The following is a 72,089-nucleotide window of genomic DNA, read 5'->3' as shown; positions in this document are numbered from 1 at the left end:
CAGGGAGAGTTTTCTTCCTTCAAACAACAGGAATTCTGCAGATGCTGGAAATTCAAGCAACACACATCAGAGTTGCTGGTGAACGCAGCAGGCCAAGCAGCATCTATAGGAAGAGGCGCAGTCGACATTTCAGGCCGAGACCCTTCGTCAGGACTAACTGAAGGAAGAGTTAGTAAGGGATTTGAAAGCTGGAGGGGGAGGGGGAGATGCAAAATGATAGGAGAAGACAGGAGGGGGAGGGATAGAGCCGAGAGCTGGACAGGTGATAGTCCTTCTCCTGCCTGTGTGAGATATGGGAATTCCAAGAAACTTTGAACTCTTTTACTGTGACATGGCCTGTTCTTCATCAAGTTATGGTATTGTTGCACTGTTGTAACTGTATGTTATAATTATGTGGTTTTGTTAGTTTTTTCAGTCTTGGTCTGTCCTGTGTTTTGTGTTATCACACCGGAGGAATATTGCATCATTTCTTAATGCATGCGTTACTAAATGACAATAAAAGAGGACTGCATGTCCTCATAATCTTAAAAAAGATGTATAAATTATACAACCTTGAGATCTATCTGCTTACAGGCAACCACAAAGCAAGAAACCAAAAGAACTCAATTAAAAAAAATAAAGACCAACACCCAATGCACAGAGAAAGAGAAAAAAGCACAAACCATGCAAGATCCAGAAAGAATATTTAGTTTACAAGTTCTTTGACGAGGAATCTTGAACACTGAATGTCCTCATGAGCTTATCAAGTCTTTTTTCAAAAGAACTTAGTGATTCTTCCACTGCCTGATATACAAGAAAACAGCTGCTGATGCATTGCTACAGGATCAGAAATGATGTCCTTCAAATGAAATGCTAATTAAATTTATTACCTTGCCTCTTGATGTGATGGGGTGGAGATACGTCTCTACCAATGGAGGTGAAAAGTGCTCCGTCCCTCTGTCCCTCCGTTAGCCGGCAGGTCACCCTTGGGCAAGGTGTAGAACCTGCTTACCCTCTTGATTAGGGTCACGCAAAGCCATGAGAGCAGGTGGCAGATGGTCGCATGAGTAGCTGGTGCATACCACAAGTCTTGGTTATGTGAAGGATACTGATAATGGCTGGGGTCACATTGCCCAGAAGAAGGCAATGGTAAACCACTTCTGCAGACAAATTTGCCAAGAACAGTCATGGTCATGGAAAGACCCTGATCGCCCGCATCATACTATATGGCACATAATGAACAAATGATCTTACAGAGTCTCAACCCAAAACATGTTTAGCCCCCCCTGGCCACCCTCAGGGTCGCTCGGCTCGCTGTCGTCTAGGGAAACAGCCTCGGCCGCGCCAAACTGGATAATTCGTTTGTGTGGATGCTGTGTGAGGTACCCCACCCCTCCCAAATAACAGACAATACACCAGATGCAATTAAATAATTTACAGTTTTTAGATATTACTGGAACTATATAATTAAAAGAGAATAAAATATAAAAGGAAAATAAAAGGCGCCACACTTATCAAAGTTCAATCTCTTTGTGCACAAAAACCGTTGGAGCTCAAGGACCTTCTTCTTCACCCTGCGACCCCCTCGGACCACCTCGACCGGCCGCCTGGGACCAACAACGGTGGTCGACCAGACGCTCCACACGAGTCTGTCTCTGTCTCCTCGCCGAACGTCCCGCTCGGGGTCCGACCCTGTTAGCGGACTCACAGCACCTCATCCATCCTCTGTCTCGCTCTCCCGCCTTCTGCCCCAAAACCCCGCGCGTACAGTATCTTCAAATACACCAAAACCATAACAACTATCCCAATTGGTTAATAGCACTCTCTTATCAGACTTTAAAGCAAAAACAAACTGTTAGTGCAAACTTTCTCAGTGTTTAACACAACAAAGCCGCATTCCCCAGATTAACATAACAAAGACGCCATTTTAATTAGCCTCCGCAGTAACATAAAAATCGAAACCCCCTTACACTCTCCCCCCACCAAATAAAGTCATGTCCTCATGACTTATAAATAACTCGCCACCCAGTCCTACAGACACACAACACACACATACACAGATACACACAGTGACAGTGCTCCCCAAACAGTGGACCTTACTCCCGTCCCACGGGCGCTACATAGGCCTACCTATCTGGGAGCTTCTTAACCCTCTGAGACCTCTGTACCCCCTCACCTAAACCCAAAAGGCTCAGACACTACTAGGGATACCTCGGGCCTGCTTGCCAACTCCTCTCCCACTCAGGCCACCACTACAGTTCGGAGCCCCCAGTCCAGTGTCCAGGGCCCCACCACTCCTCCTTCCTGATCCTGCTGTAACTCAGACTGCCCACAGCTAGCCCTCCCCACTACACCTGACTCAGTGGGAGAAGGGCCAAAAGTCTCTTCCTCAATCACGGGGAAGTTAGCGAAAGACAGCATGTACCACATGTGCAGCACATCACCCTTCGAACCTGTATCCTTCCTCATTCCCTCGATCGGTAGCTGCTGTTTGAGTTTCTCCAAACTGAAACATTTAGCTGGGGCTACCCCTTCAGCCTCCTGCAGTCGAGACGTCAGCTTCTTCAGGGACTCCTTCAACTCTCGCCACAGCCTCCGCAGTTCTGACTCAGGGTTCCTGGCCATCTCAATCTGGGACGCAGTTACCCCACCAGCTTCTTCCACCCTGACCTGAAAAGCAGCAGTTAAAGAATGTTCAGCCTCCGGTTGTTTCTTCCTGAGGGCGTATTCCAGGTCAACTTTCAGTTTTTCCACTTCATTTAAACTCGCGATAGTCACCTTCAGGTTCCTTTCAAGCGTCCGCCTCCCTTTTCCGAGATCTGTCCTCCATTTCTTCACCTCCTCGGGAGTGTAGTCAAACTCCCCTCCCTGGGCTCTCGGTTTTCTATTGACCTTAGTCAGAACACTTCCTTGATCTTCCCCAACTTGTAAATCTTCCAATCTGTTCTGAATGGACGTCTTGAGTTTCTGCTGATCCCTTCGAAGGTGGGTCATTGTTTCTTCTCGCTGGATTAATTCATCAGTACATGACCGCAGTGCAGTGCAAATCCCCTCTCTTCCCTGTGTCTCATTCAGATTGACGACCTGGGTTTCCATCCCCCGGTTCACCACCATCTGTCCCAACACCAGGAAGTTCAACTGGTATGTCGGGTCATTTTTCTCACATTGCACCAAACTCCTCTGGCCAAAAACTCCTCCACATTTGACACTTCGCTTCAGTCGCCCGGGCTCAGCCATTCGCCTCGCCTCATAGTCCCCCCAGGCGAATCCAAGCTCTAGGCGGTCATCCACATATGTCAAAACTCCACGCACCTTCACTTCCCCCATGGTCTTCCTCATGCCCCGCGGGAAGGATGCAGGGGCTCCGGATATGCCCTTGGGTATCTTTCTCGGATCGGAAGAATCCTAGGGAACTAGTAAAGGCCATCTTCAGCTCAACAGCCGCACTCCTCGGGATCTGGCAACATCCACCCCCCAGATGCAGCACATTAAACCACATCGCATAATTCACAAACACGCTTCCTTCATCTTCCACACCGCCAGGGTCCAGTTGCCGCGACCTCTCTCTCACTAAGGTGTCTTCAGCGGTGAACTCCCCTCCCTCGTGGTAGTTCGAAGCGTCTACTAAGAGGGTCTCACCCTCAGCTACTTTCCCCAGGCCGTACCACCGCTGGGTCTCGCTTAAATTCGGTACCGCCTCAAGGCTGCTACACACGTCCTCAGAAGCAACTCGACACGCTGAGTGCCCAGACAATGCCTCCATGAACTCCAGGGTCATTAACCAATCATCGTCTTCTGGATAACTACTGCCACTAGTACCCAAAGTCTCCGGTGCCCTTGCGGTTGTCAAGGATAAATGCTTCAGACACCGGTTGTAAAATGAACTGTCCAACAACTTGATCTGTGCCCCAGGGTCGAGGGTAGCTTTAGCATCACTTCCCTCTATCCATAGCGACACCCTGGGGCGTGGCCCCTCTAAGCTTTCAGGAATAGGGTCTTTTCCTTTCGGAAGTTCATTGGTACATTGCTGGGAACGTGCTTCCCCAGAGACCCCAAGCCGTTCCCCCACTGGCCCTCCACTAAGTTTCCTGACACCTCTCTGATCAGCTGAAATGATCCCCCTGGCACTGCAAGCAATTTAGCCGCCCTCCTCGCCAGAGAAGACACACTGAAAACTTTCCCCCCCTCTTTCAAATAATTGACAGCTGTCACTATGGTGTTAGTGAACCTGACAGCTCTAACACTGTCACCAGCCCGCCTACTCAAACTTTCAACCAATCCCTGTCGCTCTCCCTCAACCGAGCACTGCCACTCATCTAACAACTGAGAGATCCGCTCCGCCCACGTCTCGCACGCCTCCACCCCTCCTGGGGTGGACACTATCCCAAGTGCCAGGCGGAGCCTCCTAGAGCTAGAACATTTATTCACAGACCCTACCTACAAATCAGACCACTCTTCCGTCTCTCTCCCAACCGCTTGGGCAGCTCCGAGTGCCACCTCCAACTCGTCAATGCCAGCCCGAACTCGAACAAAGACCTCACCCACCACGCATGCAGCAATCACCAGCAAATAACCCACAGAGACACACATTACAGATTTAAACAGGGTACCCACACAGCATACCAGCAGACTCAATCCCGGACGAGCCCCCACAATGTAGCCCCCCCCGGCCACCCTCAGGGTCGCTCGGCTCGCTGTCGTCTAGGGAAACAGCCTCGGCCGTGCCAAACTGGATAACTCGTTTGTGTGGATGCTGTGTGAGGTACCCCACCCTGCCCAAATAACAGACAATACACCAGATGCAATTAAATGATTTACAGTTTTTAGATATTACTGGAACTATATAATTAAAAGAGAATAAAATATAAAAGGAAAATAAAGGTGCCACACTTATCAAAGTTCAATCTCTTCGTGCACAAAAACCGTTGGAGCTCAAGGACCTTCTTCTTCACCCTGCGACCCCTCAGACCACCTCGACTGGCCGCCTGGGACCAACAACGGTGGTCGACCAGATGCACCACACGAGTCCGTCTCCGTCTCCTCGCCGAATGTCCAGATTGGGGTCCGACCCTGTTAGCGGACTCACAGCACCTCGTCCATCCTCTGTCTCGCTCTCCCACCTTCTGCCCCAAAACCCCGCGCATACAGTATCTTCAAATACACCAAAACCATGACAACTATCCCAATTGGTTAATAGCACTCTCTTATCAGACTCTAAAGCAAAAACAAACTGTTAGCGCAAACTTTCTCAGTGTTTAACACAACAAAGCCGCGTTCCCCAGATTTACATAACAAAGACGCCATTTTAATTAGCCTCCGCAGTAACATAAAAATCGAAACCCCCTTACACATGGACCATTTCTTTTCCTCCACAGATGCTGCTTGACCCAGCAGTTCCTCCAGCAAGTGATTTTTTTTTTGCTCCATATTACAGCATCTCCAGTCTCTAGCATCCCCTGAGAACAAATGATCATTGCGTGGCTCTTCAAATTTCAAAGACCAAAGACCAAAATTTATTATCAAAGTACATACATGCCACCATATACTGCATTCCTGAGATTTGTTTTCTTATGGGCATACTCAAAAAATCCAAGAAGCGTAATGGAATCAATGAAAGACCGCACCCAGCGGGATGGACAAACAACCAATGTGCAAGAGTGTGAAGTCGCTAGTTCATTAAGATGGTTCAGAAGTATATTGCTTGAGGGGAAATTACAGGCTGCAGATTGCAGTGAGAGTAATTCAAAAGGGGTATATTTAGAAGTTTTGTAAGCATGACATGCTACAAAAAAAACAGATTAATTAGCTTGCCCATCCTTTTCTAAGTACATTTCACCAGCTGTATAATCCTCTCAGATACTAGCACACCACAAATTCTTCACTGTTGTTCATTCCCAAATGTAATCACTGCAACATGGGAGCCAAACTTTCAGTTGTGAAACCCCCAAATTCAGTAAATTCCTCCCTAACCCCTTCTGCTTATTCACTTTTATTAAGAGACTACTTAAAACATATTCCTTCAACCAATCCTTCAAGCATCTGTCTAAAATACTCATAGGAGGCCTGGTAAAAAGAAAAAAACTGTGTTTTAACAATATCAGTAAGATGGCGGTATTTTGTTACGTTAAATACTTTATACTTTATTGTCGTCAAACAATTGATACTAGAACGTACAATCATCACAGCAATATTTGATTCTGCACTTCCTACTCCCTGGATTACAAATATTAAATATTAAAAATAGTAAAAATTAGTAAATATTAAAAAATTAAATTATAAATCATAAATAGAAAATAGAAAAATGGAAAGTAAGGTAGTGCAAAAAAACCGAGAGGCAGGTCCGGATATTTGGAGGGTACGGCCCAGACCTGTGTCAGGATCCGTTCAGCAGTCTTATCACAGTTGGAAGAAGCTGTTCCCAAATCTGGCTGTACGAGTCTTCAAGCTCCTGAGCCTTCTCCCAGAGGGAAGAGGGACGAAAAGTGTGTTGGCTGGGTGGGTCGTGTCCTTGATTATCCTGGCAGCACTGCTCCGACAGCGTGCGGTGTAAAGTGAGTCCACGGACAGAAGATTGGTTTGTGTGATGTGCTGTGCCGTGTTCACGATCTTCTGCAGCTTCTTTCGGTCTTGGACAGGACAACTTCCATACCAGCTTGTGATGCACCCTAGAAGAATGCTTTCTACGGTGCATCTATAAAAATTAGTGAGGGTTTTAGGGGACAGGCCAAATTTCTTTAGTTTTCTCAGGAAGTAAAGGCGCTGGTGGGCCTTCTTGGCAGTGAACTCTGCTTGGTTGGACTAAGTCAGGTCATTTGTGATACTGACTCCGAGGAACTCAAAGCTTTTGACCTGTTCCAGTTGTGCACCACTGATGTAAATGGGGTTGTGCGGTCCGCTACTCCTTCTGAAGTCAACAACCAATTCCTTCATCTTGCTGACGTTGAGGGATAGGTTATTGGACATTTCTGTTGTTTTTGAGGGCCATTATACTTGTGTAATCTTGAAGTAGACACAAAAACTGATGTTGTTACACTTTTACCGTGTAAGGTTTGCATGGTAGCATAGTGGTTAGTGCAACACTACACCGATGGTTGAAGATTGGGGTTCAATTCTTGCCAGTATCCGTAAGGATTTTGTATGTTCGCCCTGTGATCATGTTGTTTTCCTCCAGATGCTCTGGTCTCTTCCCACATTCCAAAGACATATGGTCAGGGCCAGTGGATTGTGGACACGGTCTGTTGGCGCGGGAAGCGTGGCGATGATTGCGGACTACCCAACACAATCATCACTGAATTAATTTGATACAAAATGACACATTTCACTGAATGTTTCAAAGTTCATCTGATAAATAAAGCTGATCTTTTTGTCTCTACAATGATATACTTTAAGATGCAAGGATTGCCTGAAAGTCAAAAATTCAGTTTTGCAATCATTTGAAAGTGACTGAAGGTGCAGTTTTTCGCTAATACTTTTTCTGATCCCAGATGTAAAAAGGTTTATTTTTACCATTTCCTTTATTGATGTCTTCTTTGTCTGTCCTTGTTAGCTTCTCAATTCCATTTGTCAATACTTTCGTGTGTTTCCCCTAAGTATTGGACTGCTGCTAATATAAATCACTGGAATTGTCGCACTTGCAAAACAGAAATTAAAGTTGATTTTCCTGTTCTAATGCATTTGGGAAATGCTCAGGGCCACAGGCATAAAAAGGAGGCATGAGTTTGTGATGCTGCATTGCTTTTGTTTTATACTCACCCAGGATTTCGACATGCTGACAGAGAACTGGAGCAACATTAGGCACAAGGAGAGGTAAAATCTTAAGTTCGAAGTTCAAGGTAAATTTATTATCAAAGGCTGTGTATGTCATCGTATACTACCTTGAGATTCCCTTTCTTGCAGGTATTCACAGTAGAACAAAGTACAGAGAAAATTTACAAGGATGTGGCCAGATCTGGAGGATCTAAGTTATATGGAAAGATTGAATAGGTTAGGAATTTTTCCCCTTGGAATATAGAAGATTGAGAGGAGATTTGATAGAGGTATACAAAACTATGAGGTGTATAGATAAGCTAAATACAAGCAGGCTTTTTCCACTGAGGGTAGGTGGGACTACAACAAGAAGTCATGGGTTAGGGGTGAAAAGTGAAACGTTTATTTGGGAACATGAGGGGAAACATCTTCACTCAGAGGGCTGTGAGAGTGTGGAACAAACTGTCAGCTCAAGTGGTGCATGCAAGCTTGATTTCAACGTTTAAGAGAACTTCAGATAGTTACATGGATGGTAGGGATATGAAGGGGTATTGGCCTGGTGCAGGTCGATGGGGAAGGCAGTTTAAATGGCTTGGCATGGACTAGATAGGCCGAAGGGTCTGTTTCTGTGCTGTACCTTTTGATGACTCTAACAGAGAAATACATTAAAATCAATGAAAAATTACGCACAAAGAAAGACTGACAAACAAGCAATGTGTAAAAGATCGGTTCACACATTGCATTCTGGGCAAGCCTAGTAATAAGGTTGAAGGAAGGCTTTACTGCCTATCTAGCACAGAGTGGCAGAAAAAGCACCCTTTCTGAAGATCATTAACAGAAAATAACAGCAGGAATTTCAAATCTGGATGAATTAAAAGGATTGAAGGAAAGACAGGGAAATGAATTAAGTGTGAAATAAAAGTAATTTTCCCCTTGCTGCACAGGGAGCTCAAGGATGTGCTCCAGCCGGTAACCAGATGCCTCAGGTCATGAAGCCAGCAGTTTCCACTTGCTTCATAGGGAGGTCGAGTAATGATCTGACCTTTGGGCTTCAATTCATTTCACTCATGAGTGTATTTTTGCGCAGAAAGGTTTGCATATATATTTACTCAGAACATTGAACATAGGTTTCGGCCCACAATGTTGTGCTGACCCTTTAAGCTACTCCATGTTCAATTTAACATTTCCCTTCCACATAGCCTTCCGTTTTCCTTTCTGAACTGATCATTCAAAACCAATGTAATATAAAACCTGAGTCCGTTGCAAATAATCAGTATGTTGGAAATGGGATAAAACTCCCTCATAGATAGCACATGAACCCTCTGTGTATTTCAATATGATGTGCACACTCAATTTCTATTTTTTATTCTGACATGTTTAGAAAAGTAATTTCTGACATTGGTTTTAGTCTAAAGAAAATGCTAATAATAAATCAGTAACATCCTCAACATGCGTCCTGTTTCAGGAAAAGCATCATTAAGTAGGAAAGAGTGCAAAGAAAATTAACAAGAATGTTGCCAGGATGCATGGCGTTTAAGATTAGCTTTATTTGTCATGTGTACATCAAAACAAACAGAGAAATATGGCATTTGTGCCAAATTAAATCGGTAAGGATTGTCCTGGGCAGACCGCAACTTTTGTCAAGCTTCTGACACCAATGTAGCATGTCCATAACTCACTAACCCTAACCCATACGTCTTTGGAATATGGGAGGAAACTGGAGCACCAGGAGGAAACCCACGTGATTACAGGGAGGACGCACAAACTCCTTACAGGCAGTGGTGGGAATTGAACCCCAGGCAGTGATCACTGGCACTAACCTCTATGCTCTTAGTTTGAGCAGGCTTGTACTTTATTCCCTGGTGCAGAGTAGTGACGGAGCTTACAGAGATGTATAAGATTCAAGATTCAAGATTCAAGATTCAAGATTCAAGATTCAAGATTTATTGTCATTCTAACCGTACATCAGCTCTGCAGGGCAGAATGAGACAGCGTTTCTCAGGGGCAGTGCAATCATAACATAACAAACGCAACACTAAATAGTAAACATAACAATAAATAGTAAAACACAACAGCCACATGTCAGTTAAAATCAAGTTATAAGTGTCCAGTGCAAGTTAAAAGTGTCCAAAGCAGAGTCAGGTAGAGCAGCTATTTAGCAGTCTGACTGCCTGTGGGAGGAAGCTGTTTAGTAGCCTTGTGGTTTTAGTTTTGATGCTCCTGTAACGTTTGCCTGATGGCAGAAGAACAAACAGTTCATGGAGAGCGTGTGAGGGGTCTTTAATGATGTACCGTGTCTTCTGGAGGCATCGACTCTGAAAGAGGTCTTGGACAGAAGGTAGGGAGACCCCAATAACCTTCCCTGCTCCCCTAACCACCCTCTGCAAGGCTTTTTTGTCGACAGCACTGCAGCTGGAGTACCAGGTTGTGATGCAAAAGGTCAGCACACTCTCAACCACGCCTCTGTAGAATGTAGTTAAGATGTTAGTGGGGAGTGATGCTTGTTTAAGCTTCCTCAGAAAGTGAAATCTCTTCTGGGCCCATTTCACAATCCCAGTGGTGTTCCTGGACCAGGTGAGATTATCCGAGATCTGCACCGGTATAAGGCTAAGGCACCGGTGACACCTGTTTCAATCCAGGGGGTCAGTGTGGATATGGTGGAGGATTACAAATACCTGGGGATACAAATTGACAATAAACTGGACTGGTCAAAGAACACTGAGGCTGTCTACAAGAAAGGTCAGAGCCATCTCTATTTCCTGAGGAGACTGAGGTCCTTTAACATCTATCGGACGATGCTGAGGATGTTCTTCGAGTCTGTGGTAGTCAGTACTATCATGTTTGCTGTCGTGTGCTGGGGCAGCAGGCTGAGGGTAGCAGACACCAACAGCATCAACAAACTCATTCGTAAGGCCGGTGATGTTGTGGGGATGGAACTGGACTCTCTGATGGTGGTGTCTGAAAAGAGGGTGCTGTCCAAGTTGCATGCCATCTTGAACAATGTCTCCCATCCACTACATAATGTTCTAGGTGGGCACAGGAGTACATTCAGCCAGAGACTCATTCCATCGAGATGCAACACAGAGCGTCATAGGAAGTCATTCCTGCCTGTGGCCATCAAACTTTACAACCTCTCCCTTGGAGGGTCAGACACTCTGAGCCAATAGGCTGGTCCTGGACTTATTTCCATCTGGCATAATTTACATATTATTATTTAATTATTTAAGGTTTTATATTGCTATATTTATACTCTATTCTCGGTTGGTGCAACTGTAACGAAACCCAATTTCCCTCGGGATCAATGAAGTATGTCTATCTATCTATCTAAAATCATGAGGTGCATAGCTAGGGTGAATGTACACAGTATTTTCCCCAGGGAAATTGAGTCAAAAAGTAGAGGGCGTAGGTTTAAAGAGGAAGTGGACAGATCTAAAAGAGACCTGATGGGCAACTTCTTCATGCAGAGGGTGGTGCATAGATGGAATGAGCTGCTAAAGTACAGTAGTTGAGGTAGGTATAATAAACAGCTTTCAAAAAACATTTTGACAGATGCATGGATATGAAATGTTTAGAGCGATATTGGCTAAAATTGGGCAAATGGGACACCTGGGGCATCTTTGAGGCAGCATGGTGGCATAGTGGTTTACACAATCGCTTTACAGCGCCAGTAATCACTGAACGAGGTTTGATTCTTTCTACTGTCTGTAAGGAGTTTGTATATTCTCCCAGTTACTGTGTGGGTTTCCTCTGAGTGATCCAGTTTCTTCCTAGATTATAAGGATGTACGGTTATCATTAGGGAGTTCTAGGCAGGCTATGTTGGTATCAGAATCATGGCCACACTTGCGGGCTGCCCCAGCACAGTCCTGGACCGTACTGGTCAGTGATGCAAAAAGATAATTTTCATGATAACATGCACGAAATGCTGGAGGAACTCAGCTGGTCAGGCAGCATCTATGGAGGGGAATAAGCAGTTGATGCGTCAGGCTGAGGCCCTTCGTCAGGACTCCTCACAGCATTTCACTGAATGTTTTGAAGTACATGTGACAAACAAAGTTAATCTTATCTTATCTCATCTCATTTTAGTTGTATCGTGAAATCTGTCAACTTAGCAGCAGGAGTACAATGCAATACATAATATGGAAGAAGAGAAAAATGATATAGTAATTCATTCCACCGGGATGCAACACAGAGCGTCATAGGAAGTCATTCCTGCCTGTGGCCATCAAACTTTACAACTCCTCCCTTGCAGAGTCAGACACCCTGAGCCAATAGACTGGTCCTGGACTTATTTCCTGGCATAATTTACATATTACTATTTAACTATTTATGGTTTTAATACTATTTAATTATTTATGGTGCAACCGTAACGAAATCCAATTTCCCCCGGGATCAATAAAATATGACTATGACTATGACAATGACTAATAATAATTAAATAAGTAAATCAATTACAGTATACATATATTGAATAGATTAAAATTTGTGCACAAAGACAGAAATAATATATGCTAAAAAGTGAAGTAGTGCTCACGAGGTCAATGTCCATTTAGGAATTGGATGGCAGAAGGCCTTTTCTCCTTGGAGCGACGGAGGATGAGAGGTGACCTGATGGAGGAGTATAAGATGATGAAAGGCATTGATCATGTGGATAGTCAGAGGCATCTTCCCAGGACTGAAATGGTTGCCACAAGAGGACACAGGTTTAAGGTGCTGGGAAGTTGGTACAGAGGAGATGTCAGGGGTAAGTTTTTTACTCAGAGAGTGGTGAGTGTGTGGAATGGGCTGCCGGCAACAGTGTCCAACATAGAACCAAGTGTGTCCAACATAGAGCCAAATGTGTCCAACATAGAACCAAGTGCATCCAACATAGAACCAAGTGTGTCCAACATAGAACCAAGTGTGTCCAACATAGAACCAAATGTGTCCAACATAGAACCAAGTGCATCGAACATAGAACCATCTGTGTCCAACATAGAACCAAGTGTGTCCAACATAGAACCAAGTGTGTCCAACATAGAACCAAATGTGTCCAACATAGAACCAAGTGTGTCCAACATAGAACCAAATGTGTCCAACACAGAACCAAGTGTGTCCAACATAGAACCAAATGTGTCCAACATAGAACCAAGTGCATCCAACATAGAACCAACTGTGTCCAACATAGAACCAAGTGTGTCCAACATAGAACCAAATGTGTCCAACGTAGAACCAAGTGCATCCAACATAGAACCAAGTGTGTCCAACATAGAACCAAGTGTATCCAACATAGAACCAAGTGCATCGAACATAGAACCAACTGTGTCCAACATAGAACCAAGTGTGTCCAACATAGAACCAAGTGCATCTAACATAGAACCAAGTGTGTCCAACATAGAACCCAATGTGTCCAACATAGAACCAAGTGCATCCAACATAGAACCAACTGTGTCCAACATAGAACCGTGTCCAACATAGAACCAAATGTGTCCAACATAGAACCAAGTGCATCCAACATAGAACCAACTGTGTCCAACATAGAACCAAGTGTGTCCAACATAGAACTAAATGTGTCCAACATAGAACCAAGTGCATCCAACATAGAACCAACTGTGTCCAACATAGAACCAAATGTGTCCAACATAGAACCAAGTGCATCCAACATAGAACCAACTGTGTCCAACATAGAACCGTGTCCAACATAGAACCAAATGTGTCCAACATAGAACCAAGTGCATCCAACATAGAACCAACTGTGTCCAACATAGAACCAAGTGTGTCCAACATAGAACTAAATGTGTCCAACATAGAACCAAGTGCATCCAACATAGAACCAACTGTGTCCAACATAGAACCAAATGTGTCCAACATAGAACCAAGTGCATCCAACATAGAACCAACTGTGTCCAACATAGAACCGTGTCCAACATAGAACCAAATGTGTCCAACATAGAACCAAGTGCATCCAACATAGAACCAACTGTGTCCAACATAGAACCAAGTGTGTCCAACATAGAACTAAATGTGTCCAACATAGAACCAAGTGCATCCAACATAGAACCAACTGTGTCCAACATAGAACCAAATGTGTCCAACATAGAACCAAGTGCATCCAACATAGAACCAACTGTGTCCAACATAGAACCGTGTCCAACATAGAACCAAATGCGTCCAACATAGAACCAAGTGCATCCAACATAGAACCAACTGTGTCCAACATAGAACCAAATGCGTCCAACATAGAACCAAGTGCATCCAACATAGAACCAACTGTGTCCAACATAGAACCAAGTGTGTCCAACATAGAACCAAATGTGTCCAACATAGAACCAAGTGCATCCAACATAGAACCAACTGTGTCCAACATAGAACCAAGTGTGTCCAACATAGAACCAAATGTGTCCAACATAGAACCAAGTGCATCCAACATAGAACCAACTGTGTCCAACATAGAACCAAGTGTGTCCAACATAGAACCAAGTGCATCCAACATAGAACCAACTGTGTCCAACATAGAACCAAGTGTGTCCAACATAGAACCAAGTGTGTCCAACATAGAACCAAATGTGTCCAACATAGAACCAAGTGTGTCCAACATAGAACCAAATATGTCCAACATAGAACCAAGTGCATCGAACATAGAACCAACTGTGTCCAACATAGAACCAAATGTGTCCAACATAGAACCAACTGTGTCCAATATAGAACCAAATGTGTCCAACATAGAACCAAGTGCATCGAACATAGAACAAACTGTGTCCAACATAGAACCAAGTGTGTCCAACATAGAACCAAATGTGTCCAACATAGAACCAAGTGCATCCAACGTAGAACCAACTGTGTCCAACATAGAACCAAGTGTGTCCAACATAGAACCAAGTGCGTCCAACATAGAACCAAGTGCATCCAACATAGAACCAAGTGTGTCCAACATAGAACCAAGTGTGTCCAACATAGAACCAAATGCGTCCAACATAGAACCAAGTGTGTCCAACATAGAACCAAATGTGTCCAACATAGAACCAAGTGCATCCAACATAGAACCAACTGTGTCCAACATAGAACCAAATGTGTCCAACATAGAACCAAGTGTGTCCAACATAGAACCAAATGTGTCCAACGTAGAACCAAGTGCAACCAACATGGAACTCAGTGCATCCATAGTAGGCGTAACATCCTCTCGTTAGGTTAACCAATTATTCCTCATTTTTGCCCTTTCTGAATGCTACACAAAGTGAGAGTGTGAGGAATGTTAGATTAGAAATTGGATGTGTAGAACGCTCATTGTCAAATAGCCTTCTGACAGCTGCCTCACAGTGTTCACAGATAATGTACGGCCACTTGAGAAAAATATGGAACAAAGTATTTTATTTCCAGTACTGTGTCAGCGAACCAGTTGGAATAGTCTATTGAACAGCAAACTAAGTCTAACAACTCAGAAAATAGATAATTCGCAAAGACAAGTAAACCAGAAGTATTGCAATCTCTCCTAATGAAATCATAGTTACTTCAGAAAGAAAAAAAGAATAGTACATAAATTATATGGACACAATCAACTCAAAATCCCTCAGAATAGCAGTTAATACAATGCCTGTGATCACTGATCAGGATTTGCTTCCCGCTGCTGTCTGTAAGAAATTTGTACCTGTGACTGAGTGAGTTTCTTTCGGGATTTCAGTGTCCTCCAACACTCCAAAGATGTATAGTTACAGCGAGGGTTAGTGAGTTGTCGGCATACTATATTGGCACTGGAAGCGTGGTGACACTTGCAGGCTGCCCCCAACACAATCCTCACTGATTTGACTTCAAAGATTCAGAGTACATTTATTAAGCAGTTTACAACCCTGAGGTTCATCTTCCCACAGACAGGCATGAACCAAAGAAAACCGTGGAACCTGTTCAATGAAAACTTCAAACATCCAACGGGCAAAAAAAGAACAAATCGTGCAAACGGCAAAAAATAAGCGAAAAACATGCAGAGTATTAAACATCAGCCCACAGAGTCCTTGAAACAGTTTATGAATGTTCAGTTCAACTTAGCACTGCGTTGCATGTTGACTGCAGGCTGCAGAGCCAGTCTGCCCTGATCAAAATCACACAAAAAAGGAGTAACCGGAAACCAGAAACACGTATAACATGAACTGCAGAGTTCAATCCACAAACCATATCAATGAAACCTTGCCCAAGGCCCAAGACTCCAGCACGACCCTCTGGTAGCAGTGGGTAAGAGGGGGAGAGACCGGTCAAATGCAGGCACCTTCAATGTGCATGTGACAAATAAAGCTAACCTTTATCTTTTCTGAGCTGTAATCACAAATTTTGATTGGCAAGCATTGTTAATCTGGCTGAATGTAAGAAAACATTCCAAAGTAGCATGTCGGAACTGACGGTAGAGTGGAGGGCTGGAAGGGGGGGGGGTGTAGTTATTACAAATTGGAATGAGGGGGCAGGGGTCCTGGGATGAAGATTTGATGCATCGATCTTCAATATCTAGTACAATCATTGTTAAGGTCTTGGAATCACACACCCAGACCACCATGATCATGTCAATCATTGAGTGGCCATCTATAGTGATCTCAGTTACCAGCACTTCATCAACAGACTTGGCAAGTCAGGTGCTTATTTCAATACCTACCTGTTGTGAGAATACCTGCCTCCACTACCCATTAAGGCACAGCATTCCAAAGTTCAAAGATCAAGATAAATTTCTTATCAAAATACATATTAGCAGAGTAAGTAGTTTGATCACTTGAGTTGAATATGATGTTCTCCCAAGGGTTTATTGTAAAAGAGAGGCGAGAGTGGATATTGGACAGCTGGAAAATGATGCTGGAGAGCTAGTAATGGGGGACAAGGAAATGGGGGAATGAACTGAATAAGTATCTTGCATCAGTCTTCACCGTGAAAGACTCTAGCAGTATGGTGAAGGTTCCAGGAATCAGGGGTCATGAAGCATGTGAAGTTACCATTACTAGGGAGAAGGTTCTTGGGAAACTGAAAAGTCTGAAGGCGGATAAGTCACTTGAACCAGATGGTGTACACCCCAGGGTTCTGAAGGAGGTGGACGAAGAGATTGAGGAGGCATTAGCAATGATCTTTCAAAAATCGTCAGATTCAGGAATGGATCTGACAGAATGGAAAATTGCATATATCACTCCATTCTGCAAGAAGGGAGGAGGCAGAAAAAAGGAAATCATAGATCAATCAGTCTATGATGGGAAAGATGTTAGAGTTGATTATCAAGGATGAGGTCTCAGGGTACTTGGAGGCATATGATAAAATAGGGCATAGTCAGCATGGTTTTCTCAAGGGAAAATCTTTCTTGACAAATCTGTTGGAATTTTTTGAAGGAATAACAAGCAGATTAGACAAAGGAGAATCAGTTGATGTTATGTATTTAGATTTTCAGAAGGTCTTTGACAAGGTACCTTGTTAAGCAAGGTAGCTTGCTTAATGAGCCACAAGCCCATGGTATTACAGGGAAGAATCCAGCATGGATAAAGCAGTGGCTGACGGGCAGGAACCAAAGAGCGGGAATAAAAGGAGCCTCTTCTTGTTGTCTGCTGGTGAGCTGAGGAGATCCACAAGGGTCTCTGTTGGGGCAGATTTTTTTTTACGCTCTACGTCAGTGATTTGGATGATGGAATTGATGGCTTGGTTGAAAAGTTTGCAGACCATATAAAGATAGGTGAAGGGACAGGTAGTTTAGAGGAAGTAGAGAGGCTACAGAAGGACATACATCAGGAGAATGGGCAAAGAAGTGGCAGATGGAATACACTGTTGGGAAGTGTATGGTCATGCACTTTGGTAGAAGAAATGAAAGGGGTAGGTATTTTCTAAATGGAGGGAAAATACAAGGTGCAAAGGGACTTGGAAGTGCTTGCATAGGAATCCCTAAGGATAATTTGCAAGTCGAGTCTGTGGTGAGGAAGGCAAGTGTGATGTTAGCATTAATTTCAAGACAACTAGAATATAAAAACGTGGATGCAGTGTGGAGACTTTATTATGCACTGATGTGGCCTCACTTGGAGTATTGTTAGGTTTGCATGGCTTATTATATGAAGAGTGTTTAAAGGCTCTGGGCCTGTATTCATTGGAATTCAGGAGAATCTGGGGCGACCAAATTGAAACGTATTGAGTGGTGAAAGGCCTTGATAGAGCAGATGTGCAGAGGATATTTCCAATGGTGGGAGAGCCTAAGACCACAGGACACAGCCTCAGAATAGAGAAGTGTCCTTTTAGAACAGAGATAAGGAGGAATTACTATTGCCTGAGAGTGGTGAATCTATGGAATTTTTTGCCACAGGCAGCTGCAGATGCCAAGTCTTTATGTATATTTAAGGCAGAGCTTGATAGATTCTTGATTGGTCAGAGTATGATGGGATACAAGGAGAAGGCAAAAGACTGGGGCTGAGAGGAAAATCGGATCAGCCATGATGAAATGGTGGAGCAGACTTGATGGACCAGATGTCCTAATTCGTCTCCTATATCTTATGGTCATATATATCCCATTTTCCTTGTGGCAGTTGTCAAACTGGATAATATTTTCCAGGTTGCTCTCCTGGAACAGATTTTGGTGGGCTTTGATCCTCAAGAACCTATAGGATCTCTCTACCTCCTCCCAAGTTTGCAACCTCTACCTCCATGGGTGGAAACACTGGAGAACATCATGTCCTGCAGCTTTCTCTTTCATTGCCCTCTTTTCATTGTCACTATCAGGAAGGATGTACCGAAGCCTAGAGGCACACACTCAGCGATTCAGGATTAGCTTCTTCCTCTCTGCCATCTGATTTCTAAATGGACATTGAACCCATGAGCACTACCTCACTGCTTAGTTTTATTTATTTCTGTTTTATATACTATTTATTTTAACCTAACTAGTTGATATACATATACAGTATATAGTTACTGTAATTCCATTTTTTCTATATTTGTCATTTATGGCATTGTACTGCTGCTGCAAAGTTAACAAATTTCATTACATATGCCGGTGATATTAAACCTGACTCTGAATCAGATTCTGAAGTCACTCACAATCCTAACTTGGAAACATGTTGCATTTCCTTCTGGGTCTAGATCTTGCAACTCCTTTCACCAGCATCTTCTCACAAGTAGTTCACCAGAACTGTCCATGTGCTTAAAAAATTAACGATGGAAGTAATGTGTGGTTAATCATTGAATGTGTGTTTTAGTTAACTATGGCCAGTTATTAGCATTATTGCTTGTTAATCCTAAATCTGTAGGCCTAGTTGCCTCTTGAGGAACGTACATAAAATCTAGTGAGAGGTCTTCGTTCAGTACAAGTGGGAGTCAGTGTCTTTCAGATTTGATATTACAACAAAATTCTGTCAGTCTCTTTAATTTTTAATTACTTTTTTTATTTAGAGATAGAGCACAGTAACAGGCTTTTTTAGCCTAATGAGCCCGTGCCATCCATTGCACAAATATAACCAATTAACTATTAATCCCTAGATCATTGGAAGGTGTGGGGAAACAGGAACACCCAAAGGGACATGCAAACCTCCTTACTGACGGCAGCAGGAAATGTACCCAGGTTAGAATCATAGAATCATAGAAATCTACAGCACATACAGGCCCTTCGGCCTACAATGTTGTGCCAACCATGTAACCTAATTTAGAAACTGCCTAGAATTTTGTCACTGTATAGCCCTCTATTTTCTAAGCTCCATGTACCTATCTGAGAGTCTTTTAAAAGGCCCTTTTTCTCTGCCTCTAACACCATCGCTGGCAGTGTATTCCCTGCACCCACCACTCCCTGTGTGAAAAACTTACGTCTGACATCCCCCTTTTACCTGCTTCCAAGGCACTTTAAAACTTTCTTTCTTTTTCCAATCTTTTTATTGATTTAAAAAAACAAGTGTGTATACAAACAGGAGGAGAATATCTCTGGTATATATGTCAATAACAGTACATACAGAAGGTAAAATAAACAATATCAGAATCACACATAATGTTGGTCTACAAAGTATAAATTTGATATAGAATGTATAATACAGAAAAAAAGAATGTAATTCATTCTCCTCTTATCAATTAATGAAGAAAGGAAAGACTATTAGAAACTTTTATATATGAAGAAAGAAAAAAAAACACTATTCTAAACAGAAGAAGAAAAAAAGGACTGGGCAGTCCATCCTGAGAGAAAAACCAAGAAAAGAGAGACTCTCTGATCAAATCCAAGGTTCTGAAAAAATAGCTGGAAGAGAATCAATACAAAAATCAGATCATATGAAAATATTGAATGAAAGGTCTCCAGATTTCTTCAAATTTAAAGGATGTACCCAGTGTCCAACTTCTTATTTTCTCTAGACTTAAACAGGACATGATAGAGGAAAGCCAATAAAAAGTGGTAGGAGGGTTAGGGCCCTTCCATTTAAGTAAAATGTCTTTCCTAGCCAATAAGGTTGAAAAGGGTATCGTCTGCTGAGCAGAAGCAGGAGTATATCCTGCTTCCGATGGAATAATCCCAAAAATAGCTATAAGTTTGGTTGTAAATCCAGGTCCAGCACTTTTGATAAGGGTTTAAAAATATTTTTCCAAAAGTTCTCCAACTTTATGCAAGGCCAAAACATGTGAGTTAAAGTGGCAATCTGAGTATTACGTCTATCACAAATAGGATTAATATTGGGAAAAATAGGGGCTAATTTATCCTTTGACATATGTGCCCGATGCACTACCCTGAACTGTATCAAAGAATGACGGGCACAAATAGATGAAGTATTTACCAGATGAAAAATTTGATTATCTGAAAGTAACTCTTGAAATTCCATTTCCCAGGTAGCTTTAATTTTATCTTTAGACATCATTCGTAAATTCAATAACAATTTATAAATTGTAGCTATTAATCCTTTTTGGAGTTGTTTAACCTGGAAGAGGGTATCTATTATATTAGATGGATAAGCAGAGGGATAATTTGGAAGCAAAGTACGTAAAAAATTACTAAAATATCTAAAAAAATGTACACAGGTTTCCCCCGCCATCCGAAGGCAGAGCGTTCCTATGAAACGGTTCGTAAGCCGGAATGTCATAAAGCAAAGAAGCAATTACCATTTATTTATGTGGGAAAATTTTGTGAGCGTTCGCAGACCCAAAAATAACCTACCAAATCATGCCAAATAACACATAAAACCTAAAATAACAGTAACATATAGTAAAAGCAGGAATGATATGATAAATGCACAGCTTATATAAAGTAGAAATACTTCTCCACAATCATGACTGAACTGTTCTCCGTAGCGAAAAACTCACACAAGCACCTTCGGCAAAAACATGGCACAAGCGCTCTCCGGTAACCTTTAAGCTATGAAACTGCCAAATCATACCAAATAACACATAAAAATACACAGCCAATAGAAAGTAGAAATAATGTATGTACAGTGTAGTATCACTTACGGGATTTGGGATAGCGTCGAGCACACTGATGATGGTGCGTTAGGCTGAGTCGGAGTTTGGTGGTGCAGTGGCCGCCACCCTCTGGGCAGCGACCCGATACATTGCCGCGAAGCATGCAGGGGTCCAGCGGTAGCTGGGAGGCACACAGCACGTCATTAAGAAAAAAGCCGAAATAAACAAGCTAATTAATTAGGTGCCACCCGGCATGTAATTGTCGGTCCAGATCAGAAGCAATTGCCAATTGCACCGCCTCTGATCTGGGCCGACAATTATGTGCCGAGCGGTACCTAATTAATTAGCATGTTTATTTCGGCTTTTTGCTTGAAGATGTGCTGTGTGTCTCCCAGCTACCGCTGTATTCTCTGCGAATCGGTATCTGTCTGTGGCCTGGGTGTTGGGGTGGTGGGAAACTGGGGTGTCATCTCATCGTCGTCTGTTTCCATTAGAGCAGGCAGCTCATTTTCTCCTATGACTGCCCGCCTCGATGTCGAAGGTCGAGGTTCGTCGTCTGCTGTGGCTGATGTGGAAGGCTTGCTTGACTGCTGAGCCTCACACATTTTTGTATCATACAGTTCTTTGTAAGCACTCAAAGCATCCTGCAAATATCCCCTAAACCTACGTACCCTTTCAAAATTAAAGTCGTACTTTATCATTACTCATTTGGTTTCGATTGTTATCCTTTCCTCTTCAATTGCATCAGCTCTTCATCTATCAGTTCTTGGTCATGGAATGAGAAAACCTCTTTAACATCATCTTCGTCAGCTTCCACAAGCCAAACTCACGTTGTCCTTACTTCGTTCACCACGATCAAAATGCTTAATTACGTCTAGTTTTACGCTAAGTGTAACAACCTTACGAGCTCTTTCAGGCTTTTCCGATACCATAGAACTCATCTTGCAAACGGCTGCTCACAGGCACGTGTTCAAGCAATGCTGGCAAGAATGCAGTTCCGAACCCAGGGGAGAGCAGCTGCTCGGGGCGCGCGCTGATTTTTTTTTGCGCGCTTTTTTCTTAACAGTGAAAACACCTTCTGTTTGTGAAAACAGGGTACTAATGTAGGTCTTTCGTAACAGTGAGGTTTCATAAAGTGAACATTTGAAAAGCGGGGGACACCTGCATTGGATGAATCAAATTTATCTGCTAGCTGAGTAAAAGACATTAAACAATCCCCTATAAACAAATCTGAAAAAGTTATTATTCCTTTAGTTTTCCAAATTAAAAAAGCCTGATCTAAAATTGATGGTTTTAAAAAATAGTTACGATATATTTCACTAGAAAGGACAAAATTATTTAATTCAAAAAAACTGCGAAACTGAAGCCACCTTAAAACTATACCCCCTCGGGTTGCTGGCACTATATTTTGGGGAAGCAACTGAATTTTCCAGGCATCCTGGCCAATATTTACCCCTCATGTAGCATTCCAAAGAGATTCGTATGTTGTGGGTCTTGCTGTGTGGAAATTGATAGCAGGCTTTCTTAGATTACCACAAAGGCATCATTTCTAAAATACTTAATGAGATGTGAACTGTTGGGATGTCGTGACAAACACTTTAAAAGAGAATGTTTCTTTTTAGCTGGGGCTGCCAACAAATAATAAGCTGTAATGCGGTGAAGTACTTGGAAAAAGTTTAAATGTTAAAATGGATTTAATCAGGATTCCAGGAATGGATGTGTCAGCAGCCTTCTCGGAGAAATTTCGTTTACTATAATCAGGCTGACAGAAAAACAGCACTTGCATAAGCAAGAGCTTTTCAATTGAAGTAGGCAAGGCTACAATGAACATTTACAGTCAGCTAATTCTCAGAAACTGAACTGTGATTCCTCAATATTGCTTAAAGTCAATAAAGCTGTACATCACAGATTAGAAATTGTTGAGTTTAACTAATTTACAACAAATAAACAGGGTTAGGAGCATATTTGCATGAAATAAAGGGAAATTAAATAATTACAATCGGAAGTCTGAATGTGACAGGATTGGTTCTGATTTTGTATAGACATGTGTTCATGTTGACCCGTTTAATGTCAACAAAATTAAATGATATTTTAGATTTGCAAGCCAACATGAGAAACCCATGTTGATCCAGATAAGAGACTCAAAATAATGTTTAAGTCACAGACAATCAGACTCTGTGTACGTGTATATATTAATGGGGCCATATTGCAGCTTTGAAAGACTTTCAAAGAAGCCTCTGAGTTAGTCAGTTCTGAAAGATCAGTGCAAATCTGGGCCTTTCGTTTCCCAGGCTACCAACTCAGCAGATCCAATGCTCGCTGCAACTCCTTTGAAGAAAATTTAAATTTGCAGGACCTCTAACCCATTGGGAGCAATTTTGACTGTAGAAGAAATCAAACCGGTTGCTTGTTATCTATTTCCCCCAACGATTATTTGGGTACCTGTACCTTTGCCGAGAGAGAAACATCTGAAGAGGTGCCAATTAAGAAAATAATTACTAAGAACCTACAGCATCCCAAATGACTGGCATTTTAAATTCTACCAAGCAAACCAGTTTGTGATGATAAAAGCACAAACATTAATTACAATAATATTTATGAAATAATAATAAATAATGCTGGAAGCACTCAGCAAGACAATGGAAAGAAAAACAGAGGTAAAAAACTCTTCATCAGACCTGTGAAAAACATTCTCTTTGTCATATCCCTCCCTCCACCAGCCTCCCTGCGACTTAAAACTAACTTTGTTTTGAATAAACAGGTTAGGTTTAGGTTGCGGGAGGGAGGGAGGAATATGACAAAGGGAATACCTCCAATAGGGTGAAGCCAGGGTTGCTGCGGTGATTGGTTATTGCTGAAGTTTTCTGACTGAAAGGTTCAGGAGAGCTCTGGAGAAATAACACAAAGAAATGTAAAAGTTGTGAAATGCAGAGCTGCAGGTCAGGCCATGCTAATGGAGAGAGAAAAACTAGCCAATTTTATAGCCGAACTGGCCAGTTCCAATACAGAGAGGAAAAGTGAGTTTGTTGAATTGTAGAATTAATTACTGAATCTGGGCTGTAATGAGCCCATATAAAAGGTGAGCTGTTCCTCCAGTTGCCTTGGTTACTCTAGTTCCTCTCATGTGCTCATATAGAAGGTGAGTTATTCCTCGGATTGTTCCTCTAGTTCCCAATCTTTTTATGCCATGGACCTCCATCATTAATTGAGGGGTCTGTGAACCCCAGTTTGGGAACCACTGCCCTAGATGATGTTGATTTTCGTCAGACCAGCAGAACATCACTGAGAGATAGGCGACTGTGCGCAGGAAGGAGGTTTAAGGTGGAAGGTAATAGGAAGCCCAGGGTCACCCCAAATGACTGAATACAAGTGGGCACGGTAACATAGCTGTTAGTACATTGCTTTGCCGTACCAGCTGTAAGATTGAAGTTCAATTCCAGCTATGTCTGCAAGGAGTTTGTATTTTCTCCCCATCGTCACATGGATTTCCACTGGCTGCTCCAGTTTCCTCCTGCATTCGAAAGGCGTACATTTAGGATTAATGAGTTCTGAGCAAGCTAAGTTTGCACTTGAAGCATGGCAACACTTGCAGGCTGCCCAGTGCAATCCTCACCAACTTGATTTGATGCAAAACAATGCATTCTATAGTACGTTTCGATACATTTGCGACAAAGTTAATCTTCAATGGTACAATCAGCCAAAACTGAGATCTGGTTTCTCCATTGTAAAGGTGCCAATTCGTGAGTACTGAGTGTCCTGAAGGATAGAAGAAGTTCAAGTGTGTCACTGCTTCACCAGGAAGAATAATTTAGGCTTCTGGATTGTGGAAAGGGCAGAGGTTAAAGGACAGGTATTGAACCTTATTTTACTTTTTCCACGGCAATAAGATTTGATCCCACATGTGAAAAGGCATCAGGTCAAAGTTTTAAGGAACATTTAAGAGTGGATTGGCAGCATAGCAATTTAGTGCAATGCTTTAGAGTGCCAACAGTCAGGGTTCAATTCCCGCCACTGTCTGTAAGGAGCTTTTACATTCTCCACATGACCATGTGCGTCTCCTCCCACATTCCAAAGAGGATATGTACAGGTTGAGATAGGTTTAGTAAGTTGTGTGCAAGCTATGTTGCTGCCCGAATGTGTTGCGACACTTTCAGACCACCCCCGGACACTTGTTTGCACGGTGCAAACAAAGTGTTTCACTGTACACTTAGTGACTGCTTTATTTGGTACCTCCGGAGAGGTATGCTTTCTGCTGCTGTGCACGTCCATTTCAAGATTCAACCTGCTGTGGCTCCGGAGGTGCTCTTCTGCACACCGCTGTTGTAACGCGTGGTTACTTGAGTTACTGTTGCCTTTCTGTCAGCAAGAACTAGTCTGACCTTTCCCCTCTGACCTCTCTCATTAACAAGGTCTTTTTGCCCACCAAGCTGCTGCTTATTGGATGTTTTTTGTTTGTTCCTTGCACCATTCTCTGTAAACTCTGGAGACTGTTGTGTATGAAAAATCCAGGCAGTCAGCAGTTTCTATGCTAGGCAAACAGCCTCATGTGGTACCAACAATCATCTTACGGTCAAATTCACCTTGATCACCTTTCTTCCCCATTCTGAGGTTTGGTCTGAGCAAAAACTGAATCCCTTGACCGTGTCTGCATGCTTTTATGCCTTGAATTGTTACCATGTGATTGGTTGATTAGATGAGCAGGAGTACAGGTGTACCTAATAAAGTTTTGATGCACATGTGGCAAATAAGGCTAATCTTTAGAGATGAAAGACTTTTCAAATCTCCTAGCTTTATGCTGAAAGAAAGCTGGGGAGGTAGTGTTTCCATTATTTATTGATTTTTCTTTGCAGCCATTACTCTGCAAGGCTGTAATCAAAAGTAATAGTTTGAAGTGTGCCAAAATTATAACCTCGTTTAAATATTTACATTGCGCTGTTCTGTGCATGAGCATAATCTGCAACAATGTGTTTCCAAGGCTGGCTGGAGCAATTAGCCAACAGGAAAGGATATCGAGCATGAGAGTGAAAGGAAAGTAAAATCATTGTGAAAAGCCACTTACTGTGAGTGAGAGATGACTGTTGTTAGATTTTCTAGGTTGTCAAGGTGATGTAATTGATGGCATGCATTTAATGGTCAATTAATTAAGATGTAGTGTGTCCTTCTCCACATTTTTTTCAGCGAGTTGATCCAATAATTATCTGAACCATGGAGACTAGGAACATCTCCCAGTTTGATCTCTGGTACACGTAGTTAGTTACCTGTGGTGTTGGTGGATATGCCAGCAATGAAGATTAGTTGGCCATTACCCCTCAAGTGGTTTTTATAGCTGGGGATGGTAATAGGGAGAAGTTCCCACTATCTATTAAATGTTCCCTTTGGCATGCGCCTCAAGTAGACTCTGACAGCCAGGTCCACCTCCTGGCCTTCACACGTGGCTTAGCTACTAAGCCCTGTGGAACTGTTTCTACTGACAGGAGAAGGGGCAAAGGTGGGTTACTGGTGCCTTAAAACCAGTCACTTTGGGCAGATGGGGCTTGTCAGCTGTGGTTGGCAGCTCATCTAAGAGAAGGAAAACTCTGATTTCAAACCTCCACTTCCTTGCGACTGTACAAACTCATGGGGAAGGCTTTGGGAGTAAACCCTGAGGGAAAAATCCGGAGCTGCAGTCCCTAAGGAAGTCCTGTGTTGAACTCAACACTGACTGGCGGCTCCTGTGATGCTGCTGGTACCAAACTGTATCGGTCTCTGCCCTTCCTTTGGGTTCATCAGATGTGTGGAGAGGGGGAGCTTGCTACAAAGACAACCGCTTGCTCTCCATATCATACTGCCCAGGCTTGCATATCTAGACAGCTAGGATGCAACATCCATGGTCAACCCAGACAGATGGAGGCCTCACTCACTCACCCCTCAAGTTATCATGGATAAAACAATATACATGAGTGTGCACACAGTTACAGGCGACACACACACAAACAATAACAACACACACAATAAAGTTGAAGGAGTACAGAGAATGTTTACACGGGTGTTGCCAGGTCTGGAGAACATGAGTTATTTGGAAATGCTGAATAGGTTAGGGCTTTATTCCTTGGAACATAGAAGATTAAAAGGAGATTTGATGGAGGTAAACAAAATTATGAAGGGTGTAGATAGATAAGGTAAATGCAAGCAGACTTTTCCCACTGAAGTTGGGTGGAACTACAACTAGAGGTCATGGGTTAAGGGTGAAAAGTGAAATGTTTAAGGGGACCGTGAGGGGAAGCATCTTCGCTCAGAGGGCCATGAGAGTGTGGAACAAGCTGCCAGAGCAAGTGATGCATGCGAGCTTGATTCCAACGTTTCAGAGAATTTTGGATAGGTACATGGATGGTAGGGGTTTAGAGAGCTATGGTCCGGTGCAGGTCGATGGGAGTAGGCAGCTAAATGACTGGGCATATGCTAGATGGGCCAAAGGGCCTGTTTCTGTGCTCTACTTTTCCATGACTCTGTACAATGCACACATACACTCACAAACAACACTCATACATATTAGTGCAACACAAACAGCATGAACCCAAACACGCATGCGCGCACACACACACACACACACACACACACACACACACACAATACACCAAAGGCACTAACACAGTGTTCATGATGCTGAGATACATCCTAGGATGCACTGGGACACATCATTAGTGATGTAACCTGGGGTCTTCGGGTGTTTCAGATCTTTCAACACCAGACATACTTGCCCAGGCGACCCAGCCAGGTTTGATCAGACCCTGGCCTGTGCCCCAAGAGCTTTGATCCATGGATCACAACTCTTGATCCACAGCCATCTGGAGGCTTGTTCAGCCTCTGTGACGGTCCTAATGGCTCTTTTCTTTGCAGCCTCCATAATGCCAAGGAGAGAGTAGGTTCTGCACAGCGAGCAGCAAACAATGCACAAATGCATGTCTAAATAATGAGTACATGTGTCTCAGACATATCACACACACACAATCTGCTGTATCTGCATAATGACCATATACACTCAGTAATCACTCTGTTAGGTGCCTCCTGTGCCTAATAAAGTGGGTACAGAGTGTATGTTCATAGTCTTCTAACACTGTAGCCCACCCACTTTAAGGTTCGACATGTTGTGCATTCAAAGGTGTCTTCTGCACACCACTGTTATAAAGCATGGTTATCTGAGTTCCTGTCGCTTTCCTGTCAACTTGAACCATTCTCCTCTGACCTCCCTCTTTAACAAGGCATTTTTGCCCATAGAATGGCTGCTCTTTTTTTTTGGTTTTTGCAACATTCCTTGTAAACTCTAGTGACTGTTGTGCATAAAGATCCCAAGACATCAGTAATTTCTGAGGTATTCAAACCACCTCATCTGGCACCAACAAACGTCCCATTGCCAAAGTCACTTAGACCACACGTCTTCCCCATTCTGATGTTTGGTCTGAAGAACAACTGAAACACATAACCATTTATGCACTGAGTTGCTGCTACATGTTTAACTGATTAGATATTTTTCCATTAACGAATAAGTGTACAGGTGTACCTTATAAAGTGACCAACAAGCATATGTTCCATAAGACCATATATATGTAGGAGCTGAGTTAGGTCACTTGGCCCATTGAGTCTGCTCCACCATTTCATCATGGCTGATCCATTTTCCCTCTCAGCCGCAATCTCCTGCCTTCTCCCCCATATTCCTCCTTGCCCTGACTAAACAAAAACCTATCAACCTCTGCCTTAAATTTACTCAATGCCTTGGCTTCCACAGCCACCTGTGGCAATTAATTCCAAAGATTTACCACTCTCTGGCTAAAGAAATTCCTCCTCATCTACCCTCTATTCTGAGACTGTGTCCTCTGGTCTTAGACTCCCCCACCACAGGAAACATCCTCTCCACATCCACTCAATCAAGGCCTTTCAAGACCTTTCAATATTTGATAGGTTTCAATGAGGTCACCCCTCATTCTTCTGAATTTCAGTGAGTAGAGGCCCAGAGCCATCAAACGTTCCTCCAATAACAGGCCTTTCAATTCCAGAATCACTTCCTTTCTTTCTTTTCAAATCTTTTTATTGTTATTATTATTCAAAAAATAATGAGTACATCGAAGTAAGCAACACTTACAATGTCTCAAGGAAAAAAAAACATTATTTTAAAGTTTGAAAAAATTTTTGTGATAATTAAAAAAGCCCACTAAGCAGAAAAGTGGGGGGAAAAACCGTATCAGGTGAAAAACACCGGAGCCGTGCATCGTACGAAAAGCTTCTAAAGATAAACATCAAACCACCAGCAAGAAAAAGAATACCAGAAATTTACAATTAGATTGTGGAGAAAATCTATCAATTAACTCAAATGATAATAACAAGCAAATGAACACCATCTTTTCTCAAAATCAAATAAAGGTTCAAAGGTTTGACCTCTAATTTTCTCCAAACTTTTCTCCAAATCATTTTCATTAACCTCCTTTGAACCCACATCCAAAGTCACCACATCCTTTCTTAGTTAAGGGGCTCAAAACTGCTCCAATACTCCAAGTGAGGCCTCACCAGAGGCCTTCAAGTGAGAAGCCTCGGCATTACATCCTTGCTTGTATATTGTAGTCCCCTCAAAATGAATGCTAACATCACATTTGGCTTCCTCACCACTGACTCAACCTGCAAATTAACCTTTAGGGATTCCTGCGCAAGGACTCCCAAGTCTCCTAATAACTCAGATTTTTAAATTTTCTCTCCATTTAGAAAATAGTCGTATGTTTTTATTTTTTCTTCCAAAGTGCATGACCATACACTCCCGGCACTGTATTCTATCTGCCACTTCTTTGCCCATTCTCCTAACTTGTTCAATTTCTTCTGTAGCCTCTCTACTTCTTCAACATTACCTGCCCATCCACCTACCTTTGTATTGACCACAAACATGGCCACAGAACCATCAATTCCACTCTCTAAATTATTGACATAATGTTAAAAGAGGCAGTCCCAACACAGACCTCTGTGGAACTCCACTAGTCACTGGCAGCCAACTAGAAACTGCTCCCTATATTCCCACTCTTTGTCTCCTGACAATCAGCCAATGCTCTATCCAAGCTAGTATTTTTCCTGTAATACCATGGGTCCTTAACTTGTTAACCAGCCTCATGTGTGCCACTTTGCAAAGGCCTTCTAAAAATCCAAGCACAAAACATCTACCAATTCTCCTTTGTCTATCCTGCTTGTTATTTCTTCAAAAAATTCCAACAGATTTATCAGGCAAGCTTTTTACTTGGGGAAACCAGGCTGGCTAAGGCCTATTTTAACATGTGTCTCCAAGTACCCCAAAACCACATCCTTAACAATTGACTCCAACATCTTCCCAACCACTGCCAGACAAACCGATTTATAATTCCTTTTCTTCTGGCTCTCCCCTTTCTTGAAGAGCTGAGTAACATTTCCCATTTTTCAATTCCTCCAGAACCATTCCAGAATCAATTGATTCTTGAAAGATCATTACTAATGACTCCACAATCTCTTCAATCACCTCTTTCAGAAGCTTCGGGTGTACACCGTCTGGTCCAGATGATTTATCTACCTTTAGACCTTTCAGTTCCTCAAGAATCTTCTCTCTAGTAAATGCAACTTTACACACTCCTACTCCTGACACTTTCGAACTTCTGGTACGTGCTGCTGGTGTCTTCCACAATAAAAGCTGGCACAAAACACTTATTCAGTTCATCCGCTATTTCTCCCATTACTACCTCTCCAGCTTTATTTTCCAGTGGTCCAATATCCACTCCTGCCTTTGTTTTACATTTTATATATCTGAAGAATCTTTTAGTATCCTTTTAATATTATTTAATACGAATATTAATATTTGTATTCCATCTTTTCCTTCTTTATGACAGTTTTGGTTGCCTTCTGTTGGTTTTTAAAAGCTTCCCAATCCACTAACTTCCCACTAATTTTTGCTCTGGTATATACCCTCTCTTTGGGTTTTATTTTGGCTTTGATTTCTCTTGTCAGTCACAGTTGTGACATCCTGCCTTTAGGATACTTCTTCCTCATTGGAATGTATCTATCCTACGGCTTCCAAATTGCTCCCAGAATTTACCGCATTTGCTGCTCTGCTGTCATCCCTGCTAGTGTTGCTTTCCAATCAGTTTTGGCCAACTCCTCTCTCACGCCTCTGTAATTCCCTTCGTTGCACTGTAGTACTGATACATCAGACTTTAGCTCCTCCTTCTCAAATTACAGGGTGAATTCTATCATATCATAATCACTGTCCCCTAAGGGCTCCTTTGCCCTTGTGTATTCATACAACCAACACACACGAATACACTCATACACACAGATGAAGTACAGCCTCATCGTGCATGTGTATATACAAACTCACAGATGCAAACATGACATATACACCAACAATCGTATGCTTACTTATTCCTTGACTTGAAAAGGATGTGCTCCTCGAGAACATTTCATAAAGCAAATCTCATCAGTTGAAAAGACTTGGTCAGGTGCATTACCAATAGTTCTTGCGTTACAGCTGCTTCTATCTGTGATTGGGAAAATTGTTTTTGCAGAATTCGCAAAGGACTTTCTGAAAATTTGAGATATGGAATAAAGTTTGCTCTCTTACATGGTAAAATAATGAATAAATTGACATAATTTTGTTTCAATCCACGATTCACATACACATATATCTCCTTGTCCTCTCCTACCACCCCAGCAAGCCTTCATGTCCAGCACATAATTCTCCGAAACTCCGTCACCTCCAACGGGATCCCACCACCAAGCACATCTTTCCTTCCCCCCTACTTTCTGTTTTCCACAGGAATAGCTCCCTAAGCAGTTCCCTTGTCCATTTGTCCCTCTCCACAGATCTCCCTCCTGGCACTAGAAGTGCTACACCTGCCCCTACACCTCATCCCTCACTACCATCCAGAGCTCCAAACAGTCCTTCCAGGTGAGGTGACACTTCACCTGTGAGTTTGCTGGGATTATATAATGTGTCCAGTACTCCAGGTGTGATCTCCTGTACATCGGTGAGAAGTGACATTAGATTGGGAGACCGCTTCACCCTGCACCTACTCTCTGACTGCCAGAAGAATGGGCTCTCCCAGTCGCCACCCATTTTAATTCCGCTTCCCAGTCCCATTCCGATATATCAATCCATGGCCTCTTCTACTGTCGTGGTGAGGCCACACTCAGGTTGGAGGAATAACACCTTATATTCTGTCTGGGTAACCTCCAACCTGATGGCATCAACATTGATTTTTCAAACTTCCTGTAATGCCCCCCCCCTTCACCATTCCCCATCCCCAATTCCCTCTCTCACCTTATCTCCTTGCCTGCCTAATACCTTCCTCTGATACTCCACCCCCTTTTCCTTCTTCCATGGCCTTCTGTCCTCCTATTAGATTCCCCCTTCTCCAGCTCTGTATTGCTTTCACCAATCTATTTCCCAGCTCTTTACTTCACCCCTCCCCCTCCCAGTTTCACTTATCACCTTGTGTTTCTCTCTCCCCTCCCTCCTCCTTTAAAATCTACTCCTCATCTCTTTTTTTTCCAGTCCTGCTGAAGGGTCTCGACCCGAAATATTGATTATACTTGTTTCCATAGATGCTGCCTGGCCTGCTGAGTTCCTCCAGTATTTTGAGCATGTTGCCTAATCTTCATTTGTGTGTAGTTTTCCATTGACTATATTGTACCTCATTGTCCTACTGTAGATGCCTGCAAGAAAATGATGCTCTGGGTAGTGTTTGATGACATATATATACTTCAGTAATAAATGTACTTTGAACTTTGGTGATGTGGCTTTTCATTACAGAAAATAGCAAAAAGGACCTTTCTCTGGGAATGCAATCTCCTCATCTGGTAGGGAACTCAACTGCACTGATGCTTTGACACAGTGCGATCCTGTGGACAGAGAGTGAAACACTCCACCTCATTGCAAGAACTAGCTTCATAAATTGAACCTTTGTACCCAAATAATCAGTGCTGTTGAAGCAAAGCTTCATTAATCAAACATTCATAAATTAAAGAATATACTAAGAAATGTGTAGACACACAAGCAGTATACAACAGCACACAATACAAAGCACAGAACGTGTACAAAAAGCAGCAATGTGTGCACATAAATGGATGCACACATGTTAAACATTTAAACAATTTCAGACATACGGTATAAACACACATATAAACATGCACAAAGACACATGCAGTCACACTCACAGTGTAAAGTAATTTAGAGCAAAAGCTCCTAAAAGACCTGACTTGCAGCTAGCAAAGGGGGAGACACTATTCTGGGTTGAATGTGTAAATATGAATGCCCAGTTTCGGCTATAGCACGACGAGAGAATACAGGACCACGTCAAAGTAACCACCACCACCCAGAGTCGCATTTGCTGCCTGTTGATGTGTAATGCAGGACGAATGCCAGAGCAATAATGTGAACCGCAGTAGAACAGTGCGTTTACTTGGGGTGGATAAATGCAACATTACACAAAATTGACCTTCAAAGCATATGGACAACAAATCTTAAAAACAGTATGAAAGACGAATAAATGATGACACAATTACAAATGCATTCATAGAATAGTCCATGGATTTTACAAAGGAAATCATAAACTTTTCGTTGGAACAGCTTTATGATTATGCTAAAAATGCTAATCATAAAAAGTCTTCATTTAGGTATTTACACTCAGTGGCCACTTTACCAGGTACGGGCTGCATCTAATAAAGAGGTCAATGAGTGTGTGCTTGTAGTCTTCTGCAGCCGTAGCCTATCCACTTCAAGGTTCTACGTGCTGAGTGTTCTAAGATGCTCGTCTGCACCCCACTGCTGTAACATGCGGTTACTTGAGTTACTGTCGCCTTCCTGTCAGCTTGAACCAGCTTGAGCTTTGGGCAATTCTCCCAAGAGTTGCTGGAGGAAATTAGCAGGTCAGGCCGCAACTATGGAAATGAATAAGTAGTTGACGCTTTGGGCTGAGAACCTTCATCAGTATGTCTCAGGCCGAAACAGTGACTGCTTACTCATTACCATCGATGCTGCCTGAGCTGCTGAGTTCCTCCAGCATTTTGTGTGTGTGTGTTGCTCAGGATTTCTGGCCTCTGCAGAATCTCATGCACATAGTCATTCTCCCCTGACCTCTCTCATGAACAAAGTGCCTTCACCCACAGAATTGACGCGCACTGGATTTTTTTTTGGTTTCTCACACCATCCTCTGTAAACTCTAGAGACTGTCATGCATGAAAATCCCAGGAGAACAGCAGTTTCTGAGATACTCAAATCACCCCATCTGAACCAACAATAATTCCATGGTTAAAGTCACTTAGATCACATTTCTTCCCCATTCTGATTGGTCTGAACAGCAACTGAACCTCTCGACCATGTTTGCATGCTCTTACGCAGTGAGTTACTGCCACATGATTGGCTGATTAGATCTTTGTATTAACGAGCAGGTGTACCTAAAAAAGTGGCCATTGAGTGTATGTTGGCACGCTGTGGAACAAGGAGTCTTCCTCCCTTTTTACCTTCCACTCCATTGTAAGGTAGCAGTTTTGCAAGGTTATTCATTGCTGAAAGGGTTAATTATAGTCACTCAAACTGGAGCCAGGATCAATGCAATGTGCAGTGTTTAATATGAAGCAAGCTTTAAATTTTTTAAATCGTTGGTGCTTGAAGGCTAGTGCAAGAACCTCCAAAGTCTAAATATTTTATGTATCATATTTCCTTTTATATTTTATTCATGATGTTGTTCATGTACTTCATCAGCACAAGCCTTGGCAAAGGGGATAGCGAATTGATTTCAGTGTAATTTAGCTCGCTGCCTGACACTTCCTATAGCGAGGACTGTTGTGTGTCTGGGCAGAGAGAGCTTTGTAGGTGGCATGTGTCTCAGTTGTTCAAAAGCAGAAGGATCGAGATAGACTCTGGCACCCTGTGAACAAAACTCACCCTTGGTCCAACAAATACAACAGAATGCTCCTCAATAATTTACTGAACTCTTTTTAGCTCAGCTTTGTACAATTGCCAGTTTTCAAAGAAGGAAAATATGAGTGTCTTAGATATAGAAGCAGGTGCCCAAGGCAATGCTGTAAGGATGAATTCCACAGCCTACCAAGGTCGTTTTGCTTTCAACATATCAAAATATTAAATATACATCATTTTTTGAGAATTTGCTGAATGTATTTCTTTTGCTCAGTTAAGTTTTACTATGCACTTAGGAAAATAAAAGGCATTTGGAAATGAACTAGAGTTGCAGAGGGATATACACCAGAGTGTCAGAACAGATAGTGGAGAGGCTGTGGAGTCAGATGTTGCTAAGACCACATTAGTCCCAAAAGGTTGGGACTACTGTCCCGAGTTGTGTATATTTCAATGCTTAAAGTATTGTAGGAAAAGCAGATGATCTCAGGACATGGATCAGCACATAAAATTATGATACTGTAACCGTTAGTGAGACGTAGTTGCAGGAGGGGCAGGACTGGTAGCTTGATATTTCGAGGTTCCTCTGTTTTAATTGTGACAGAGTGGAGGGATTAAAGGCGGTGTTACTAGTCAGGGAAAATGTCACAGCAGTGCTCAGTCAGGATAGACTGGAGAACTTGTCTAGTGAAGTTTTATGGGTGGAAATGAGGAATAAGAAAGGTATAACCAAGGTAAGGGAGATGTATTATTGACCACCCAACATTCTGCAGGATTTATAGGAACAAAGTTGTAGAGAGATCGCAGAGTTATTGGAAAATTATTGGAAGGTATTCTTAGAGATCAAATATATGAGTATTTGGATAGACATGGACTGTTTAAGGATAGTCAACAGGGCTTTGTGCGTGATAGGTTATGTCCAACTAATCTTATAGAGTTTTTTGAGGATGTTACCAGAAAAGTTGATGAAGGCACAACAGTGTCTACATGGACTTTAGCATGGAATTTGATAAGGTCCTGCATGGGAGGTTGGTCAAGAAGATTCAGTCGCTTGGCATTCAGGATGAGATAGTAAATTGGATAAGATATTGGCTTTGTGGGAGAAGCCAGAGAGTAGAAGAAGATGGTTGCCTCTCTGACAGGAGTCCAGTGACTAGTGGAGTGCTGCAGGGATTGACGCTGTGTCCATTGTTGTTTGTCATGTATATCAATAATCTGGATGTTAATGTGATTAACTGGATTAGCAAAATTTGCAAATGACACCAAGTCTGGACATGTAGTGGATAGTGCATCGAGATCTGGTGGACCTCTTAGAAAAATGGGCTGAAAAGTGGCAGATGGAATTTAATGCAGGCAAGTGCAAGGTTTTGCTCTTTGGTAGGACCAACCAGGATAGGTCTTACACAGTGAACCCTCGGGCACTCGGGAGTGCAGGGATTTGGGAATACAGGTCCATACTTAATTGTAAGTGACAGCACAGGTAACTATGGTCATAAAGAAAGCTTTTAGCACATTGACCTGCATAAATCAAAGTATTGAGTACAGGAGATGGGATGTTATGTTGAATTGTCGAAGATATTGGTGAGTTTAATTTGGAATATTGTGTGCAGTTTTGGTCACCTACCTACAGAAAAGATGTGATGACGTTTGAAACAGTACAGAGAAAATGTACAAGGATGTTGCAGGATCTGGAGAACCTGACTTCGTTCAAAGTTCAAAGTTCATAGTAAAATTTATTATCAGAGTAAACACATGTCAGCATATACAACCCTGAGATTCTTTTTCTGCAGGCATACTTAGCAAATCTGCAGAACAATAACTGTAAACAAGATCTGTGAACTATAAGCATCAGGAATTGTAAGCTGTAAACAAACTGGTCAAATGCAGATAATAAATAAATAGACAATAGGTGCAGGAGTAGGCCATTCGGCCCTTCGAGCCAGCACCACCATTCACTGTGATCATGGCTGATCATCCACAATTAGTACCCTGTTTCTGCCTCCTCCCCATATCTCTTGACTCCGCTATCTTCAAGAGCTCTATCTAACTCTTTCTTGAAAGAATCCAGAGAATTGGCCTCCACTGCTTCCAAGGCAGAGTATTCCACAGATCCACAACCCTCTGTGTGAAAAAGTTTTTCCTCAACTCCATTCTAAATGGTCTACCCCTTATTCTTAAACTGTGGCCTCTGGTTCTGGACTCTGGCTCGGGAACATGTTTCCTGCCTCTAGCGTGTCCAATCCCTTAATAATCTTATATGTTTCAATCAGATCCCCTCTCATCCTTCTAAATTCCAGTGTATACAAGCCCAGTCGCTCCAATCTTTCAACATATGACATTCTCGCCAGCCCTGGAATTAACCCAGTGAACCTACGCTGCACTCCCTCCATAGCAAGAATGTCCTTCCTCAAATTTGGAGACCAAAACTGCACACAATACTCCAGGTGGGGTCTCACCACGGCCTTGTACAACTGCAGAAGGACCTCTTTGCTCCTATACTCAATTCCCCTTGTTATGAAGGCCAGCATGCCATTAGCTTTCTTCACTGTCTGCTGTACCTGTATGCTTACTTTCAGTGACTGATGAATAAGGACACCCAGATCTCTTTGTACTTCCCCTTTTCCTAACTTGACACCATTCAGATAGTAATCTGCCTTCCCGTTCTTGCCACCAAAGTGGATAACCTCACATTTATCCACATTAAACCGCATCTGCCATGCATCTGCCCACTCACCCAACCTGTCCAAGTCACCCTGCATTCTCATAACATCCTCCTCACATTTCACACTGTCTCCCAGCTTTGTGTCATCTGCAAATTTGCTAATGTTACTCTTAATCCCTTCATCTAAATCATTAATGTATATTGTAAATAGCTGCGGTCCCAGCACCGAGCCTTGCGGTACCCCACTAGTCACTGCCTGCCATTCTGAAAATGACCTGTTAATCCCTACCCTTTGTTTCCTGTCTGCCAACCAATTTTCTATCCAGGTCAGTACCTACCCACAATTCCATGTGCTCTAATCTTGCCCACTAATCTCCTATGTGGGACCTTATCAAAGGCTTTCTGAAAGTCCAGGTACAGTACATCCACTGGCTTTCCCATGTCCATTTTCATAGTTACATCCTCAAAAAATTCCAGAAGATTAGTCAGACATGATTCCCGTTTCGTAAATCCATGCTGACTCAGACCTATCTTGCTACTGCTATCCAAATGTTCCGCTATTTCATCTTTTATAATTGACTCCAGCATCTTCCTCACCACTGATGTCAGACTAACTGGTCTATAATTGCCGTTTTCTCTCTCCCTCCTTTCTTAAAAAAATAGCAATAAATAACATACATGATAGTTGATACCCAGGAATTTAAAGTTTCTGACTCTCTCCACCTCTGATCCTCTGGTGAGTACTGGCTCATCAGAATCAGAACCAGAATCAGAATCAGGTTTATTATCACCGGCACGTGACATGAAATTTGTTAATTTAGCAGCAGCAGTTCAATGCAATACATAATCTAGCAGAGAGAGAGAAAAAAAATAAGAATTAACAAAATAAAACATAATAAATAAACAAGTAAATCAATTACGTATATTGAATAGATTATTTTAAAAAATGTGCAAAAACAGAAATACTGTAGATTAAAAAAAGTGAGGTAGGGTCCAAAGCTTCAAAGTCCATTTAGGAATCGGATGGCAGAGGGGAAGAAGCTGTTCCTGAATCACTAAGTGTGTGCCTTCAGGTTTCTGTACCTCCTACCTGATGGTAACAGTGAGAAAAGGGCATGCCCTGGGTGCTGGATGTCTTTAATAATGGACGCTGCCTTTCTGAGACACTGCTTCCTAAAGATGTCCTGGATACTTTGTAGGTTAGAACCAAGATGGAGCTGAGTAGATTTACAACCTTCTGCGGCTTCTTTCGGTCCTGTGCAGTAGTCCCTCCATACCAGACAGTGATGCAGCCTGTCAGAATGCTCTCCACGGTGCAACTATAGAAGTTTTTGAGAGTATTTGTTGACATGCCAACTCGCTTCAAACTCCTAATAAAGTATAGCCGTTGTCTTGCCTTCCTTATGACTACATCAGTATGCTGGGACCAGGTTAGATCCTCAGAGATCTTGACACCCAGCAACTTGAAGATGCTCACTCTCTCCACTTCTGATCCCTCTATGAGGATTGGTATGTGCTCCTTCGTCTTACCCTTCCTGAAGTCCACAATCAGCTCTTTCATCTTACTGACATTGAGTGCCAGGTTGTTGCTGTGGCACCACTCCACTAGTTGGCATATCTCACTCCTGTACGCCCTCTCGTCACCACCTGAGAATCCACCAGCAATAGTTATATCATCAGCAAATTTGTAGATTGTGATTGAGGTATGCCTAGCCACAAAGTCATATGTGTACAGAGAGCAGAGCAGTGGGCTAAGCACACACCCCTGAGGTGTGCCAGTGTTGATAATCAGCGAAGAGGATATGTTGTCACAAATCTGCACAGACTGAGGTCTTCCGGTTAGGAAGTTGAGGATCCGATTGCAGAGGGAGATACAGAGGCCCAGGTTCTGCAACTTCTCAATTAAGATTGTGGGAATGATGGTATTAAATGCTGAGCTATAGTCGATGAACAGCATACTGACGTAGATGTTTGTGTTGTCCACGTGGTCTAAAGCCGTGTGGAGAGCCATTGAGATTGCGTCTGCCATTGACCTATTGTGACAATAGGCAAATTGCAATGGGTCCAGGTCCTTGCTGAGGCAGGAGTTCAGTTTAGTCATAACCAACCTCTCAAAGTATTTCATCACTGTCGATGTGAGTGCTACAGGGTGATAGTTGTTGAGGCAGCCCACATTATTCTTCTTAGGCACTGGTATAATTGTTGCCTTTTTAAGGCAAGTGGGAACTTCTGACCATAGCAGTGAGAGGTTGAAAATGTCCTTGAATACTCCCGCTAGCTGGCTGGCACAGGTTTTCAAAGCCATACCAGGTACTCCATCGGGACCTTCTGCCTTGCAAGGGTTCACTCTCTTTAAAGACAGCCTAACATTGGACTCTGAGACAGAGATCACAGGGTCATCAGGTGCAGCAGGGATCTTGTAGTTGTGTTCTCCCTTTCAAAGCGCGCATAGAAGGTGTTGGGTTCATCTGGTAGTGAAGCATCACTGACATTCATACTATTGGGTTTTACTTTGTAGGAAGTAATGGACCCGTGGTTTCCCTCTCCTGAATTCCACTATCAGTTCCTTGGGCTTATTGACATAGAGTGACATGTGATTGCTACTACACCACTCAGCCAAATTTTCAAACTCCCTCCTGTATTTTGATTTATCACCACTGTTGATACAGCCCACAACAGTGGTGTCATCAGCAAACCTGTATATGGTGTTGGAGCTATAATTAGCCACACAGTCACAGGTGAACAGAAGAACATAAGAAATAGGAGCAGAAGTCGGTCATCTGGCCCGTTGAGCCTGCTCCGCCATTCAATAAGATCATGGCTGATCTGGCCATGGACTCATCTCCACCTGCCTGCCTTTTCCCCATAACTCGTAATTCTCCTACTATGCAAAAAAAGATCCAATTTTATCTTAAATATACTGAAAGATGATGCAGCTCTATAAAACTCTGGTTAGGCCACACTTGGAGTACTATGTCCAGTTCTGGTTGCCTCACTATAGGAAGGATGTGGAAGCATTGTAAAGGGTACAGAGGAGATTTACCAGGATGCCGCCTGGTTTAGAGAGTATGGATTACGATCAGAGAAGGGAGCTAGGGCTTTACCCTTTGGAGAGAAGGAGGATGAGAGGAGACATGATAGAGGTATACAAAATATTAAGAGGAATAGATAGAGTGGATAGCCAGTGCCTCTTCCCCAGGGCACCACTGCTCAATACAGAGGACATGGCTTTAGGGTAAGGGGTGGGAAATTCAAGGGGGATATTAGAGGAAGATTTTTTTACTCAGAGAGTGGTTGGTGCGTGGAATGCACTGCCTGAGTCAGTGGTGGAGGCAGATACACTAGTGAAATTTAAGAGACTACTAGACAGGTATATGGAGGAATTTAAGGTGGGGGGTTATATGGGAGGCAGGGTTTGAGGGTTGACACAACATTGTGGGCCGAAGGGCCTGTATTGTGCTGTACTATTCTATCTATCTATCTATCTATCTATCTATATCTTACTGAAGTAGCCTCCACTGCTTTATTGGGCATATTCCACATATTCCACATATTCGCCACTCTCTGGAAAAAGCAATTCCTCCTCATCTCTGTCCTAAATCTACTCCCTTGAATCTTGATGCTATGTCCCCTAGTTCTAGTCTCACTTACCAGTGGAAACAACTTTCCTGCCTCTATCCTATCTATCCTTTTTATAATTTTTTATGTTTCTACATGATCTCCTCATTCTTCTGAATTCCAGTGAGTACAATCCCAGGCAACTCAATCCCTCCTCATAGTCTAACCCCCACATCCCTGGAATCAACCTGATGAACCTTCTCTGCACTGCCTCCAAAGCCAGTATATCCTTCCTCAAGTATGGAGACCAGAAATGTATGCAGTAATCCATGTGCGGCCTCACCAGTACCCTGTACAGTTGCAGCATAGCCTCCCTGCTCCTAAATTCAATTTTTCTAGCAATGAAGGCCAACATTCCATTTGCCTTCTTGATAGCCTGCTGCGCCTGCAAACCAACCTTTTGTGATTCATGCACAAGCACTCCCAAATCCCTCTGCACAGAAGCATGCTGCAGTTTTTTACCATTTAAATAATAATTTGCTCTTCTCATTATTGAGGACCAGGTCTTGGAGTTTAGGGGGGATGATGGTGTTAAATGCCAAGCTGAAATCGATAAAAAGCATGCTGAGGTATACACCTTTGCTGTCCAGATGCTCCAGGGTTGTGTGAAGAAACAATGATATAGCATCTGTTGCTTCGGTAGGCGAATTGGAGTGGATCCAAGATGCCACTCAGACAGGAGCTGACAAGCTTCAACACAGCCTCTCAAAACAGTTCATCACTGTGGATGTAAGTGCCACTGTGCAATAGTCATTTAGACAGGTTGCCACGCTCTTCTTGGCACTGGTACGATAGAAGCTTGCTTGAAGCAGGTGGGTACCACTTACTGCCAGAGCGAAAGGTTAAAGATATTCATCAATACACCAGTTGGTCGGCACAGGTCTTCACTACTCAGCCGGATACTCCATCCAGACCAGATACTTTCCTTGGATTTGTTCTCTTGAAGGCAGCCGCACGTCATCTTCGGATACTGAGACCTAAGGATCATCGGGCGACGTGTGGGTGCATAATGGCTCCTCCCTGTTCTGGTGACCCAAGTGAGCATAGAAGGCATTGAGCTCATTTGAAAGTGAAGCTCTGCTGTTGCCTATGTCCTATATCAGATTGAATAGGTTAGGACTTTATTCCTTGGAACCAAGAAGATTGAGGAGAGATTTGATAGAAGTGTACAAAATTATGAGGGGTATAGAAAGGGTAACTGCAAGCAGGCTTTTTCCACTGAAGTTGGATGGAACTACAACTGAAGATCAAGGGTTAAGGGTGAAAGGTGAAAAGCTTAATGGAACATGAGGGGAAACATCTTCACTCAGAGGATTGTGAGAGTGTAGGATGAGCTGCCAGTGCAAGTGGTACATGTGAGCTCGATTTCAACACTTACGAGAGGTTTTGGATAGATACATGAATGGAAGGAGTATGGAGCACTATGGTCAGTGAGTAGATTGATGGAAGTAGGCAGCTTAAATGGTTCAGTATGGACTAGATGGGCCAAAGGCCTTGATTTGGGCTGTACTTTTTCAATGACTATAACTTTGAATGATCTGTAAATCCACTTTTATTGGGAGGACACATATTTGGATCAACAGACTTACTTACCTCTAATTTGTTCTTGGCAATATAATGGGCAGCATTGTGGCACTGCTAGAAGAACAGTTGTCTCACAGGTCCAGGGTTCTGTCCTGACCTTGGGTGCTGCCTGTATGGAGCTTGAACATTCTCCCTATGTTCCTGAGGTTTCCTCCCGGTGCTTCTGTTTCCTCCCACGTCCCAATTCAGTTGGGTAATTAGGCACCATATTTTGCCTCCAATATAGGTGGTGGTGATAATAGTTACAGAGAAAATTTGCAAAGATTGTGTTTGCTTTAATTATTTTCTTTTGTTCTTTCTTTAGAACTACGGTACAGGACGGGCCCTTCTGGCCCAATGAGCCATTCCACCCAGCAACCCACATATTTAACCCTAGCCTAACCACAGGATAATTTACAATGGCCAATCTACCTGCTAACCGGTATGCCTTTGGACTGTGAGAGGAAACTATCGCACCTGGAGGAAACCCACGCACTGACACCTTACGGTGGACGCCAAAATTAAACTTCGAACTCCATTGCCCTGAGCTGTAATAATGCCACGCTAAATGATACTCTTTGATCGAATACTGCTGACTTTAAAAATTGTAACATCTGCTGACTCTACCCCACCTCAACTCATCTGCTACAGAAACTTTCATTTGTGGTTTTAGTAACAAACTTATTTATCCCCGCAACTTTCCTGGCATGCATCCATCTTCCACTGTTGTGTCAGTGTGATGTCAGCTGGTAGTACTCTTTATTAAAAAAGACCTTCGAGGTAACATCCTTATTAGATAAGGTTTAAGGTATAAATGTGGGAATTATATTTGAGTTATATAAATCATTAGTTAGCCCACAGCTTGATGTATGCATACAGTTATGGCCATATTATGATAAATAAACAATTGGACTGAAAAAAGCAAAGGATTATGAAAATGTTGTCAGGACAGAAAGCTCTATCTATGAATCCTGATGAAGGGATCGCAACCCAAAGTGTCAACTGTTTACTCATCTCCATAGCTGCTCCTGAATTCCTCCAGCATTTTGTGTGTGTGTGTTACTCTGGATTTCCAGCATACACAACATCTCTTTTATCTATGAAATAAGAGTTTTCTTCAGAACAGAGAAGGCTGAACAAAGACATGAAATTCTGAGACACCTACATAAGAATAGAGAAGGTTGAATGAAGTCATATCAAATTGTGAGAGACCTACCTAGGGTAAATAGGAAGGAAAGATTTCTCATGCCAGAAAAGCAGAACACAGGGATATTGATGGGAATTATTTGGATGAAAGATAAGAAAAGGTACTGTCATGCAGAGGACGATGAAGATTTGGAACTCATTGACAGAGGGAGAAAGATTTAAAACGTGGTAAACATTGAAAGTCAGTGAGGTAAGATGGTGCCAGAGCAAGCTGCTCTCTGCAGACCTACTCACTACTTCTATTTTAATTGTTCTACACTTTTCAATGCACGATGCAATGATTTAATATATATGAGCAGAAAGGAAGACAAACTTTTTACTGTATCTTTGTGACAATAGTAAACCAAAACCACCCCCTGTGGTTTATGGACCCAGGCTGAAAGGCTGGATAATCTGGGTAACTCTTTCTCAAGCAACAGAGACTGAACCAATTGTGCTCCTCTGCTTCATAAAGTTTCTTTGACGCTTCTAACATATTCTCGGTGTAATATAATGATAACCAGAAATATTGAGACAGAGGAACAAACGCAAAATGCTGGAGAAACTCAACAAATCAGGCAGCATCTATGGAGAGAAATGAACACTTGATATCTTGGGCCAAGACCCTCCATCAGGACCTGATGAAAGTCTTGGCCTGAAGCATTGAGAGTCCTGGCGAAGGGTCTCAGCCCAAAATATCAACTGTTCACCCCATAGATGCAGCCTGACCTGTTGAGTTCCTCTAGCATTTTGTGCTTTTTCCTCAGGGTTTCCAGCATCTGCACAGTCTCTTGTGATCTTGAGACAGAAGGGGCTGTAAATGCTGGAATCTGGAGCAACCAGAAGGCCACAGGAGGAACGCGGCAGGTTGAGCAGTATCTGTGGGCAAAAAGAAACTGTTCGTAGTTGGGTCAAATCCCTGCATCAGAACATCCTGAGTCTGCCATTGAAACCTTGTTTAAATCATTCAAAGGGCCTTATGGTCAAGTATCACGTCAAGAAAAATCATTTACAGAATAGAATTTTGAATCCATGGACAGAGAACTACTCCAGTATGAAATTAAAATCCCTACCCAACCATGGCCAATCCAACCCAATCTGAGCTCTCATATCTATTTTTTTAACCAAACCTGACATTTCAGAATGAACAACTTGCTATGTTTCACATAGATTGTTATTGATCAAAAACATATCCAATCATACTTTGCAAATCACTCTGAAACAGATAAAATACTGACGATATAACAATGCTCTGAATGTTTTATTAGAACATACACACATGATCTGAACTAACACATACACGTAGTGGCCATCTCATTAGCCAATCACGTGGCAGCAGCTCAGTGCCTAAGAGCATGCATAATCCAGACCATACATCAGAATGGAGAAGAAATGTGATCTAAGTGACTTTGATCATGGAATGATAGTTGGTGCCAAACGGGGTGGATAGAGTATCTCAGAAATTGTTCTCTTGGGATCTGCATGCACAACAGTCTCTAGAGTTTACAGAGAATGGTGCTGAAAAATAAAATGCATCCAGTGTGTGGTAGTTCTGTGGGCAAAAATGTCTTCTTAGTGAGCGAGGTCATAGGAAAATGGCCAGACTAGTTCAAGCTGACAAGAAGGTGACAGTAACTCAAATAACCGTAAATTACAAAAATGTTGTGCAAAAAGGCATCTCTGAATGCACAATGTATCAAACCTTTCAAGCGGATGGGATACAACAACAGATGACTTCAAACATACTCAGTGGCCGTTTTATTAGGTACAAGAGATATCTAATAAAGATGCCACAGAGAGTACATGCATGATCTAAACCAACACATGCAGTCAAGAATCTCCACTCTTACACTGCCAAGCTCTTGAAACAGAGAATGACTTCACTCGCCCCATCACTGAACTTTTCCCACAAGCCATGGACTCACTTTCAATGACTTTTCATCTCTAGTTCTTGATATTTATTGCTTATTTATTTATCTATCTATCTATCTATCTATCTATCTATCTATCTATCTATCTATTTATTTATTTATTATTTCTTATTTTTTTTCTTTTGTACTTGCACAGATTGGTGTCTTTTGCATATTGGTTGTTTGTCCGTTCTGTTGGTTGCGGTCTTTCATTGATTCTATTAAGATTCTTGGATTTTCTGAGTTTACCTGCAAGGAAAAGACTCTCAGGGCTGTATATGATGACATATATGTACTTAGATAATAAATTGACTTTGAACTTTGAAGTCCTGATAGGCTCAGGGAAGATAGCCAAAGAAATAACATGCACATAAGTTCTTGGCACAATGTAGTAGATTGTCTAGCACCATCCAACAGCTGGAGTGAAGGAATGTGTATGACATTCAGCTATATGGAATTAACACTCTTTAATATGAAACGGATAATATTGTTAGCATATGCAAAATGCTGGAGGAACTCAGCAGGTCATGTAGTATCTATGGAGAGGACTAAACAGTCGACAGGTGGGTCTGTGACCCTTCAGCAGGACTGGAAGGAAGGGTGAAGAAGCACCTCCCCTTGTTAATAAGATGTGAGGACAATTAAACATAGAGCAGAATAGGACAATTTGTCTCATCCAATCTACTTCACCATTCCATGAGCATTCCCTCTCAACCCCATAACCTTTGACACCCTGATTAATCAAGAACTTATCAACCTCCACTCAATGACTTGACTTCCACAGCTGTCTGTGGCAATGAATTCCATAGATTCACTCCTCACAGCCTAAAGAAATTCCTCCTTATCTCTATTCTAAATGGACATCCTTCTTTTCAGAGGCTGTGCCCTCTGGTCTTAAACTAACGCACTGTAGGAAACATCTGCCCCACATCCACTCTATCTAGGCCTTTCAATGTTCAATAGGCTTCAGTGTGATCCCCTCTCATTCTTCTAAACTTCAGTGAGTACAAGCCCAGAGCCATCAAATTCTTTTCACTTGTTAACCCCTTCATTACTGAAATCATACGTGTGAACCTCCTCTGAATCTCTCCAATGCCACCACACCTTTTCTCAGGTAAGATGCCCAAATCTGCTCACAATACTCCGAGTACAGTCTGACCAATGCCTTCAAAGCCTCAGCATTACATTCTTGCTTATACATTTTACTCCTCGTGAAATGAATGTTAACATTGCATTTGCCTTCTTTATCACTGAGTCAATGTGCAACTTAACCTTCAGGGAACCCTGTATGAGGACTTGCAAGTCCTTTGTAACTCTGATTTTTGAATTGTCTCCCCATTTAGAACATAGTCTAGGTCTTTATTCATTCTACCAAAGTGAATGACCAGACACTCCCCTACACTAAATTTCATCTGCCACTTCTTTGCCCATTCTTCCAAACTTTCTAAGTCCTTCTGCAGAGTCCATGTTTCCTCAACACTACTTGCTGCTCCACTTACTTTCATTTCATCCCCCGAGGAACACCACTATTTATGGGCAGCCAACAAAAATAGACCCCCTTTATTCCCTCTCTTTGCCTCCTGCCAGTCAGCCAATCTCTTCTCCTTCCTAATATCTTTCCTGTAATACCTTGTTAAGCAGGCTCATGTGAGACAGCTCGTTAAAGGACTTACGAAAATCCAAGTAAACATGATCCACTGACTCTCCTTTGTCATCTTGCCTTATTTCCTCAAAAAATTTCCAACAGATTTGTCAGGCAAGATTTCTCCTGAAAACCATGATGACTTTGGTCTATTGTCTCATGTGCTTCCAAGTACCCCAGAACCTCATCCTTAATGAACCCCAGCATCTTCCCGACAACTGAATTCCAACTAACTGGCCTATAATTTCCTTTCTTCTCCCATCCTTCCTTCTTAAAGAGTGGAATGACCTTTGCAATTTTCCAATGCTCCAGAACCATTCCAGAATCTAGTGATTCTTGAAAGATCATTACTAATTCTCTTCAGCTACCTCTTTCAGAACCCTGGGGTTCAGTCCATCTGGTCCAGGTGACTTATCTACCTTAAGGTCTTTCCATTTCCCAAGCACCTTCTCCTTAGTAACAGCAACAACACTCACTTCTGCCCACTGATATTCTTGAATTTCTGGCATAATACTAATGTCTGATGCAATATACTTATGAAGTTCATCCCCAAATTTCTTGTCCCACATTGCTACCTCTCCAGCATCATTTTGCAGCAGTCTGATATCCACTTCTGCCTCTCTTTAACTTTTTATATACTGTATCTGAAAAAAACTTCTGGTATCTTCTTTTATATTATTGGCTAGTTTACCTTCATATTTCATCTTTTCTCTCCTTATGTCTTTTTTAGTTGTGTTCTGTTGGTTTTTAAAAGCTTCCCAATCCTCTAACTTCCCACTACTGGCATTTAGGGCAGCAATAAAGGTCCTCCATCTTTGCCTGTCCTTGACCATTGGTCTTGGTCTGGGCGGTATTCAGGGCTTCCTTCATCATGCCAGTAGCTTCCTCTCTTTTCTCACTACTGTCTGCTATGCAAGTTCTTGGGAGGAGACTCAGGAAAAACATCACACATAGATGTAGAAGGATTCTTCATTGCTGTTTCTGTAACAGTTTTGTTTGATCAGTCAGAGTTGTTGGCACTGAGCTGAACCCACAAAACCTGGAAGATCAGGAACCACTTTTAGTCTGGCCTCTACCCTTTGACCGATTTGACATGAGCCAAAGCAGCCAGCATAGTTCTCCAGGTCACTGAGGCACGCAAACCTCTAAACCACAAAAAGGTTGTAGTCCTCTTCGAGGAATTTCCCACTAATACTTTATTTTGTTATATTATATGCCCTCTCATTTGCTCTTTTGCTGTCTTTGACTTCCCTTGTCAACCATGGTTTCCTCATCCTTCCTTTAGAATACTTCTTCATCTTTCGGATGTACATATCTATCTTGTGTCTTCCAGCCGTGGTTTTTCTGCCATCATCCCTGCTAGTGTCTTCTTCCAGTCAACTTTGGCCAGCTCCTCTCTCATGCCTCTGTAGTTCCCTTTTGATACATCTGATATTATCATCTCCCCTCTCAAACTGCAAGGTGAAGTTTATCATATGATCGCTGCCTCCTAAGGGTTCCTTTACCTTCAGTTCCCTACACAATACCCAATCCAGAATTGTCTTCCCCTCGTGGGCTCAACCAGAAGTTGCTCTATAAAAGCCATCTTGTTGGCATTCTACAACTTCTCTTCCTTGGGATCCAGCACCAACCTCATTTTCCCAATCTACTTGCATTTTGAAATCCTCCATTACTATTGTAACATTGTTCTTTTTGCATGCCTTTTCTGTCTCCCATTGAAATTTGTATCCCACATTCTGGCCACTATTTGGAGGCCTATGTATCTCCCATCAGGTTCTTTTTACCTTTGCAGTTTCTTAACTCTACCCACAAGGACTCTACATCTTCCGATCCTATGTCACCTCTTTCTAAGGCTTTGATTTCATTTTTTACCAACAAAGAAACCCCAGCCCCTCTGCCTACCTGCCTGTCCTTTTGATACAATGTGTATCTTAGGATGTTAACTATGATCTTCTTTCAGCCATGACTCAATGATGCTCACAACGTTGTACCTGCCACTCTCTAGTGGCAATACAGAGTCATCTACCTTATTCTATATACTGTGTGCATTCAAATATAACAGTCTTCAATCGTGTATTTGTCATCCTTTTCAATTTTTCCCCCATGTCACACTTCAACTCATCCAACTAGTTGCAGTTTGCCTTATTATCTGCCTGTCCTTCCTCATAGTCTCACTGCACACTGTATTTACTTGTATACCAACTTCCCCATCCTCAGCCCTATCATTCTCATTCCCATCCACCACCAACTTAGTTTGAATATTCCCCAAAAGCTCTAGTAAACCTGCCTGTGAGGATATTGCCCACCTGTACCCCCACCCCCCACCAGGTTCAGGTGTGACTTTTTTTTTGTACAGATCACACCTTTCCCAGAAGAGATATCAATAATCCAGAAATCTAAAACCTCGAACCCTGAAACAGTTGCTCAACCACACAGCCATCTGCTAAATCTTCCGATTCATGGCACAGGCAGCAATTCAGAGATTACAGTCCCGCGTTTTGGCTTTCTACTTAGCTTCCTAAATTTTCTCTTCGGAACCTCCTTCCTTTTCTTACCTATGTCATTGGTGACAAGATGTACAATAATTTCCAATTGCTCACCATCCCCCTTTAGAATGTTGTGGACCCAATCCAAGACATCCCTGATCCTGACACCTGGGAAGCAAAATACAATCTTTCTGTCTCCTGTCTGTTCCTTATGAAATCCCCTGCTCTCCTCTTCTCCCCCACCCACTCCCCTTCACTTCTGGGCTACAGAGACAGTGCCAGAGATCTGCTCGCTGCAGCTTCTCTCTGGGAGGTTGTTCCTCCCTACCCCCTTCCATCTTTTTCTTTTCTTTTCTTTTCTTCAGTAAGGCCTTTGACAAGGTTCCACACGGAAGGTTAGTTCGGAAGGTTCAATCGTTAGGTATTAATAGCGAAGCAGTAAAATGGATTCAGCAGTGGCTGGATGGGAGACGCCAGAGAGTAGTGATGGATAACTGTTTGTCAGGTTGGAGGCCGGTGTCTAGTGGTGTGCCTCAGGGATCTGTACTGGGCCCAATGTTGTTTGTCATATACATTAATGATCTGGATGATGGGGTGGTAAATTGGATTAGTAAGTATGCAGATGATACTAAGAAAGGTGGCGTTGTGGATAATGAAGTAGGTTTTCAAAGCTTGCAGAGAGATTTAGGCCAGTTAGAAGAGTGGGCTGAAAGATGGCAGATGGAGTTTAATGCTGATAAATGTGAGGTGCTACATTTTGGTAGGACTAATCAAAATAGGATATACATGGTAAATGGTAGGGCATTGAAGAATGTGGTAGAACAGAGGGATCTAGGAATAATGGTGCATAGTTCCCTGAAGGTGGAATCTCATGTGGATAGGGTGGTGAAGAAAGCTTTTGGTATGCTGGCCTTTATAAATCAGAGCATTGAGTATAGAAGTTGGGATGTAATGTTGAAATTGTTTAAGGCATTGGTGAGGCCAAATTTGGAGTACTGTGTACAGTTCTGGTCACTGAATTATAGAAAAGATATCAACAAAATAGAGAGAGTACAGAGAAGATTTACTAAGAATGTTATCTGGGTTTCATCACCTAAGTTACAGAGAAAGGTTGAACAAGTTGGGTCTTTATTCTTTGGAGCATAGAAGGTTGAGGTGGGTCCTAATAGAGGTATTTAAAATTATGAGGGAGATAGACATAGTTGATGTGGATAGGCTTTTTCCATTGAGAGTGGGGGAGATTCAAACAAGAGAACATGAGTTGAGAGTTAGGGGGCAAAAGTTTAGGGGTAATATGAGGGGGAACTTCTTTACTCAGAGAGTGGTAGCTGTGTGGAACGAGCTTCCAGCGGAAGTGGTAGAGGCAGGTTCAATATTGTCATTTAAAGTAAAACTAGATAGCTATATGGACAGGAAAGGAATGGAGGGTTATGGGCTGAGTGCAGGTCGGTGGGACTAGGTGAGAGTAAGCGTTCAGTATGGACTAAAAGGGCTGAGCTGGCCTGTTTCCGTGTTGTAATTGTTATATGGTTATATGGTTATTTGTATGCAATGCTGAATACTTATTATTGAGGGGAATGGCCACAGGCATACTCGACAGTGTCTACTTATTCCCATTCCCTCTCCTGACAGTTACCCAGGTGCCTGCCTCCTTAGGGGTGACTGCCTCCCTGTAGCTCCTATCTGTCACCTCCTCATTCTCCTGTATGACCTGAAAATCATCGAGCTGCAGCTGCAGTTCCTTCTCATTGTCCCTAAGGAGCTGCAACTCGATGCAATTTGTGCAGATGTAGTTATCAGGTTTCCCAGATTTCCCACATCTCACATAAAGGGCATACCATTAACACTGTACGCCTTTGGCCTATGGGAGGAAACCAGAGCTCCCGGAGGAAACCCACGTGGTCCTTAAAGGCAGCTGTGGGAATTGAACCCAGGTTGCCTGTACTGTAAAACGTTGTGCTAACCATTAGCATTATTGCAACACTTCATAGTGCCAGCTGTAAAATTGATCAGTTTTCAATTCCAGCCACCGTCTGTTAGGAGCTTGTACATTCTCCCATTGACTGTGTGGGTCCCCTCTAGTTTCTTCCAATGTGCAAAAGACGTACAGATTAGGTGAGCAAATTGTGTCCTTTCTTTATTGGAAGCATGGCGACAGTTGCAGGCTGCACCCAGCACATCCTGGGCAATCGTTGATGCAAATGACACATTTCTCTGTAGTTTTGATATACATGTGATAAATAAAGCTAATCTTTCTTTATAATCTTTATTCTTATGACCTTTACTCCTGTTGAGAGGTGGATGATGTTAAAAATCGTGTTAAATTAAATAAATAGTTGTTCTGCCTTATGGAACTGCGTTTAACTGCTGCATTCGTTTGTGGGAATTCCCTCATCCTTCACTTTGAAACTGAGAAGACAATTGCTGAGCTGATGTACTGGTGTGGATTCTCAGCCTGAGGTTGTAGTTCAGTTACACAGCTTTGCTGTTGTTTCTGCTCAGCTTTCACTTCAAGGTGAAACAAAAAGATGCCGCAAGGAGGAGGCGTTAGGTGCTTCTGTAAAAATTTGTTGAATGCTACTGACAAGGTCACCATTGAATATCTGTCTTACTGTTATCGAACCGAAGGCTTTCCAAACCATTTCAGAATGCTGCTAGGAGTTAACCACCTTGTTCAAAGTGTAGAGTCATTAATGATCCAAAGTACTGGAAAAGGTTATTTATTCAGTAACTAAATAAGTCCATTTCAAAGTGCACTGACTAATACATGCAAGACACAGGTAGGTATTGAAAGTGTTCTTCTACAAATCTTTCTGCACATAGTGTTGCAGTCCAGACATCAGCAAGTTACCGGTCACAGTCTTTAAAGAGGTGATTACTTTAGAAAAATTATTGTTCATAGCCAGTGTTATGTACAGGGTACGCATACTACAAGTATATTAGTGAATCAATTGCGTTTTATGATAATCTGGTGTTCTACACCATTGCTGATATATAAAAACTCCAAATATTATGTAACATTAAGTTCCCTAACTACTATATGATGACATCTGAACTTGTTCTTCTGGAGTGCTGTTTAATAAGTTAAACACAACACCTCCTTCCCTTGTTCCCAACCTAGTCTGACTTTGGATGAAATATGTAAAAGTCTTACATTGAATTGCATTACTTTCTTATGACTTCTAAAGATTAACTTTATTTGTCACATGTACATCGAAACATTGAAACAAAGTGAAATGCATCATTTGCGTCAAATCAGATCAGTGAAGATTGCAAGTGTTTGGCGCCAATATAGCATGCCCGTGACTGACTAACCTTAACCGCATGTCTTTGGAATGTGGGAGGAAACCTGAGTGCCTGGAGGAATCCCTGTGGTTACGGGGAGAATGTACAGATTCCTTACTGACAGCAGCAAGAATTATACCCCAGTTTGAGATCACTGGTGCCATAAAGTGGTTGCACTAACAGCTGTGTCACCAAACATCTACTCTGGCATTTTGATGACACCATCTAAATAAATTATAGATCATATGCATGGTTGAAATTTTGCTCTACTAAATGTTTGCATTTTACAAAACAACTTCTTTAATCCAAAATTAAAGGTTAAAGGGCAGTGATAATGTCAGGCACATGATCTGTGTTACATTTTGCGTGTCTTACTTGGGTTGAGGTCGGTTGTTGGAGAGGTTCAAAATGGCAGATGTATGACCAAGTCAGTGTGTTACCATGACAACTGGCTCTTGTGAAAGAATCGATGCTCTATTTATAAGCCATTCTTCCTGATCAAAAGTGATTTATATGGATATTAGCCTTACATAACGGGAAACTTATGAAGTACATAATGAAAACAGAAGGACTAGTTGTGTCTTGTTTAACCACAATGGAATTACTTGGCAGGAGAAGTGCAAATCAGTCCAGTGCAACTGCGCTAGCATTTTGGAGATGGTATACCATCTAAGTGAATCCTTTCACCATTTTTTTCTTTCATATAGTTTGACAAATGTTTCCTTTGTAATACTTCCAATTTTTTTTATGAAGTTACTTTTACCATATCACCAGTTAAAGGTATCAGGGCTGGTTCTGGAGTGAAGTTACACAGGTAAAAAGAGGAGAGGGCGCAAATATTGGCAACTAAGTTGAGAGCGCCATCATCACTGACTTAAAGATAAAGATAAGCTCTGTTTATCACATGTACGTCAAAACATCCAGCGAAATGCATTGTTTGCATCAAGGACCAACACAGTGTGCCGGGGCAGCCCACAAGTGTCTCCATACTTCCACCGTGAACAAAGCATGTCCACAATTTACTGACGCTAAACCACATGAAAGGAAACTGGACATTCTTGTGTATTTAGTATTTCAGCAGTATTTGAGTAATGTTGTATATATACTGTTTCATTACACATTCTTGCTCATTTAGATAAGTCATTACGTATAGATAAGTCATTATGTATAAATACATGAATTGTCTACATCATCACACTACCATGTGATATGTACATGCCCCGCTTAAAGTAGAAAATGAAATTAGACTCACATTTTGGACTCCTGTGTTTTACTTTGAATTGTTTTAATGTTTTGAAGTTACAAAACATTACAGACGCTGCCACAGGGAAAAAATACTAACTCCTTACAGACTGCACATGTGTCAGTGGCACTATAAGGCATCACACTAACCAGTACACCACTGTTCTGCCCTATTTGAATGTCATCTTTTGAGGATGTACAGAATGATAATCCTGGACTCATAATTCTCCATAACAAGGTCTGCAGACACTTATTGACTTCCCCCACCCTGGAGACACAACAATGAATGAAAATCACAGCCTCCAGGTTATCCCAAGTTAGTGATCAAAGCTAGATACCTTCACTGACCCATCACAACATTATGTAAGTGTGTGTCGGAAGAAACATCCAAAAACATTCATACCCATTCAATCAATGTCAGAAACGACAAAGGGTATTTCAGCATGAATTACTTTCACTAATTTGTGATGGTGGTTGTTCATCATATCTGACAATGACAGGAGACCTTTGCAGGAGAGATTCTAAAATGAAAAAGCTGTTCCACTGGGGCATTTCCATTCTCTCAACCTCAAAAGTCTGGTCCAGTGGTATGAACAAGTTTCCCAAACTGGGGTCTTCCTTGGTTGCAGCAGATGACCATGGCACCTTCTGTGCCTTGTCATGCCACAAGACCATAAAATATAGGAGCAGAATTGGGCCATTTGGTCCATTGAGTCTGCTGTATCATTACATCATGGCTAATCCAATTTTCCTCTAAGCCCCAATCTCCTGCCTTCTCCCTGTATCCTTTCATGCCCCGACCAATCAAGAATCTATCAACCTCTGTCTTAAATATACCGAAAGTCTTGGCCTTCACAGCTGCTTATAGCAAAGAATTCCACAGATTCGCCACTCACTGGCTAAAGAAATTCCTCCTCATCTCCATTTTAAAAGGAGGGCCCTCTATTATGAGGCTGTTTCCTCTGCTCTTAGACTCTCCCACCACAGGAAACAACCTCTCCACATCCACCCTATCAAGGTCTGTCAACATTCAATGTGTTTCAATGAGGTCACCCCTCATTCTTCTGAATTCCACTCTATACAGGCCTAGAGCCATCAGGCATTCTTCATATGACAAGCCATTTCATCCTGGAATCATTTTCAAGAAACTCCTTTGAACCTTTTCCAGCTTCAGCACATCCTTTCTAAGATAAAGGGCCCAAAACTGCTCGTAATACTCAATTAAGGCCTCACCAATACTTTATAAAGTCACAACATTACAACCTTGTTTTTTCTTCTCCCTAGTTCTCTTGAAATGAATGCTAATGTAGCATTTGCCTTCCTCACCAGAGACTCAACCTGCAGATTAACCTCTAGGGAATCCTGCATGAGGACTCCCAAGTCCCTTTACAACTCACTTTTTTTGTATATTCTCTCCATTTAGAAATTTTTTTTTACCAAAGTGCATGACCACTTCCTGGCACTGTATTCCAACAGCCTCTTCTTTGTCCATTCTCCTAATATTTCTAAGTCCATCTGTAGCCTCTCAACTTCCTCAAAACTACCTGCCCCTCTACCTATCATCATATTGCCTGCAAACTTTGCAACAAAGCTATCAATTCCATCATCCAAATCATTGACATATAACGTAAAAAGAATTGGTCCCAACACAGACCCTTGTGGAACACCACTAGTCACTGGCAGCTAATCAGAAAAGGCTCCCTTTAATCCCATGGGTGCGAAGTTTGATAAGCAGCCTCATGTGTGGCACTTCATCAAAGACCTTCTGAAAGTCCAAGTGCACAACCTCAACCAATTCTCCATTGTCCATCCTGGTTGTTATTTCTATAAAGAATTCCAATGTATTTGTTTGGGAAGAATTTCCCTTGAGGAAACCATGCTGATTATGGCCAACTTTATCATGTGCCTCCAAGTACCCTGAGACATCATTCTTAATAATTGACTCCAACATCTTCTCAACCACTGAGGTCAGTCTAAATGGCCTATAGTTTCCTTTCTTATGCCTCTAGGTCTCCCTGAAGAGTGGAGTGACATTTGCAATTTTCCAGTCTTCCAGAATCATTCCAGAATCTAGTGATTCTTGAAAGATCATTACTAATGCCTCCACAATCTCTTCAGTCACCTCCTTCAGAACCCTGAAGTATATACTAATCGGTCCAGGTGACTTATCTACCTTCAGTTTCCGAAGAACCTTCTCCCTGGAAATGATAACTTCACACACCTCATGACACCTGGAACTTCCACCACACTGCTAGTGTCTTCCACAGTGAAGACTGACACAAAATATTTATTCAGTTCACCTGCCATTTCATCGTCCTCCAGTCCTACCACTTCAGTATCATTTTCCAGTAGTCCAATACCCAGCCTCACTTCTATTTTACAGTTTATGTATCTGAGGAATCTTATGGTATCTTCTTCAATATTATTGGCCAGCTTACTTTCATATTCCATCTTTACCTTCATGACTTTTTAGTTGCCCTCTATTGGTTTTTAAAAGCTTCCCAATCCTCTAACTTCACACTCATTTTTAATAGACAATAGACAATAGGTGCAGGAGTAGGCCATTCGGCCCTTTGAGTCAGCATCGCCATTCACTGTGATCATGGCTGATCATCCATAATCAGTATCCAGTTCCTGCCTTATCCCCATAACCTTTTTTGCTCTATTATATGCCCTCTCCTTGGCTTTTTTTATTAGCTTTGACTTCTCCTTTTAACCATGGTTGAATCATCTTGCCTTTAGAATACTTCTTCCTCTTTGGGATGTATATATCCTGTGCCTTCTGAATTGCTTCCAGAATTTCCAGATGTTGCTCCTCTGCCGTCATCCCTGCCAGTGTTCTTTTCCAATCGATTCTGACCAACTCCTCTCTCATGCCTCTGTAATCCCCTTTACTCCACTGTAATGCTGACTTTAGCTTCTCCTTTTGAAATTTCAGGGTGACTTCGATCATAGTATAAACATTTTCCCCTAAGGTTCTTTTACCTTAAGTTTTCTAATCAATTCTGGTGCATTGCACAACACCCAATTCAGAATAGCTGATCTGCTAGTGGGCTCAACCATGAGCTGCTCTAAAAAGCCATATCGTATGCACTCTAGAAAATCCCCCTCCTGGAATCTAGCACCAACCTGATTTTCCCAGTCTACCTGCATATTGAAACCCCCCATGACTATTGTAACATTGCCCTTTTGGCTTGCATTTTATATCTCTCATTGAAATTTGTAGACCACATCAATGCTACTGCTCGGGAGTCTTTTTACTCTTGCGGTTCCTTAGCTATATACACGATGATTCAACCCTATGTTGCCTCTTTCTAAAGATTTGATTTTATATTTTACCAACAAAACAACGCCACCCCCTCTGCCTTTCGGCCTGTCCTTTTTATACAATGTGTATCCTTGGACATTAAGCTCCCAGCTTCTTTCAGCCATGATTCAGTGATGCCTACAACACCATACATGCCAATCTATAACTGTGCTACAGTTCATCTACCTTATTTTGCGTACTGCGCACATCCAAATATAAAACTTCCAGTTCTGCATTCATCCTTTTCAATAACTTTGTCTGAGATCTTACCAACAACTGTCTCCACAACCTCTCCACTGACCATTCTGGCACTCTGGTTGTCTTTGACCTCCACGGAGCCTTTGGATCTCACTGTAGATCTCATTCACCCAGTACATCACTGCAGACCTTACCTGCTAGGGCAAGCATGTCCCTAACTCATTGAAGTATGAGGCTGCCAGCTACCCTTACCTGGTTTAGCCCGCATGTCGAAGCAGTGTATCAGGGTGTGGCTGCTGTCGCATGCAAACAGCTACTTGGAGCCACAGGTGAGAGATGTTTGTCCAGTGGGGACCAAAGGTGAGTGAGCTCCCCCCGAAGGAACAGAGCAAGCCCCTTCACCAGAGGTGTTACTCCTCTCTGGACATGCCAATTCTGTGAAAATAATAAACCAGTTACCATATTGAATTAATAACTGAATGATAGCTATTAACTTTTGATTGTACCAAAACCATTTTTAATAAGTAGAAAAACAGATATCTAAGGATTGGTTTCCTTCCATTTTTTTGCTCAAAATCAGGATGTTAACTGTGCAAAATTAGACACAGCACATTTGCTGTCAGAGAACACTTGTTTACATTTTTTTGTAGTTTGGATTTTATGAATGGTTTTGTGGTTGTGTGTGATCCTGACATGCTACTGACAATAAATGGAGAAAATCAAACCAGGGAGTGCACATTCTTCATGGATTCCAGTCGACGTCCTGCTCACTCATTTCAATAGATGTAAAATTAACTTTCTTATCAGGAAACCACAGTCAGTACAGACTGATGGTAATATCTCCACCTCTCTGACAATCAAAACAGGAATATCTCAAGATTGCATGCTCTACCCTCTCTGCACTCATGACTGTGTGGCTAGTCACAGCTAAACTGCTATCTATAAATTGCCGATGATACAATCGTTGTTGGCAGAATCTCATATGTTGACTAGGGGGTGTACAGGAGTGAGATTGATCAGGGGTTGAGTGGTTCTGCAACAACAACCTCATGCTCAGTGTCAATATGACCAGGAAATTTATTGTAGATTTCAGGAAGAGAAAGCTGAGAGAACACACACCAACCTTCATTGAGGGGTCAGCAGTAGAAAGAATAAGTAGATTCAAGTTCCTGGGCATCAACATCACAGAGGTCTATCCTGGGCCCAACATAATGATGCAGTCACAAAGAAGGCACATGAGTGGCTCTACTTCATTAGGAGTTTGAGAAAATGTGGTAGGTCAGCAAAGACTCTGACAAACTTCTGCAGATGTACCATGGAGTGCATTCTGACCAGCTGTATTACAGTCAGATATGGAAGCTCCAATGAATAGGATAGAAAGAGGCTGCAGATGAACTACAGGGGTATAAATACCACCAGACTAGACATGCCTTTGCATTATTCCTGACAAAAATGGCGAAGTTTGTCATTGAAACTTCGGTTATAATTGACACCTGTACCCGGCTGGAAGGTCAAGAATTTATTCATATGTCAGTGATCATCAACTTGATTCTGATTTTTTTTTGGCCCTTAAAGTCATAGAGAAGTACAGCACAGAAACTTGCCCTTCAGCCCATCTCGTCCATGCCAAAACCTTTTAAACTGCCTACTCCCATCGATCTGCACCAGGACCATAGCCCTATATATCCCTACAATCCACATACCTATCCAAATATCTCTTAAACATTGAAATCAAGCTTGCATGCATCACTTATGCTGGCAGCTCATTGCACACACTTGTGACATTGAGTGAAGAAGTTTCCCCTCACGTTCCCCTTAAGCTTCTCATCTTTCATCCTTAACCTATGACCTCCAACTATAGTCGCACCCAATCTCAGTGGAAAAACAACAACAGGAATTCTGCAGATGTTGGAAATTCAAGCAACACACATCAAAGTTGCTGGTGAACGCAGCAGGCCAGGCAGCATCTCTAAGAAGAGGTACAGTCGACGTTTCAGGCTGAGACCCTTCGTCAGGACTAACTGAAGGAAGAGTTAGTAAGAGATTTGAAAGTGGGAGGGGGAGGGGGAGATCCAAAATGATAGGATAAGACAGGAGGGGGAGGGATGGAGCCAAGAGCTGGACAGGACTTTCCCTCCAACTTTCACCCTGCCTTCAAGTTTACCTGGTCTATTTCCGACACATCCCTCCCCTTTCTAAATCTTTCTGTCTCTGTCTCTGGAGACAGCTTATTCACTGATGTCTACTATAAGCCTACTGACTCTCACAGCTATCTGGACTATTCCTCTTCTCACCCTGTCTCTTGCAAAAATGCCATTCCCTTCTCGCAATTCCTCCGTCTCCACCGCATCTGCTCTCAGGATGAGGCTTTTCATTCCAGGATGAGGGAGATGTCCTCCTTTTTTAAAGAAAGGGGCTTCCTTTCCTCCACTATCAACTCTGCTCTCAAACGCATCTCCCCCATTTCACGTACATCTGCTCTCACTTCGTCCTCCCGTCACCCCACTAGGAATAGGGTTCCCCTGGTCCTCACCTACCACCCCACCAGCCTTCGGGTCCAACATATTATTCTCCGTAACTTCCGCCACCTCCAACGGGATCCCACCACTAAGCACATCTTCCCCTCCCCCCCCCCGGCTTTCTTCAGGGATCGCTCTCTACGCGACTCCCTTGTTCAGCGGAACAACACAAGCATTGCACTGCACTTCTGAGAATTCCCAGTGGGAGAAGTTGACAATTTTAGTATTTCAATGTATTTTTCATAAAATTTAGCAGTTTCCCCTCAGGGCTGTGATGCAATGAAAGACACTGTGCACTGTTCATTAAAAAAAAGAAGCACCTTTGTAATAATATGTCTGACAAATGTTCCCTCTTTCCAAAAATAACAACAAAACAACAGCAAAAAAGCCCCCATCCCTCCCCACTGATCTCCCTCCTGGCACTTATCCTTGTAAGCGGAACAAGTGCTACACATGCCCTTACACTTCCTCCCTTACCACCATTCAGGGCCCCAAACAGTCCTTCCAGGTGAGGCATCACTTCACCTGTGAGTCGACTGGGGTGATATACTGCATCCGGTGCTCCCGATGTGGCCTTCTATATATTGGCGAGACCCGACGCAGACTGGGAGACCGCTTTGCTGAACACCTACACTCTGTCCGCCAGAGAAAGCAGGATCTCCCAGTGGCCACACATTTTAATTCCACATCCCATTCCCATTCTGACATGTCTATCCACGGCCTCCTCTACTGTAAAGATGAAGCCACACTCAGGTTGGAGGAACAACACCTTATATTCCATCTGGGTAGCCTCCAACCTGATGGCATGAACATCGACTTCTCTAACTTCCGCTAATGCCCCACCTCCCCCTCATACCCCATCTGTTATTTAACTTTATACACACATTCTTTCTCTCACTCTCCTTTTTGTCCTTCTGACTATATCCCTTGCCCATCCTCTGGGTCCCCCCCCCCCTGTCTTTCTCCCCAGACCTCCTGTCCCATGATCCTCTCGTATCCCCTTTGCCAATCACCTGTCCAGCTTTTGGCTCCATCCCTCCCCCTCTTGTCTTCTCATTCTCTTTAAATAAAATTTGACAGCTACATAAAACCTAGTGACCAAATGTTTGTTTAAAAATAAAGTTAATTTTGAAGAAGCATCTCACTATGAGAAAAGAAAGTGAGGGAGATTTATAAAGGGATTTTTAGAACTGAGCCCTCAACAGTCATAGTGCGATGAAATACACAATCATATGTAGAAGCCAAATATTTTCCATTAAAATATTACCATTTTATGTTTAGATAACTCCAAATTATTGCTAGTTATATTCATTGCACAACTATTTATGCAGATTAAACAAAGTCCTCTTGGTGGAAGTGATTGCTTAACTATTTTCAGAGATGCATTCTAATTATAAAACTAATTATCAACTCTCAGGGTAATAATTTTAAAACCAATTGATAACATTGAATTATAGGTGTACACCAAATATCAAATGTCAAATACGTTATGAATCATGAGTGTATTGTTTGTGAACATTGTAAATCAGTATTGTTTACCATATAGTAGACAGCTGGCTAATACAAAGAACAAACTGTTGGAATAATTCACTTTAATCTTGATCACCTTTCTCTGATCTGGCTTGGTTCCCAATCCAAATAGGATTCAAGGGTCAATAAGTTTACATAATAAAGTACACAAGAGATGAATTACTGTGAAAGGGAAAAGATTTCCTTCATCAAATAACAAAAAAGAATTATTTGTGAGGCCTGAAAATTACTCAGAATGATAGGAGTCATAAATTCATCAAACAGCCAAGTTTATGAGCTCCGCCTCTGGATTAATATTGTAAGTTCCCTATATGGACTGATTCATGATATTTTAGTCAGTGGACTTCTGGAGGGATAAGACAAAGGAACACACACCAATCCTTGTAGAGAGATCAGAAGTGGAGAGAGTGAGCAGTTTCAAGTTCCTGGGTGTCAAGATCTCTGAGAATCTAACGTGGTCCCAACATATCGATGCAGTTACAAAGGAGGCAAGACAGCGGCTATACTTCATTAGGAGTTTGAAGAGATTTGGCATGCCAACAAATACACTCAATAACTTCTATAGATGTACCATGGAGAGCATTCTGACAGGCTGCATCACTGTCTGGTATGGAGGGGCTACTGAAAGAAGCTGCAGGGAATTGTAAATTTAGTTGGCTCCATCTTGGGTAGTAGCCTACAAAGTACCCAGGACATCTTCAAGGAGCGGTATCCCAGAAAGTTAACATCCATTATTAAGGACCTCCAGCACCCAGGGCATGCCCTTTTCTCGCTGTTGCCATCAGGTGGGAGGTACAGAAGCCTGAAGGCACACACTCGGAGATTCAGGAACAGCTTCTTCCCCTCTGCCATCCGATTCCTAAATGGACATTGAACCCTTGGATACTACCTCACTTTTTTAATATGTAGTATTTCTGTTTTTTGCACAATTTTTAATCTATTCAATATACATATACTGTAATGTATTTATTTATTTATTTATTTATTTATTATTTTGTTTTTTTTATTTCTATATTATGCATTGCATTGCACTGCTGCTAAGTTAGCAAATTTCATGTCACGTGCCGGTGATAATAAACCTGTTTCTGAATTCTGAAGGGAAGCTAAACCATCTGGTTTATCTGGATGTAGCCACCTGTCCACCACCACACCTGCTAACTTATTCCAATGATTTATGCAGATCGAGGAATTAGCAAAGCAGAATCAGAATCAGGTTTAATATTCTGGACGTGTCTTAAAATTTGTTGATTTGTGGCAACAGCACCGTACAATACATAAAAAACTATAAGTTACAATTATATATATAAATTAAATAAATAGCGCTGAAAGTAAGCAAAAATAATCGGGTAGTGTTCATGGGTTGCCTCATTGTCTGTCCAGAAAGAGATGAAAGGGTAATAGTTCTTCCTAAAATATTAAGTGTGTATCTTCAGTTTGCTGTACCTCCTCTCCGATAGTAGCAATGTAAAGAGAGTATGTTCTGGGTGATGTGGATTCTTTAAAATAGGAGATAGAGAGGAGCTACAAGGAGTTAGTCACCCCGGGGCTGCAGGAGTTAGATAAGTGGGTGACTGTCAGGAAAGCGAGGGAAGAGCTCAGATACTAGAGAGCACCCCTGTTGTTATCCCCCTCAGTAATCGTTATCTCGTTTTGGATGCAGTTGAGGGGGATGACCTGACAGAGGATGACCATGGTGATCAGGTCCCTGGCACTGAGCCTGGTTCTATGGTGCAGAAGGGAAAGAGGACGATGAGGAATGTGGTAGTCATAGGGGATTCTATAGTGAGGCGAACAGACAGAAGGTTCTGTCAGCCTGCTAGGGATACCCACATGGTGTGTTGCCTCCCAGGTGCCAGGGTACGGGATATCTCGGATCAGATGCAGAGTATTCTGAAGGGAGTGGGTGACCAGCCAGAAGTCTTAGTACACATTGGTACTAATGACATAGGTAGAAAAAGGGAGGAGGTCCTGAAGAGAGAATTCAGGGAGTTAGGTAGGAAGTTGAAAGGCAGGACCTCGAGGGTAGTAATCTCAGGATTGCTGCCTGTGCCACGTGCTAGCGAGTGCAAGAATAGCATGATCAGGCATATTAATGTGTGGCTGACAGACTGGTGTAGGGGGCAGCGCTTCAAATTCCTGGATCACTGGGGCCTCATCTGGGGAGGTACGACCTGTACAAAAAGGATGGGTTAAACCTGAACCCAAAGGGGTCCAATATGCTAGTGGGCACATTTAATAGAGCTGTTAGGGAGGGTTAAACTAATTTGGCAGGGGGACGGGAACCAGAGTGATAGGGCTGAGGAAAGGGAGAACAGAAATAAATCAAAGATACTGTGCAACAGAGATTATAGAATAAGCAGGCAGGAGATGAGGCTTAATCAAAGCCAGTGGCATGAGTTACAGGGCAATAGAGGAGTGGTGCAGTTAAAACAGAAAGCAACAAATACTGGACTGAGACTGTTGTATTTGAATATATGCAGCATAAGGAATAAAATGGACAATCTTGAAACTCAGCTACAAATTGGCACATATGACGTTGTGGCCATCTCTGAAACTTGGCTAAAGAGTGGCTGCCATTGGGAGCTGAATGTCCAAGGATATACGGTATATCGGAAAGATAGGTTAGTAGGCAGAGGGGGTGGTGTGGCTCTGTGTATAAGAAATAATATTAAATTATTGGAAAGAGATGACATAGGATTGGAAGGTATAGAGCCTCTATGGGTTGAGTTAAGAAATGGCAAGTGTAAAAAGATCCTCATGGCAGTTGTATACAGGTCTCCAAACAGCAGCCGGGATGTGGATTACAAATTACAGCAGGAGATAGAAAATGCATGTCAGGAGAGCAATGCCATGATAATCGTTGGGGATTTTAACACGAAAGTGGATTGGGAAAACCAGATCAGAACTGAACTCAAGAGAGAAAATTTGTAGAATGTCTAAGGGATGGCTTTTTAGAACAGCTTGTTGTTGAGTCCACTAGGGGATCGGCTGTGCTGGATTGGGTATTGTGCAATGATCTGGAGGTAATAAAAGTGTTTAAGGTTAAGGAACCCTTAGGGAACAGTGATCAAAATATGATCGCGTTCACATTGAAATTTGAGAGGGAAAAAAATAAAATCCAATGTATTGGTATTTCAGTGGAATTAAGGGATAAAGCATGAGAGGGGGACTGTCCAATGTTGACTGGAAAGGGACATTTGCAGGAAGGACAGTAGAGCGGCAATGGCTGGAGCTTCTGCAAAAAATGAGGGAAGTACCGGACCGATATATTCAAAATAAGAAGAATTTTTCAAAGTGAAGAAGGACACCATCATGGCTGACAAGTGAAGTCAGAGCCAAAGTAAAATCAAAAGAGAGGGCATACAATGAAGCCAGAGCTAGTGGGAAGATAAAGGATTGGTGAGCTTTTAAAAACTTGCAGAAGGAAACTAAGAAGGTCATTCAGAAGGAAAAGATGAATTATGAGAGGAAGCTGGCGACTAATATCAAAGAAGATACTAAAAGCATTTTTAAATATATAAAGGGTAAAAAAGAGTTGAGGGCAGATATAGGACCAATATAAAATTATGCTGGAGATATTGTAATGAGAGATGCAGAGATGGCAGAGGAACTGAATGTGTATTTTGCATCAGTCTTCACAGTGGAAGACATCTGCAGTATACCGGACATTCAAGAGTGTCAGGGAAGTGAAGTTTGTACAGTGAAAATTACAACTGAGAAGGTGCTCAGGAAGCTTAATGGTCTGAGGGTGGATAGATTCCTGGACCTGATGGAATGCACCCCCGGGTTCCGAAGAAAGTAGCTGGAGAGAATGCGGAGGCATTAGCAATGATCTTTCAAGAATCGATAAATTCTGGCATTGTACCTGATGACTGGAAAATTGCAAACGTTACTCTGCTATTTAAGAAGGGTGGGAGGCAGCGGAAAGGAAACTATAGACCTGTTAGCCTGACATCATTGGTTGGGAAGTTTTTGGAATTGATTGTTAGGGATGAGTTTATGGAGTACCTGGAGGCACATGACAAAATAGGCCAAAGCCAGCATGGTTTCCTGAAAGGAAAATCCTGCCTGACAAATCTACTGCATTTCTTTGAGTAATTTACATGCAGGGTAGACAAAGGAGATGTAGTAGACGTGTTGTACTTGGATTTTCAGAAGGCCTTTGACAAAGTGCTGCACAGGAGGCTGCTTAGCAAGATAGGAGCCCATGGAATTACAGGGAAGTTTCTAGTGTGAGTGGAGCATTGGCTGGTTGATAGAAAACAGAGAGGGGGAAAATGAGTCTGTGGTGGCCAGTGCTATCATGTTTGCTATTGTGTGCTGGGGCAGCAGGCTGAGGGTAGCAGACACCAACAGAATCAACAAACTCATTTGTAAGGCCAGTGATGTTGTGGGGATGGAACTGGACTCTCTGATGGTGGTGTCTGAAAAGAGGATGCTCTCCAAGTTGCATGCCATCTTGGACAATGTCTCCCATCCATTACATGATGTACTGGTTGGGCACAGGAGTACATTCAGCCAGAGACTCATTCCACCGAGATGCAACACTGAGCGTCATAGGAAGTCATTCCTGCCTGTGGCCATCAAACTTTACAACTCCTCCCTTGGAGGTTCAGACACCCTGAGCCAATAGGCTGGTCCTGGACTTATTTCCTGGCATAATTTACATACTATTATTTAATTATTTATGGCTTTATATTGCTATATTTATACTCTATTCTTGGTTGGTGCAACTGTAACAAAACCCAATTTCCCTCGGGATCAATAAAGTATGACTATGACTATGACTAAAGGGATCCCATTCGGGCTGGCTGCTGGTTACCAGTGGAGTTTCACAGGGGTTGGTGTTGGGACCGATGCTTTTTACAATGTATGTCAATGATTTGGACTATGGTATTAATGGATTTGTGGCTAAATGTGAGCAGGTAGTGTTGAGGAAACAGAGAGCCTGCAGAGAGACTTAGATAGTTCAGGGGAAAGGGCAAAGAGGTGGCAAATGAAGCACAATGTTGGAAAGTGTATGGTCATCCACTTTGGTGGAAGAAATAAACAGCAGACTATTATTTAGATGAGGAGAAAATTCAAAATGCAGAGATGCAAAGGGACTTGGGAGTCCTTGTGCAAGATACCCTAAAGGTTAACCTCCAGGTTGAGTTGGTTGTGAAGAAGGCGAATACAATGTTGGCATTCATTTCTAGAGGTATAGAATATAAGAGCAGGGATGTGATGTTAAGGCTCTATAAGGCACTCGTGAGACCACACTTGGAGTTTTGTGTGCAGTTTTGGGCTCCTTATTTTGGAAAGGATATACTGACATTGGAGAGGGTTCAGAGAAGATTCACAAGAATGATTCCAGGAATGAAAGGGTTACCATATGAGGAACATCTGGCAGCTCTTGGGCTGTATTCCCTGGAGTTCAGGAGAATGAGGGGGATCTCATAGAAACATTCCAAATTTTAAAAGGCCTGAACAGATTAGATATAGCAAAGTTATTTCCCATGGTAGGGGAGTCTAGGACAAGAGGGCATGACTTCTGGATTGAAGGACGTCCTTTTAGAACTGAGATGTGGAGAAATTACTTTAGTCAGAGGGTGGTAAATCTGTGGAATTTGTTGCCACGAGTGGCTGTGGAGGCCAAGTCATTGGGTGTATTTAAGGCAGAGATAGATAGGTTCTTGATTAGCCAGGGCATCAAAGGGTATGGGGTGAAAGCAGGGGAGTGGGGATGACTGGAAGAATTGGAAAGCCGATAATGGAATAGCGGAGCAGACTCGATGGGCCGAATGGCCTACATCTGCTCCTATATCTTGTGGTCTTATGGTCTTAATGGTGGATGTCGTCTTTCTGAGGCATTTGCTTTTGAAGCTGTCCTCGATGCTGAGGTGGCTAGTGCCTACGGTGGAGTTGGCTGAGTTTGCAACGCTCTGTAGCTTTTCCCGATCCTGTACCATGGCCCCTCCATTACCAGACGGTGATGCAAACAATTTGGATGCTGTCCACAGTACATCTGTAGAAATACCTGTAACACTATTGATAGATATTGAAGAAATATACAACTCCTTCAGTATTGTCCTGTAGACAATAAGAAGCCAATGTTATGAATGAGTGTAACTCATAGGGAGGTTTGCTAACTCGATTTCATACAATGACCAACTAACCACGGTAGGTTAGTTGGTCATTGTAAATTGTCCCATGATTAGGTTAGGATTAGATCGGAGGATTGCAGGGTGGCATGGCTCAAAGGGCCTGCTGGGGCTATTCTGCCCTGTATCTCAGAATAAAAGAGGCTGTTTCTATGGTCTGCAACTCTGAGACACTAACTCAGAGTTCAAAGTAAATTTATTACAAATGTACGTATATATCATCTATTTTACCCTGAGATTCATACCTTCTGCATCCTTTCTAAAGCTATTAGCTCTTCCTAAAGTGTGACACTGTGTACTGAGCTAAATGTCCATTTGTGGCAGAACCAACATTTAACAAAGGTTCACCATGAACTCATTGCCTTTGTATGAAAGATTTAATTCATGATCCCACAAGCTTTTCCAACCCTTCCTTACACTGAACAAATTGTGGCCAGTTCTCTCTGTACTTTAACCCCCTTTTCAAACTGTACCATCTGATTTATATTGCCTCACTTTATTCTTCCCATTGAATTGTAAATGAATGCCTTACATGTCTCTGCACTTTTTCTGAAGTAATATTTCCAGTCTAGATCCCACTTTGGTTTCTTCCCCAACAAAGCAGCGTCTACCATCAAGGACCCCCACTATCCAAGCCATGGTTTCCTCTCACTGGTGCCATTGGGAAGGAGGTAGAGGAGCCTTAGGTCACACACCACCAGGTTCAGGAACAGGTATTACCCAGCAACCAACAGGCTCCTGATCCGGGTGGATGACTTCATTCCATCACTTCTGTGAACTGACTATGATCTTCAGATTCACTTTCAGAGACTCTTTTACAACTCATGTTCTCTATATTATTTTAATTGGTCTTCTTTTGCACATTAGCTGTTATTCAATATTATGTTTATATATGTTTTTCATAGATTCTATTATATTTTGTTATTCTCCTGTAAATGCCTGCAAGAAAATGAATCTGAAGGTAGAAGATGGTAACACATACATATGTTGATAATAAATTTAAATTGACTTTGAACTTTTGGATCATCTCTCTCCTTCTCATAGCGTGAGATATTGTCCTTCAGAGTGAAGTTGGGTGAAGGGCAAATGCATACTGCATAGAGTAGAGACAACAGAAGGATCAGAGGCAGGTGCTGTAGGGTAATCATTATTAATTCAATTACAGGTGGAATCTGGTACACATATGTATATAACATTACATCTGCTTAGAGCAAGTGTTCCCAAATTTTGTTAAGCCATGGACCCTTAACATTAACCAAAGAGTCAATGGGTTGGGGACCTCAGGTCCAGACTGAAACTACAATAATTTTACATTCCTGAAAATGCTTGTGTGTGAATTTTCGAAAATGAGTTATATTTTTAAAGATAGGACATATTTCTGATTTATAGATATCATGGAGAGTGGCATTAACAAGTAAGTAAAAAAGAACCAAAAGTGCAATTTGTAAGATTTTATTAAGATCTACAATGGTACAGATCTATTTTCCTACCATCTATTGTTCACAAGGAAAGTGATCTCAAAACCATTGTCATAGAAGTCAGAGGGTAGTGGTTGAAGGGACTTATTCGAGCTGGAGGTCTGTAATTAGTGGTGTTTCGCAGTGATCTGTGCTGGGACCTCTGCTGGTTGTGATGTATATAAGTGACCTGGATGAAGATGTAGATGGGTCTGCTAGTAAGTTTGTGGATGAAAGAAGTTGGGAATAGTGTAGAAGACTGGCAAAGAACACAGTGCGATATAGATCAGTTGCATATATGGGCAGAGAGATGGGCAGATGGAGTTTAACCCAGATAAGTGTGAGGTGTTACACATTGGTAGGGGAAATGCAAGGGGAAGGTACACTTTTAAGTACAAAATCCTGAACGAAGTTGCTGAACAGAAAGATCTTGGGATCCAAGTTCATAGCTCCCTGAAAGTGGCTGTACAGGTCGATGAGGTGGCAAAGAAGGGAGACAGAGGGGACATCTTTGAAAGGATATGGGACCCTGTACTGGACTTTCTTACGGGGTGAGGACTGAGGTTTTTTGGTGTGGTGCACCTCTGCTGTGTATGTTTACTTTTGCCTTTATATTTTTCTCCCTTTTGCCGCTCAATATTTAATTAGATTTTGTTAAGGTCGTGGTTTTTGAAGATGTGCTTTTCTTTGTTTTTTTGTTGGTAATAAAAAGAATATGAAAAAAAGAAGGCATATGGAATGCTTGCTTTTATTAGTTGAAGCACTCAGTTCAAAAGTCAAGAGGTTATGTTGCAACTTTACAAAACTCTGGTTAGGCCACATCTGGAGTATTGCATACAGTTCTGGTCATCCCTCTATAGGAAAGATGTTGAGACTTTGGAGAGGATGCAGAAGAGGCTTACCAGGATGCTGCCTGTTTTAGAGGGCATGTGCTATCATGAGAGGCTAGTTAAACTTGGACTGTTTTCTCTGGGGCATCAGAGGCTGAGGGGAGCTCTGATAAAGGTTTATAAGATTATGAGAGGCGTAGATAGAGTAGACAAAGAACATCTGTTTCCCAGGATTGAAATGTCTAATACCAGAGGGTATGCATTGAAGGTGAGAGGGGGTAGGTTTAAGCGAGATGCGAAGGGTTTTTTTTTTGGTGGATGCCTGGAATGCGCTGTCTAGTAAGGTTGTCGAGGCAAATAAATTAGATGCTTTTAAGAGATGGTTAGACAGGCACCTGGAAGATGGAGGGATATGGACATTGTGTAGGTAGGAGAGATTAGTGTGTGGGTGTTTTTGCTTTGCTTTTTAGCTGATTCGGCACAACACTGTGGGCTGAATGGCCTGTTTCTGTGCTGTTCTGTTCTATGTTCTAATCCAGTGAATCTTACAAATGTACAGACTAGGCAAACTATCAACATCATGAATTGATGCTATCCCTGGGGACATCTATTTTGAGGCTGGAAACTCGGCTTTAAACATTCATAAGTCTTTGGCTCTGTTTGCTAAAGGTAGAATCTAAAGTACTAGTACTGCAGCCGGCAGAATAATAACTAAGCTGGAGCCACAGAACATTGAAATCAAGACTTAGACATTAATTTAGCTAGGTAAAATTCTGCTATATTCTGTAATTTTAGCCTCTAAGTCTGTGAATTTTCCATTAATGTCAAAACTTGCCTCAACAGAAATTGTACTTAAAGTTTATCATAATAAAGTTCTAATGCACAAAGCAATTTTACTATGGAGCAATTCAGATAAATATCAGCTGAAACAACTCAGAGAATTGTTAAATGTCACCTTACTTGAAGGCTTCAGCCTTGGCCTAATTCTAACACTTTTATATCTGTGTCAGTCCAAATCCAATTTCATTATCTAGGTTGACACTACTGAAGGCATGCCCTGCGATTCTATCTTATGGATGATATGTTGATCTGATATCTTGCAGAAGCTGGATCTGCTACTCAGATAAGCCAACATTTGTCATTTGAGGAAGGGTCTAGGGAAGTGAGAGCTGTGAGGGACATTCAATTTAGTTCACCTGCTCCACAGATACATATGTGTATATAGAATAATTTGAGGACTAACAAAACTGGCTTACCCCTGGATTTCCTTAATTAATTTGAAGAATGAGTGTCCAATTGGCAAGGGCAGTATTTGCTTGTCCATCACTGACTGCACCTGTTAAGGCTGTTGAGAACTTCTCTTAATTATTCTTTCTTTTGGGTCGAGACATCATTGGCAAGGCCACTTTTTATTGTGCATCCCTAATTACCATGGGAAACGTATGATGCCTTATTCTGCTCTGCAGTGGACAAAGGTGATCTGACAGAGCAATCAAATAGGGATAGCCAGGATGAGACCTAGCAATGATGAGGAATGGTGATCTATTTCCAAG

Source organism: Mobula hypostoma, chromosome 24 (genome assembly GCF_963921235.1).
Source record: "Mobula hypostoma chromosome 24, sMobHyp1.1, whole genome shotgun sequence".
NCBI lineage: Eukaryota > Metazoa > Chordata > Chondrichthyes > Myliobatiformes > Myliobatidae > Mobula > Mobula hypostoma.
This window is presented reverse-complemented; position numbering follows the sequence as displayed.